At 48.4% G+C, this 71,774-nt stretch overlaps 1 protein-coding gene across 1 annotated transcript; it reads left to right on the forward strand.

The window, feature by feature from the left end:
* Positions 1–11,781: 11,781 nt before the first annotated feature.
* Positions 11,782–55,595, forward strand: GYPC (glycophorin C (Gerbich blood group)). The gene is made up of 3 exons (XM_032637974.1): positions 11,782–12,140; positions 52,791–52,841; positions 54,914–55,595. Exons 1-3 carry the CDS (start codon positions 12,098–12,100, stop codon positions 55,108–55,110), a joined length of 291 nt encoding a protein of 96 aa, XP_032493865.1. The 5' UTR covers positions 11,782–12,097; the 3' UTR covers positions 55,111–55,595.
* The last annotated feature ends 16,179 nt before the right edge of the window (positions 55,596–71,774 follow it).

The following is a 71,774-nucleotide window of genomic DNA, read 5'->3' on the forward strand; positions in this document are numbered from 1 at the left end:
TTCTTTGGAGAAATGTCTATTTAGATCTTCTGCCCGTTTTTGGATTGGGTTGTTTGTTTTTTTGATATTGAGTGGCATGAGCTGGTTATTTATTTTGGAGATTAATCCTTTGTCAGTTGCTTCATTTGCAAATATTTTCTCCCATTCTGACAGTTTTTATTTTCATCTTGTTTATGGTTTCCTTTGCTGTGAAAAAGCTTTTAAGCTTTGTTAGGTCCTATTTGTTTATTTTTGTTTTTATTTCCATTTCTCTAGGAGGTGGGTCAAACAGGATCTTCCTGTGATTTATGTCATAGTGTGTTCGGCCTATGTTTTCCTCTAAGAGTTTTATAGTGTCTGGACTTACATTTAGATCTTTAATCCAATTTCAGTTTAATTTGTGTATGGTGTTAGGGAGTGTTCTAACTTCTTTCTTTTATGTGTAGCTGTCCAGTTTTCCCAGCACCTCTCAATGAAGAGGCTGTCATTTCTCCACTGTATATTCTTGCCTCCTTTAACAAAAACAAGGTGACCATATGTGCGTGGGTTTATCTCTGGGCTTTCTATACTGTTCCATTGATCTATCTTTCTGTTTCTGTGCCAGTACAACACTGTCTTGATTACTGTAGCTTTGTAGTATAGTCTGAAGTCAGGGAGCCTGATTGCTCCAGCTCCATTTTTCTTTCTCAAGATTGCTTTGTGTATTCGGGGTCTTTTATGATTCCATACAAATTTTGGGTTTTTTGTTCTAGTTCTGTGAAAAATGCCAGTGGTAGTTTGATAGGGATTGCATTGGATCTGTAGATTGCTTTGGGTAGTAGAGTCATTTTCCCAGTGTTGATTTTTCCAATCCAAGAACATGGTATATATCTCCATCTGTTTGTATCATATTTAATTTCTTTCATCAGTGTCTTATAGTTTTCTGCATACAGGTATTTTGTCTCCTTAAGTAGGTTTATTCCTAGGTATTTTATTCTTTTTCTTGCAGTGGTAAACGGGTATGTGTCCTTAATTTCTCTTTCAGATTTTTCATCATTAGTGTATAGAAATGCAAGAGATTTCTGTGCATTAATTTTGTATCCTGCAACTTTACCAAATTCATTGATTAGCTCTAGCAGTTTTCTGGTAGCATCTTTAGGATTCTCTATGTATAGTATCATGTCACCTGCAAACAGTGACAGTTTTACTTCTTCTTTTCCAATTTGGATTCCTTTTATTTCTTTTTCCTCTCGATTGTTATGGCTAAAACTTCCAAAATTATGTTGAATAATAGTTTTGAGAGTGGGCAACCTTGTCTTTTTCCTGATCTTAGAGGAAATGGTTTCAGTTTTTCACCATTGAGAACAATGTTGGCTTTGGGTTTGTCATATATGACCTTTATTATGTTGAGGTAAGTTCCCTCTATGCCTACTTTCTGGAGGGTTTTCATCATAAATGGGTGTTAAATTTTGTCAAAAGCTTTTTCTGCATCTGTTGAGATGATCATATGGCTTTTCTCCTCCAATTTGTTAATAAGGTTTATCACATTTATTGATTTGTGTTTATTGAAGAATCCTTTCATTTTTGGGATAAATCCCACTTGATCATGGTGTATGACCCTTTTAATGTGCTGTTGGATTCTGTTTGCTAGTATTTTGTTGAGGATTTTTGCATCTATGTTCATCAGTGATATTGGCCTGTAGTTTTTCTTTTTGTGGCATCTTTATCAGGTTTTGGTATAAGGGTGATTGTGGTCTCATAGAATAAGTTGGAAGTGTTCCTCTCTCTGCTATGTTTTGGAAGAGTTTGAGAAGGATAGGTGTTACCTCTTCTCTAAATGTTTGATAGAATTCACCCGTGAAGCCATCTGGTCCTGGGCTTTTGTTTGTTGGAAGATTTTTTAATCACAGTGCCTGTTTATATTTTCTGTTTCTTCCTGATTCAGTCTTGGAAGGTTGTGCTTTTCTAAGAATTTGTCCATTTCTTCCAGGTTGTCCAATATTTGGCATATAGTTGCTTGTAGTACTCTCTCATGATCCTTTGTATTTCTGCTGTGTCAGTTCCTACTTCTCCTTTTTCATTTCTAATTCTATTGATTTGAGTCTTCTCCCTTTTTTTCTTGATGAATCTGATGAGTTTATCAATTTTGTTTATGTTCTCAAAGAGCCAGCTTTTAGTTTTATTGATTTTTGCTATTGCTTCCTTCATTTCTTTTTCATTTATTTCTGATCTGATTTTTATGATTTCTTTCCTTCTGCTAACTTTAGGGGTTTTTTTCTCTTCTTTCTCTAATTGCTTTAGATGTAAGGTTACGTTGTTTATTTGAGATGTTTCTTGTTTCTCGAGGTAGAACTGTATTGCTATAAACTTCCTCTTAGAACTGCTTTTGCTGCATCCCATAGGTTTTGGGTCATCGTGTTTTCATTGTCATTTGTTTCTAGGTGTTTTTTGATTTAGCCCTTTAGCTGAATTTTCACTTTGGCCATTATACTGTTAATTTTTGAGAATTCTTGCTTTTAAAAAAATCACATTCTGATTTATACCTCGTCTCCTTCATTCAGTCATTCTTTTTTTAAAAAAAATTTTGCCTCTTCTATGTAGCATGTGAGGCGAAACAAGCACTATATTCCTTTTTTTTTAAGCTTTAATTTCCTACTTCAACTATCATTCAGACTGGGATATATCTATTACCTCTATGTCATTTGGAGAATTATATGAGTTAATATACATAAAGCACTAAGAACAGAAACTTAGCTAATATATCTTTGTGTGCTTTTATGAAACAGATCGTTTTTATCTATTGTTTTGTGTTTCTGAGAAAACAAGCACTAACAGCTTCGAGGATAAATATACTTATCAAGGAACATGATCTGTCCACTGTCATATTAATTTCTATCTGTAAGGAAAATCTATTCTGTTTATTTATTATTATTATTATTGCCATAGACAATGAAATCCTGATACATTTCAGACTGCCATCACAGCCAGCAATTCTCAACTGTCGTACACAGCTGAATCAAGGCATCAAAACTGCATAGGAAGAGCCAGGGAGGCTTCCAGAAGCGCGGCTCAGACTGAAGAAGCAGCAGCTGCCTGGGGCACGCTCATTCATGGTGGAGGGCTGGAGGACCAGAGGCCAAGTCAAACTATGCGCACACATTCCAAGCCTCTGCTGGGATGTGGCTGAGGTCATGTCCACTTACATTCCATTGGCCAAAACAAATCTCACAGCCAGCCCAATACCCATAGGGCAGGGCAGTACACTGGGTTCACGCTGGGAAGGGAAAAGTAAATATTTGTTGGATAATAGTACAAGCTATCACAGGGGGTCATTCAAAACTTAACTCTCAAGGCCCCTGCTGCCTTCTCACAGTCCCCTGGAGCTCTTCCTGATTTTTTATGTTTTGGTGGCTTTTACCACCCAATGAGTAAAGATAATAAGAAAAAGCATCCTTATTTATTGAGTACTTAGTATTTCCCTGCCACTTTATATATGTATGTATTGTTTTTAATGCTCACTACAGATATGTCAGGTAGGAGTTGTTATGCCCACATTACATATGAGAAAGCTACAGATCAAAGAGAGGAAGTATCTAATCCAATGTCACTAAGTCCATGCCAGAAATAGATGGCAAGCCCAGTTCCAGCAGCCCATCTAATTGCCCATGAGCCCTTTCCAGCTTCTTAGGGTGCTCAGTTTTATTGACCATCTTATCTGATTGATTGATTGACTGATGCCAATGAAGACCACAATGGAATAGTCTTACACACCAAACTGGAAAACTAAATTTAAAAGATTCAAAATACCAAGTGGTCAAGATGTAGAGTGTCAAGAACTCCATACACTGCTAGTGACAATGGAAATGGGCACTTTGGAAAGTCATCTTCCCAAGTATAGATGTGATCTATAGAGATATAGATGTAGATGATATAGATACAGATATAGGCATAGACACACACGTAGATATATAAGCAAACAATATTTTTTAAAAAATCTTGACTTGAGAGGACTAAAGAGGGAGAAATGTCCTTAAAGAAAGACTGGATCCTGAAGAAGCAAGAAAATAAAGATAACATTTAACAAAAATTTACAGAATACAGGGAAGTTGGCTGGTAGGACTGTGAGTTTTGGAGCACTGGTGGAAGACTTTGGAGAATCACAAGGAATGGGCAACAGAGTCACATTAAGAGCTGGATGGGATGAAGACACTGGGAAGCTTGAACTTTGGGTGATGACTCAAGTAAAGCAGGAACGCACAATGGTATTCATCTGGATGGTCCATTGGGAGAAGGTGGGTTACCATTTCTACTTAGAGCCTCACCTGGAATTGCTTGGGGGGTGGGGAGGCTCAGGACCAGTCCTTCAAGGAGATCACAGAGATTGAGACCCACCCCCATGGCACTCCCCTCCCCAACAGTGAACCCCCCCCCGGTGACCCCTCCCCTTAAATCATGCCGAGGAGAAGCTGGGAGACTGAGCTAAGTTATGCCTCCTTGTGCATTTTTACTGAAACAAGTTCAGAGACTCAGATTAATTGCTGCCTAAATTTCATCTTGCTAAGTCAAGCCCATTTTTCTCAGCCAGCCGAAGTTTTTTTGATATTTTAGGTTTTCCCAAGTGTTCTTCAAAAATTAAAATAATAATAATAATTCAAATACTACTACAGAGGGCTTTTGTTTGAAAAGCAGCCCTCTCCCACCACATACTCCCCCACACACAGGCCTGCTCTCAAAAGGCTCTTTCACCATCACTAATAGAAGGTCTGCAGTGGGTGAGTTCATTTTCCTAGATAAAACATTAATTATCTCAGTTTTTCACTCGCCAACTTCAGACAACGCATATTGACTTTTCATGCCAGTTACTCTTTATTTACGCCCACCCCAGATCCATCCTCCCCTTACTCATGCCCAGAGGAAGGGCACTGCCTGTGAGGGCTTATCAGCAGAGTGTACATTTAAGTTCAGCCAAAGAAGGCACCCACATGAGGCAGGTGGAGTGAGGCCCTTAACCCAGTCCATGCTCAAAATTCTCTGTGAGCCCATGCCTTTCATCATTGTCACTCCAGGGTCCTGAGAACAATGGTAGGTTAGCACTGTGGCACCACCCCCATTTCCTTTCCCCTCTTTCTCCAAAAATCGAATAGTTGTATCATTATGTTTGGTTTTTCTCTTGGTTGATTGCCTTTGCAACTTTTAAGGAATGTGTAGGGTGCTCTCCTGTGTCATCAATGCCATCCACGCCCCCACGCCCTCTGTGTCAATCAAAATACCAGCATCCTTCCCCTCTACCTCCATCACCGATTGACATGCACTTGCAAAATGTTATCAAAAACTGCAGTCTGTGCCCCTGACCCCAATTGTTTTCTGTGTTATTTTTTTCCTATAGGCTTACTCTGAACCTGAATACCAATTAACATGCCTTCATGTGGTAGCCACAGAATCATTTCCACTGCAGAGCCCTATGGTGTGGATGATCTATGCCTCCTGTGCTTGGGGTCCAACATCTTGGTCCCAGCATTTTTCAAAAGAGAATGTCCCCAGACTTGTGGCAAAATGAATGATCTTTTCTCATCTTCCATAAATGACCCCAAATGATGCCATATTTTAGTTGGCTTCATATTTGGACCATGACTTATTTGTACAGATCTTTGTTTGTTTCCCTGGGGTTTCAGCCAACATTTTTTTTTTTCCTTGTGGAGAAGCTATGTATGCATTTTCATGACATTTTAAGGTGTATCCAGCTATTCAGGTGTCTTTTCTCCTACTGCGTTACCCCTCCTGAAGTTCATGAACCCCCAGAAGGAAAAGAAAGCCTGGAACCTCCCTGCCCTCCAGCCACACCCGCCATCGCCTGGATCCTAGGGCTCCTCTGTCATGGCGTTCTCCTTTTTCTGGCAAATTTTATCTTCCAAGAACTTTCTTCTGTTTTTAAGAACTCAATGTTTTGAGTCTGTACGTATCCAGAGATGTCTTTATTCTTCTCTCATAGTCAATTGCTCTTTCAGCCAGGAGTAAGACTAAAGGTTCAAGGGCATCTCCACCCCCTGAACTTTGAAAGCACTGCTTTGTTGTGTTTTAGCATCCTGTACTATTGATGTGAGTTCTGATGCCTTTCTGATTTTACTCTTCTGTAGAAGGTGTCCCTATGGCTCACCCCACACCCACTGGTCTCTGAAAGCTTTTAAAAATGTTCTCTTCATCATTGTTGCTCTGAAATTATATAAAATAGACATATATGCATTTTTTAAATTCAGCTCTTCCAGCCTGAAGGCCTATATTCCTTTTTAGCTCTGGACTATTTCCTCTTTCTTTATCTCCTTCATGTAATTTACGTGTAATTTTCTCCCTTCCATCTTCCCTGTTTCTGTCTTTGAGAAATTCACACTAGTTGGACCTCCTAAGTCATGGCTCATCTTTTCTCTCTTGTTTTGCCCTGAGTCTAGGAGAATTTCGTTAGCTTTAACTTTCAATTCTTTAGCTGAATTTTCACTTTGGCCATTATACTGTTAATTTTTGAGAATTCTTGCTTATTATTTGTTTTTCCTTTCATAGCACACTACTCTTATCTTATGGTTTTAATATTTCCCCAAATCTCTGAACATATTAAGATTCTGCCTTGTTCCTTTGTTTTAAATTATTTTCTTATTTATTTCTGTTTCTTCAGCTGAGCTTAGTTTTTTTCTTTTTTTCAACTTGGCCTTTTTCTTCCACGTTCTGGCTCTTATATATGTGACTTGGTTGTCATATACAGTAGTCTATCAACATTTAAAAATGAAAGACCAGGCTGATTATTCCAAAGGGTTGTTAAGAACTTCCTCTTCTATTGCTGAATCTATCTGCTTCCTGATCAGCTTTTCTTTGGGGAGGAATAATCTGGCTGTGAGATCTGTGATTCTGAATTATGTGGTCTCTGTTTTAGGGTGTGTGGAAAAGGAGCTTCCTGACAGGCTATGGGTCCCCAAAATCCCAGAAAGAGGAGGGTTTTACTGAAAAAAACTCCTTCCCACACTAACAGCCTTGGTTCACTTACACGTTTTTTTTTTGTTTTTTTTTTTTGCGGTACGCGGGCTTCTCACTGCTGTGGCCTCTCCCGTTGCGGAGCACAGGCTCCGGATGCGCAGGCTCAGCGGCCATGGCTCACGGGCTCAGCCGCTCTGCGGCACGTGGGATCTTCCCGGACCGGGGCACAAACCCGTGTTCCCTGCATCAGCAGGAGGACTCTCAACCACTGCGCCACCAGGGAAGCCCTGTCTTTATTATCTTAATGAATGTGTGAGATTCCAAAGGGGACCTGCACCAACTCCCTAGAAGCACACCAGATGTAAGCGTCACTAGCCCCATTTTGCACATGAGAAAATTTGGAGGCACAGACACTTAGCAAAGTGGCAAGTGGTGAGCCACAAATGAGAAGTCATGTCGCCACCTTTCCAGTCCTGGTCCTTCCTTGCTCGTGAGATTGCTCTGGGGATGAAATGAGGTAAACTACACAGAGCTCACAGCAAACGTTTGCCAAGTAGCGTCACCACTCCAGTTCCCTCTTCCCAGTCACAGAGCTCCATGCCCAGAATTCCTCCCTCCTCTTGGCCCAAGACAATAAAAGCCACAACAAAAAGTCAAAGGAGGAAGCTGTCTCTTCCTTATTGGGTCCAAGAGCTCAATTGGGAGCAACTGGAGAAACCATTTTTTAGTTCAGTTTCATACCAACAACTTATATCTGGAGGGAAGGGGCTGTGACCCAAACAGGACTCCCTGGAAGTTTGTAATTCAACTAAGTGCTGGAAGATTCTATTTCCCTATGTTCTGATGGGACCCACTGGAAAGTTGTCCAGCAACTCTCTTCCTCTTTCCTTGTGTCTTGGGGCCTCCGATACGAAGAGCCCCATCAAGCTGAGCAGGAAACCAGGGAGTCACCAGGGACACAGGGCTGAGCAGGAGGGGTGCTGAGGAGGGTGACCTGGCAGCCCTTCCACCACAGCAGAGCCGTCCCTGAGTAGCTGTGTAAGCATGAACAGTTTCTTCACCTCTCTGGTCTCTCCGGTTTCCTCTCCCGTAAAATGAAGAAGATGGAAAAGGAAAAACAAAACAAAAGCAAAGCGCCACCTGCCCTGTAAGGACGCTGTGACATGAGCGATACTCACATGTGAGAGGTCCTCACGTAGCATCAGGACTGGCACTTTCTAGGTGCTCAGGAAATTGTCCCTATCTGTCCCTGTGCCCGCTGGGATACGTTTCCCTGGAAATTCACACATTCCCTACAGTGTGGGGAATCACCCAGGCTGACCTCCAGGCTGGGCCCTTTTCATGGACTCTTCTAAGATTCAAGCCAACCCCTCACTCCCACATTTCTCTGTGCTCTTTCTTTCTGTCGGTTTTTTTGTTTGTTTGTTTGCTTTTGTTCCCAGCCTGAAGCTTTCCTAGCATCTCAATCCTAGACCATAACAGGTTGCCTTTAGATATGTCCCCGATGGATGAGATTTTGCCTAGGATCACTTCAAACTATCCCAGACCACCTGGTATTCCTGCTGGTTTCTGTGCTGCCCCTCTTCTCTAGGTATGGTTTGGAAACTTCCAGAGACAGGCCATTATGGATGCGTAAGATCTGCCTTTGGATGAGGCGCCCTGTAGTTAGGGGCATGGGCTGTAGCTCAGGGTCTTGCAGCCTCACCGACTTTGAACATGGGGCGCACTCCTCTCTGCCTGGCAAACTGAGAGCCAGCCTTTAGCAAAGTCTAGACCAAAGGGGGCTAGCAGCTCAGTGTTAGCGACCAACATTAGGTGTCCTCCCTCTCAGCCTTCACACTGTCTCACTGAAGGATTTTCCTCAGAAAGACCTGTGTGCTGCTGAGAGTTTCCTGGGGGGCTGCAGATCCTGCCACCCTAGGTCTCTCTGTGCTTCTCTGCACCCCACCTTCTCCACTCCGTTCCCCACACACATTACTCACAGTTTGTGACGGAATCAAACCCCTGTTTCTTCTCTCCACTCTTCTTAAAATATACAGAGCCGCAGTCTAGTTTTCTTAAAAGCTGCCAACTCGCCAATCAGATAAGTCAAACTATTTCTGTGCCGGTGAGAAAGAACCAGAAAAAGACCCAAAGGGAAAAAATACTGTATTTGCAATACAGTAAGTCCCCTACATAGGAACCTTCAAGTTGCAAACTTCCAAAGATGCAAACGTGCCCAGAGAAAGGATGAAAAGAGACAAGAGGAAGAAGTAACTGAAGAACCAAAGAGATTCATGACACAGGAAATGGCAGGGGATTTTCTTGACTTGAGGAGGCACTGTTAGTTTTTTCAGACACAGGACCCGAACCTAGAATGGTACACAAAGTTTGCGGCAGCTGTTCAAAAGGCAATCCAGTGCTCCCGTGTCATCTATGATGAGAAGAAAAGAGTCTACTACCCAGACATCAGTGGATCATTTTTTCAAGAGGGTAGTTAGAATTGAATCCAGCAAGGAACCAGAATCTGTGCCATCAAAGTCAGGCATGAGTGACATGGCAGCTTGCCCTCTGTCTCCTATTGCTGACAATCCTTCAGCTCTACCATCTCCCACCTCCTCTCCCTCCTCCAGTCAGTAACTCTTCCTGCCTGTTCACGCGATGCCAGCCCCTGGATGCCAGTAGTTGTACTACACTGCTGTACTTTTCAAGGTACTGTACTGTCTCAATCCTGGCTCCACTGCCCTGGACAAGTTCTTGTCACTGCTCCCAACCTCAGTTTTCTCACCTTAAAAATGGGGTTCTTGGCAATATCCTCTTTGAAGGTATTTATGGGAATTAAGTGAGATAAGAACTGTTTTATTGTTACAAGATGTAGCTGAGTTCTTTACTCCATTAATAAACATCCTACACATGAAGACACACTAGTAGTGTGTTTCTGCGATTCAATGTCAGACTCTTGCCATATAATCTGTTTCATATAATTATTTACGTTTTTAAAATAGCCCTCATTTCTTTAAAATTAGACACTTCCACGGTTAAATCTTCTAAAATATACCAAGTGTGTCCCTGCTAGCTGAGCTACTCACTATTAAATACTACTTACCTTCTTTTCAGAATGGCCTGGTGGTCCTTAACATAAACCATAGTGTTCCTGTGAAGGGGGCAGGGACCGATATTTTTAACTTTCTATGTGCTGAGTGAGACATCACACTATCCCATTAATGATTAATTGTCTAATGTATCACTCAACAACTTTGCAGATTGCTTCAGTTCATAGACGAGAAAAGTGAGGCTCAGAGAAGTTAAGTAAATACTGATGGCTATCAGCTAGAAGGCAATAAAGACTCAAACCCAGATGGAGTCCCAAAGCCTTAGCTCCTCGGTACCCCACGGTGAGGTCACATCCTCCACTTAAGGATGGAGCAAAGATGTTTTTAGTTGTATAACAAATGCTACTTTGTTCTTGTATCTGAGCTCTATAGTTTGTCTGGATTTCTACCTTTGCTGTTCAGTCGTTTAGTTAGTTACTTAGTTTTTGGCTTCCTGTCTATAAGGAATTCTTGTTACTTTTTTGGTGCTTTTAAACGTGTCCTACCCCAAGAAATTAATTAAACAAACCTCTTATGCTTATGTCTAAAGGCCAGTCAACTGTAAGTGAGCCTCTGAGAAGTTCTCCCATAAGTGAGGTGGGATGACCTAGAGACTCATTCTTCAGTTACCTGGCCGGTCTTTGGCTTCCTTTCAGCTCCCCAGCTGCATTTCAGATAATTGAAGTTGTTTTATTTATGAACTCTGAACACAGCGGATACTATTATCCAACATGGACTTATATCTATTACAAAACAAAATGTTACATGGTTACAGTAATCACTGCCAGCTTCTACTAAATGCCTTCTCTGCCCCACTGTTATTTTATAGACATTGTCTCTCTAAAACTCTGGAATGTAGGTGTTCTTGTCTCCATTTTACAGATGAGGAAACTGAGACTCAAAATGTCCACACCTGGCCAAAGACATTCTGTGAATAGTTCACTTCACATCAACATGGACATGTTGAGCATGGAAGTCTGATTAAAGATATATAAGCAATATCTAACTTAAGAGAATTAGGAACAGTTTCCCACTGTGTCAAACAGGCAGCTCTAATAAAGATGCCTGGAGTGGTTCAGCCTGGGAGGCAGTGGGCAGAGCACCTGCATCGCACACCTCCAGGGGGCAGCCTTGAGTTGTGTTCAATCCAGAGGGTACTCCCAACAGCACACACATTGTACAGACAGTTGGAATGGTGCCCTGGGATTACAGCAGAGATGAGGACTCTCAGGTAAACAGCAATGAAAAGCACCACGGGAAAGATCAGACATGAGACAGGAGAAGGACAGGGTGTTGCCTGGGACTAGGATTTAAAACAAGGTTGACATGTTCTCAAGCTCCCTGCCTTTCTCTCTGCAGGGCGAGGAGAGCTTAATGCTGCATATCACATACCATTCTTTTTGGCTGAGATGGGTAGACTGCATTTAACTAACCAGTGTCAAAATCCAGGTCGAGTTTTTAATTGCCTAATAAAGTGAATTCTCCACAAACTCCACACTGTCTGGAAGCCTCAAACAAAGGTGATCCAAATAAGTCACAGGCCTTTGTCCAGCAGTCCTTTTTTCCTAAGACTCTTTCTCAGACATTAGCCCATGAATTGGGACAGCGCGCCAGAAGGGGCCAGCAAGCCAGGAACTCTTCCCAGGCCACAAAGGCTCCGCGGATCTGAGAGGCCTCATAAGGACCAGCCAAGACTGAAACGCAGGTCTGGCTGTATTTGATCACCGTCCCGGATGGTGGCGGGGCAGGCATTATGTCACATCTGGGAGTTTTTCAGCGCACACGTGGGGTAAATCTCAACCACAACCTCTGTATGTGGTAGCTTCAGATGGAAAGAGAAACTAGTTAGAAAAATGTGATTCTTGCGCAGGGAAGTCGGAGCATAGAAGAGTTCAGAAGTGGGCGGGTGTCTGTGTTAAAAAAAAAAAAAAAGGGGGGTGGAAACCCCACCAGCCAAGTCTGCAGAAAAAACTAAATGAAGTCTGCCTATCTCGGGGCCGGAGCCCCTCCCCTCGGGCCGCGCCGAGGAGTGTGACACAGGTGCCGCTTCCTCCCGGCTGCTGAGGGTCAACCACCGTCCCCCGGGCCGCGCCCCGCACTGGTCGGCGATGAGCAGCCCCCAGGTCACACCGCCGCCCCCGCCCCGCCAAGGTGAGTACTCGCCCGGGGACGGGTCCGCGGGGGCCGAGCCGGGGAGGGGGGAGCCAAGAAGCCCCGGGGTTCCGGCCGCGCCCGGCCTCCTGGGGGACTAGGGGCCCGCCCGGCCGCGTCCCCGGGCATCGCGGGGCCCCGGACATCACAGCGCCCCGGGCATCGCGGAGTCCCGGTCCGGACCCCCGAGCCTGGTGCGCGGGTTCCGCGCGCCCTGGGCCTGGAGAGGCCACCACCGACCCCGCGGCCATCCGCTGGCTTTCTGTTTCTTTGTGTGCTGTTGGGGATGTGCCTGTGGCCAGAACTTTTCCCCTAAGAGAATAAAGGGAGAGAGACAGATCGGTAAGCAGCGCAGAGAGAAAGCACAAGTTGTTTGCCGGAGCTGCCCGGGCAGGACGGTGGAGGCGCGTACGCAGAAACTCTGAGTTAACTCCGTCCGCCAACTTCCCCGACTCTCTCCCCGGGCCGGGCGGGAACCAGCCACACGCCCACGCCCATGTTGCAGGGATCCGCTCGCCGTGACCATTTGAGCGGTTGCAATTCTTTAGAGGCTGTTTTCTTTCTTTCTAAAACCAGCACATGCTTTCTTGTGGAAAGGAAATCGCCGTGAGATTCTCTGTGAATCTCAAAAGCAACGTTCCGAAACACTGCTGGGCCTCCCCCGTCACAGGGCTTTTGCAGTAAAGAAGTAAAATTTTATTTAAAAAAAAAAAAAAAGAATTATGATCTCTCCTGTTTCCACCCTGGTTAGGTCTGATCGTATGGAACTGTCAGAGAGGAGACATTCTGAGTCTATAATGTAATCACGTTACGTAATTAATATGATCATGGTATGGGTTTATACGTCTTTAAAAAAAAAAAAAAACAAGGTTGTGTGGCCTTAGGCGGCAAACTTGAGCCTGGGTGAGCGTGGCTGGGTCTGTATCTGCACGCTCTGCCCCTCTGTGTGTAAACGGCCACGTGTGTACGGGTGGCTGAGGTGCTCGGCGCCATCTGGGTGTGCACAGAGCTCCTTGTGGAGTCAGGGCCTTGCTGCCTGCATCGGGATCTCTTGTTACAAGGAGACAAGCCCACCTCTCTTAGCTACAGTTTCATCATCTGCAAAGTGGAAATAACAGGATAGTGTGTCTCTTTGGGTGGTGAGAATTAAGTGCATGTCAGTGGCTCAGCGCAGAGATGCACACGTTAAGTGCTTGATAAATGTCGGGCATCCTTATTTTCGTTTTACATCATACCGTGGATCCATGAGTTTGTGTGAGTTAGTGTTTACGCGTGTGTGTGAGGGTGAGTCAGACACTAGTGAGTGTGTGTGTGCGTGTGTGTGTGTGTGTGTGTGTGTGTCAGGACCAGGGTTAAGGGGACAAGACACTGTAATTATTCCAGTTCAGGCACCGAGGAAGTGCAGGCCTACAGCCATTCCTGTCTGGAGAGGATAGGCTTGCTCAGGGAGCCTTGCCCTGCCCCCGACCGCAGCCCCCCCCTGCCCCGTCCTCCCCCTACAGCAATTCTCCAGGATTCAAGTTTCAGACCTTGACCAATGACTGCAAATACTTCCCTTGCGGAACTGATGGGGATGCAGCACTTACTTGCATACCATTCCAGATTACCCTTAGGATTTACTTTCTGGCAGGATCTCCGCCATGGGAGAACCACGGGGCCCTATTTCGTGCTGCTGACTCAGGCAGGATGTGTCTATATCCTGTCTCAGTTTACATCACTGCCCCTCAGAACCAGACGTTAGAACAGAGAGGACCCTCTGCTCCCACCCGGCCAGGCCTCCCCTAGCCTAGCCTTTGGGCTTATGGGTTCAGCCAACTCCCATAAGCCCAAAGGCCACAGTTATTGCGGAGGAGTCCTGTGCAGAAATCCACTGCCTTGCCCTTGGAGGGAAGGGGTCAGGCTCAGCAAGGAGATGGCCAGGTCTGGCAGCTTTATATAGAATGTGCCACCTCTGGGAAAAGCAGGGAGGGTTTCGTTCAGTGCCAGATGACATTCCATCACAGCCATTGCGCAACCCCTCCAGATATCCGTGGCTTTGGGAGTCACATGGCCTCGGCACAGCCAGCAGCTGGACCTTCCAAGGGTGCCCAGAGTTGCGCAGTTATTTCTGGGAACTTGCAGTGCCCTCCGGGAAACAGGAGTGAGGGGTAAGAGGTGTTCTGTGTTTGATGGGAGCGCATCCGCCCATTCACTATGGGGAGAGAGAGAGAGGCCCTTCACTAGCACAGAGAGGCTGGCAAGTAAAGTCAGTGTGCCTCTTTGGGTGGCAGATATATAGTCCATCAAATGCCCTTTGGAGACCCCAACCAAAACACCTTTCAAAGAGTGAGCAAACACAACAGGCCCAGTAAGCACAAGGTACAGACCAAAGTTAAACAATGCGTGAAGAGTTCATAATAGAAAAGAATAACTTTCTTCCCACCTCCAGGGCAGTAACTTTATTTATTTATGAGACTCCTTCTAGAAGTATTATATGTAATACAATTAATTTTTCATTGGCAAAATGAAACACATATTCGACTTCATCTTTTTTGTTCATAAGACCATATCCTACAGATTATACCTTATCACCATATATAGACTCATCCTTCTGGGGCTGCACAGCATGGATATTATAAATGAATTGGTTATTCTATTTAACCAATTCCTCCACAAATGGACATCTGGGTTGTGTACAGTCTTTGATTTCTCTTTTTAACCACAGTGTCATGACAACCCTTGTAAGTAGGGTTTTGCATGCATGTGTTTGTATACCTTTAGGATAAATGCCCCCAGGATTTAATTTCTGGGACCAAGAGTATGTACATTTACAATGTTAGTAGATATTGAAAAATTACCCTCCAAAGGGTCACATGAATTTCTAACACTTACCGGTAGCCAATGAAAATCGTTATTTCCCCACATCCTCATTCACACTGTGTGGTTTTTATCTTGGCCAATCTGATGAGTAAACCATGTTGTCACCTTTGAGTGCGCCTCTGTAATTACACGTGTTTTTGTACCTCTGTAAGATATTGTATTTGTTTTGCTGGGAAATACCTTGTATGGCCTTTGCCCACTTCCTACCAGGTCCCTAACCAGTGAGGAAACACACCCCAGAAGTTACATGATGTGTCCTTTCTCTCATGATGAGTAAGAGAGTGGACCAGAGCCCCACACCGGGCTGTGCTGTGGAGTCAGACCAGATGTGATCTCATCCCCGACACTTACTGGCTTTGGGGAGGTGCACAGTACCTCAGAGCCTCAGTTTTCTCATCTGTAAGTGGGAAGGATAACAGCGACTTGGCAGGAGTCACGTGATGAACGAGAGACTAAGGACCTGGCACCGCGCCCAGTGATAGTGTTATTTGCGACTGTTGTTAACAGAACTGATCAAAGCAAACCTAGTCTGCAGGTGCTAGTCATCTCCAGAGTCTCCCTAGCAGAGGGCAGCTGGGTTGGCTTTGGATAATGTAAGAACAACGTCAGTACCTCTATGCCAAGGCCTGTGGTCCAACCTTGCATGGGTCACTCCTCTACAGCCTGGTCTCACAGGCATATTCTCCCCTGTTTTGCAGATGAAGCCCTGGAGGCTGGAGGATGATGACCTTCCCCAGGGCTCCCAGGTCCCGAGGGCACAGCCAGGCTGTGAACACAGGCTGTGAGACCCCAGAGCCAACAGAGGCCAAACTAAGGGGGGCGTTAGGGTGCACGTGGACCTGCTGGCCCTGTGTGCCAGGCGGGGCCTTCTGCTGCCCACATACTGTGAGAACTGTGCCCAGGAAAGCATGGCTATGGCTTTGCACAGACACTCAGAGCCCGCTAATGACTCCACAGTTTTTCAGCCAGGCCTGTGGTCTAACCTTGGCCTGTGGCTGCCCGCCATCACTCTCATCTCTGTGGTTGGGCCTGACCCACACTGGGCCACCTGCTGCCCTCTACCCTGCTTTCCACAGCTCGCTCAGGTTGACATCCCCTAGGGCCCCTCTCTGTGCCTGGATCACCCTGTCCCTCCAGCTTCACCCTCACGCCTGCCCGCTTCAGGCCCCTGGGCTCTCTGGGTACCGCCCCCTGCACACATACACCTACTGGTCAGTTAAGGCCTCCCTGGGCCCTCCTGACACTAGAAAACCACCCACTCTGGCCCTGGGGACAATTTGCAGCCCCGACAGATTTCTGAGTCTGTCGCCTTCCAGGAATTCTGACTTCCAAGAAGCTCTGTGACCCCACCTGTCCCCCCGCCACTGGGGCCTAGCTCAGAGAGGTGCTCAGCCAGCAACTTGGACACGAACATATGGCTGCACAGACAACCCAAAGGCCAACACTTCCAGGCCCATGTCCGCTCCAAAGGCCAAAGGCCCCTTTTATTTATTTATTTATTTTTAATTTAATTTTATTTTTTTTGTGGTACGCGGGCCTCTCACTGTTGTGGCCTCTCCCGTTGCGGAGCACAGGCTCCGGACGCGCAGGCTCAGCGGCCATGGCTCACGGGCCCAGCCGCTCCGCGGCATGTGGGATCTTCCCGGACCGGGGCACGAACCCGCGTCCCCTGCATCGGCAGGCGGACTCCCAACCACTGAGCAACCAGGGAAGCCCAAAGGCCCCATTTAAAAATCATCCGCTCAATAGCTCCTATTCCAGAACTTGGAGGGCAGTAGAAAATGAATTGAAATGGACAAAGAATCAAACCAAAACAGATTCTCAGAACACGCTGATGGGCCCCAGCCATCACCGCCTAGCTCTCCTTCCCGCTCAGCACTGATTGGGTATTTCATCTTCTCCCTCCTTCCCCCCTCCCCTCCCCCTCCCGCCCCCCCCATCTTTGCTTAGGGCTTCCTTCAGATCATTATGTAATCTGAACCTCTGCAGAAGCGCCACTTCCTGCCCTTAGTCATCATAAATTTTAATTTGGGTACATCCTTTCAGAACAAACATTCGTGTGCGGCATCTTAGCCAATGGCAGATACTGTCAAGGGCCAGTTCTCGCTCACCCCAGCAAGAGCCTGAGCCCAAGATGCTAGGTTCCTTCACAGACCCAGCCTCACACAGCTGCCCCCAGCCCTCCCTCCAGCCACCGGAGAGCCTGTGTTCTGCTTCCCTGCGCTCACAGACAGCCACCCACCTGCCTCGCCTGGTGATGGGTGTCAGAGCATCATTGGCTGCCCACCTGCCTGACTCTGCAGCCCTGCCCTTCCTCCTGGCCCAACTCCTTCTGCACCTCTCATTCATGGCTCTGTAGGACTGACGAATTGCTGGAGACTCAGCGTGGACTCCTCTGAGAGTGAAAAACTGCAGGGGGACCTAGTCACTGGGGGGCCCCCCCGCAATACTGTGAGATCCACCTCCTGGAGTTTGAGCAGGTGCCCACGGTAAATATCAGAGTAAAGTCTTCTTGAGTTTCCAGCAGGAAGGAGGGGACCAGTGCACCTGTTCTTAACAAAGCCTGGCCTCAGGGAAGCTAGTTAACCAGAGCCGAACCCGACGGGACACTATCAGAGCATAACTGACCTGGGGGAAGGAAAATACCCAACTCCAGCTCACTGTAGCCATCTGGGCCCACCTGCAAGGAGAGAAAAACACGGAGGAACACTTGTAAAGTTCACACTCCAGAGGGATGGGCTACAGATCTCATCCTAGGACCATAGGGTGCTTCCCCTCCCCCACACCTCGCCGCCCCGTTACACTAGGTCCTTTTATCCAGTATATGACATCTGGCTGCCAAGAAAAATTACAAGACGTACTAGAAGGCAAAACACACAGTTTGAAGAGACAGAGTCAGAACCAGAACCAGACATGGCAGAGATGTGGGAATTATTAGACTGGGAATTTAAAACAACTGGGATGAATAACTTTTTATGATGCTTTTATTATAGTCCCTGTCTTGAATCTGCCACACATCCCTTCTCTTATTGCCAAAACACTGCAGTCAGCATACTCTCTGGGGCTCAGTGGATACACCTCTGACCCCTGCCAGGTCTCTTAGGGTAGGAGGTTTGCATTTGGGGGCCCTTGGAAGGGACAAGCTCTCAGCAAGTTTACCCCATCATCTCACTGCACCCACCACACCTGATGGAGGCATTTTAGCTCCACTGTGATGGACAGACTGGCATGCCACTTGCAGGGAGCACAGCTGGGACCTCCTACCCTCCTTCTCCTTCATACAATGCCCACTTTTATGAGGGTTCACGTATGTGGCTGCCAGCTGACCCCGGGCCCCAGCACTCCCCCCTTGGACCCTGGAATGGAGAGTCGTCCTATTTTACCCATAGCTATGGGCACACGTATTCTCAGCAGTGTCTTAAGGTGAAGGGAATTGTGGTTTGTCAGATCAAAACCAGGTAAACAGTCCTGCCTGCCTGCCTTCTGCGTTGGGTTCCGGTCTGTGACCTCTGTGTTCACTAGGCAGCAAAGTCCACTGGCTATGAAAGGCCCTTTCGCTTGAGATGCTCGCCAGGCACTCTCGCTGGAACCGTACACAATACACACAGCTTTTAGCAAGGAGAGGCTTCAAGCTCAGTTCCCTCTGCTGTACTTTTTGAAGACATTTAGAACAAATACACTTGGCCTCAATTGGCTAGTGATGAGGAGGTTACAATACCAGCTTTAGAGCTCAGGATTTGGTCTTGAACGTGGACCAGCTCTGACCTGGCCATGGCCTTGAACATGGTGCCAGCCCCTTGGCGTCTCAGCTCATAGATAAAACTCCTAGTATAGTGCCTGGTCCAAGTTCACCACTGCCCCTGCCTGAGTGCTTGAGGGTGTCCTCAGTGAGTTCGGGCTCACTCCCCACTGCCCAGCTCCCTCCGCATGCCCTGCTCCTGTCCCTGTTTGCTCATTTGCCACTGAAAATAATACCAAGGACAGGAGGCACAGTCTGCCCTGGTTCTTGGGTTCCAGATGGGCAAGGCCCTCAGACCCAGCAGGGGAGCTGCCTTTGCAATAACCCTGGGATGCTGTTCCCTTCTGAGCTAAGGATGGCTGCCTCCGAGGCATCTGTTTCTTTCCTGCATTTATCAGAGTGGGCAAGGTGGTCGGAGAGCAGCAGAGAGCATGTATCCTCTCCCACCAGCTATGTGACTTTGAGCAAACCTTTTACCCTTTGCAGTTCAGTCTCCTTACCAGCCCCACCTCCTCAGCCGCACCTGAACACCAGCCCCTTAACCGTAGGGGTCTCGGCTGTCTTGGGGAAGAGTAGCCTCCTTAAAAACACTCATAGATCAGCTCGGTGCTTTGTGACCACCTAGAGGGGTGGGATAAGGAGGGTGGGAGAGAATTGCAAGAGGGAGGGGATATGGAGATATATGTATATGTATAGCTGATTCACTTTGTTATACGGCAGAAACTAATACAACATTGTAAAGCAATTATACGCCAATAAAGATGTTAAAAAAAAACATGAATGAATGGATGGATAGATGGAGGAATGGATGGATGGATGGATGGATGGAGGGACAGAGAGAGGGAGGGATGGATGGATGGAGGGAGGGAGGGATGGAGGGATGTGAAGTTCCAACCAGTGTAGACAAGCCTGGTCTACACAGACAGTGCTGTCGGTCCCATATTCACCTGCGTCCTCTCCCAATCCTTTGTAAGCCGTGCTCCCTCGGTGGCCCACAGTGGCCTCTGGCTCAGCCCACTGACCTTTCCCCACCTGGCATGCCTTGTGCACCCCAACCTGTGTGCACATGGGGCCCGGTTCCCTCCCATCTGGCCCGCAGACGCTCCATCTTTCAGTGTCTTCTCTCACCAGCGTTTTTCTCTTTCCCTTGATGCTGCCATTGGATGGCTGCAGAGCTGGGCCTCCCCTCTCTCCTGGGAGGGGCCCCTTCTCTCCCTTTCCAGCCTCTTCCCTGTGCTCGAACTCCTGCGAGGAAGCTGGCCTTCTCTCCTTTGATCGTGCCGTGGGACTGACTTGTCATTTGAATGGCCCCTCCTTCAGCTTCTGCCAAAGTTCTCATTTTAATGAATTCATTTCAGCTTTAGCTGGAAATCCCAAGCTGTCATTTTTTAAAAACTTTACAGTCTCTTTTTTTTTTTTCTTTTCTACAAATTCTGTAAAGTATCCTGACCGACTGTCTCCCTGACTCAAAGCGTAGAAAGTCGGCTGCACTCTGCTTGAAGTTATCTCATTTCACCCTCTTAGCAGCCCTACGGCAAGTATTTTTTATCTCCATTTTGCATGTGATGATACAGAAACTCAAGAGGCAACGTGCGTTGCCGACAGCCGAGACCCCTCACTCGTGCGCAGCAGGTGTTTCTAGGAGGGGCTTAGCCAGGGCCACCTCACACATCAGGCACAACACTTAGAGCTTTCAGAGAACCACAACAAAGTTTCGTTCTTTTTAAAATCAAACGGGAAAAAATGAGCTTTTAAGACTAAACCTTGCATTTGTCTTTATATCAATGCACCTCTAAAATAAAATTGTTTAATATTTGGGGGGAGAAAGAGACCAGGAAGGCAGACCACCTAGGCCACGAAGGCCATCCTGTGGCCCTGGCTCAGCCCATCCAGGCCCCGGGGCTGGGTGCCCACTGGTCCCTGCCACAGCCCAGGCCGACTCTCCCTGCCCAGCCCTGACCCTCCTCTGCGTGGCTTCCATCTCGAATCCGCAACACTTCCCCACCCCCAGCAGTGCTGCCCAGCCCAACCACGGCAAGGCCCCTGGGCTGGGCAGCTGCAGTGTCTGCCCCGTGCCTGCCTCTTTGCCTTTACCCTCAGGAGATCGGGAGAATCCAAAGGAAATGCGTGAGGATACCCAGGACTGACTCTCTCTCTCTCTCTCTCTCTCTCTCTCTCTCTCCTCTCTCTTTTCTTGGCCACGCAGCATGCAGGATCTTAGTTCCCCGACCAGGGATCGAACCTGTGCCCCCTGCAGTGGAAGCGCAGAGTCTTAACCACTGACCACCAGGGAATTCCCTATCTCTATCTCTATCTATCTCTGTCTCTATCTCTATGTCTATCTCTGTATTTCTCTTATCCTCTTGCTTTCTTAAGTGAGGAAGTTAGGCTATTCTTCGCTTCAAAGTTTAAAAGTAAGTTTCCTTTGCCCTGTTTCATTATGAAAGAAGCAGTTCCTGTTCACTGTACAATTATATATACAAGACCAAGAAGAGGGATATAGGAAGATTCTCTGTAGAGCAGAGGTGACTTTCAGGTACCCGTGGGATAGCCAGGTGACAGCTGGAAAGCAGTTCAGAAAGAGACCCAGGCAGAGATAAAGACGGAGAACCTCAGTGTACAGAGGCCACACAGCAAGGGGCTCGGGGGGAGCCACAAAGAGCCTGCTGAGGTTGCACTGCTCTCTCTGGATGGTGGATCTCAGCACAGGTGCAGAGGCGGTGTGGGGAGTCCTCTTGGCCACATCTGGGGAGGACACACATGGTACCTTGTTCAACCGGAAGATGTTACCTGGATGTAGCTATTATTACTCCAGAAATAGATATTATGAGCTCCATGGAAATATGAAAACTGGGGTTCAAAGAGGTTATTCCCTCAGGGCCTCACTGGGCATCACTTGCACTGTCCAGCCTCGAGCCAGGTGTGTCCTTCTGCCTCTGGGATGTGGCTGCCCACCGTGCTGGGATGGGTTTGCCCACGACCCCCTGCCCCTCTGTGCAGCTCCATGCGGCCCTCAGGTCACTCTCCTGCCTCAGTAGAAAAGGCCATTCTTTATCCACCCCACCCCGGGCCACTTGTGCCGGCTCCCTTCTGCTCTGCTGGCCCCCACCTGGCAGCCCAGCAGCTGCTGATGAAAGGCTTACGAGGGCTGGGCTGTGACCGGGCAAGTGCAACCAGCTGAGGCCAACCCACATACAGTTCCCACTCTTCCCGAGGGAGGCAGCGGGCAGCTGCCTCTCAGGGTCACTGCCAGGGCACCAGGAGAGAATAACGCCTCCACCAATTCCTGGCCAATTTCTGGAACGCCTCCACCACAGACCCACCCCCGGGCTGGCGGCATTGTCTTCTGTTGGAGTATCACCAGTCATGGGACCATTCCTGCACTGTATGTTCTCCTCTGCTAGGCACTTTCAGATCTAGTTCCTTTCTTCATTCAAGACTCACTACCGGCCGTTTATGCATTCTCTATGTACAAGCTTACATCGGCTCCACCCCAACCTCCAGTCCATCCCTCCCCCAATCCCCTCCCCCTTGGTAACCACCAGTCTGTTCTCCCACTGTATACCACAGAGAACTGTATTCAGTATCCTATGGTAAACCATAATGGAAAAGAATATTAGAAAAGGAATACATATATATGTATAACTAATTCACTTTGCTATATAGCAGTAATTAACACAACCTTGTAAATCAACTATACTTCAATAAAAAATAAAATGAAAAAGAAAGAGGCACCACTCGCCTTCTCTGATAGGTGAATAAAGCAAAGCTCAGAGAAGTTAGGAGAGTTTACACAGCCAGCTGTAGTGCATGGAGTGCGGGTCTCTGCTTCCCTTGGGGGTGCACTGTTTCTGCCATGGAAACTCACTCAGCAGGTTCTTAAGTGGGGACAGGATGGTGTGGTGCAGAGGAGCTAATGCTGGGACTGCAGAGTCACCAAAAGGAATGAAAGCCACACATCCCTCAATCTCCCAAATCAGTGGCTTCCCACCTGGGGTCCCCACCCCGAAAAACACACACGTTAAAAAACGATGTCACAGCTACAAATCTCCACTGCAGTTCTTTTCAGGAGAAATGACATTTCTACAAAATAAATTCTTAGATGAAGTCTGGAAATATGAAAGCAATAAAAACCCATCTGTTATAGTGGAGTGGGGGAGAAGAGGCCTGGTGACCCCACTCCAGGGCTCCCTTGTGATGGTCACCCTCAAGTCATCGCTGGACATTGAGGGCTTCACGTAACCCAGTTTGCAGCCTCCTAGCTGGTGCCTCCCAGGACAGCTGACTGATGTCCGGGCACTATTCATCGTCAGTGATGATGCTTTGGGGCTTGCATCTCAGAGGATCCTTCCGAATTAGACATTTCCATCACATGAAGCCATAAAATGCCTTCACTGTGGTTCAATTATTTGCCTACAGCCAGACTGCAGTGTACGCCCAGCTGTCAATCACTTTACCAATTAATTCCCTGAGAGAGGTTCTTATCAAACTTCAGGAGTCCATGAAGAAAATCTGAAAAGTTAGAAACTAGATGGATAATTCCATTAGGGAAACAATTTATCCACAAATATTTACTAACCACTGTGTACATCCGTGGTTTATCAACAGAAATTAATAGGCTTACAATGTGTCCATCTTGTCACCTGCCCTAGAGATGCAGGAGGAGACAAAGAAAGTCTAAGACAAGATCCTTGCCCTCAAAGCGTCATTGGCTTCTTGGGGCAGCAAGACACACACCATGACAGGAATAAAAAGCATCCCATTCTCCTAGTGAGAAATTTCTTATCACAGGAATTCAGGTTTCAGATCGAATTGCCTGTGTCTTTTTGATATTTAAAGAAGATATCTAGATATTTAAAGAATAACTTAAAGTAAGATAGCTTCTCATATAAATTGCCATCTAAAACTAGCTAATATTGACAGCTGATATTAAATTATGGTGAATTTCTCCTTAACCAGATATAGGTTTATCTTGTTGAATTAAGACTTTGTACTTGAAGAAGTTGTCAGTGACCTGTCAACTGAAAAGAATGCACAACCGGGACTTCCCTGGCAGCACAATGGTTAAGAATCCGCCTGCTAATGCAGGGGACATGGGTTCGAGCCCTGGTCCGGGAAGATCCCACATGCCATGGAGCAACTAAGCCCGTGCACCACAACTACTGAGCCTGTGCTCTACAGCCTGTGAGCCACAACTACTGACCCCGCATGCCACAACTACTGAAGCCTGCACGCCTAGAGCCCGTGCTCCGCAACAAGAGAGGCAACCATGATGAGAAGCCCATGCACCACAACAAAGAGTAACCCCTGCTCGCCATAACTAGAGAAAGCCCATGCATAGCAACGAAGACCCAATGCAGCCAAAAAAATAGATTAAATAAAATCAATAAATTCATTAAAAAAATAAAATTTAAAAAAATGCACAGCCTGAAAGTTGAGAGTTATGTTTTATTCAGTGGACAAATCTGAGGACTTAAGCCCAGGACACAGCATTCAGATAATTCTGAGAAACTTTTCCAAAGAGGCAAGGTGGGGAGCCAGGATATATAGGAGTTTTCGCAACAAAAGACCAGGTAGTCAGAACATCAAAAGATTACTGTTAATCAAAGAAAACCAGACATCTCATGTTAATGGATTTAGCACTTTTCTATGTATAGGAAGATGCAAGAGTCTGGGCTCACTGAAATCATTCCTTTGATAGGCACCTCTGCTCCCTGGGGCCAGTGTCCTGTGCTTTCTCATCCTGAGTCTCCTCCGGGATCGTTGCGGGTGGCTGCAGTGGCTGACTGCTGGATGGCGGGCATCCTGTTCCATCCTGAGTTCTCTCAGGGCTCACCGTCTGTAATGTGATGACTTCATGGCTGCAGCGTCCTCTGTTTACTGATAAGACAGGCAATAGTTCACAGACCAATGCTGATTGTTGAGAACTTTCCAACTCTGGGAAATAACTTAAGTCAAGACAAGTTGCAAGGATGTAAAAATACAAAAAGTACTGCAAGTATACGGGGTACCTGCTGTGAGCATGGATGGTCTGGTGTGTCATACACGCTGAGCAAATGTTGGTTCGAAGTGTTCGTTCCTCGTCACCCTCATCCCTCACTGTGAGTTGGGTCTGTGGATGGAGCCTCCATCTTCCAGATGCAGGACAGGCTGGGAGTGGCAGGGCTGTTATTTGAACCCAGATGCTCCAACCCTGAGGCTGTCTTTTAAGCCCTGCTCACCGCCACCATTTGTATGTGTAGGAAATGGGGAGTCTCAAAGGGGAACAAAATTCTCTTTCACAGGAGTGAAAGAAAGTTGGTTCCAATGCACTTTTAAACTACACTTATTTATATCAGGCTTTGGTCACCACCCCTAGGTCATTTCCTATTTAAGAATCTTGGAGCTTCTGGAAAGATCTTTTGGAACATGCTATTTTTAAAGAACTCAATTGAGTGAAATGATGTTTGTCACTCACTGAAAAAGCAAACAATGCTAGAGAAAGTCAGAATACATCTTTGAGGACAATGCAGTCAAAGGCAGATGAAATCCATGGTTTCCCTTCCAAGTTCAGACACCCTGGAAGGCTGTGTTTCCCACACAAGGGCACTTCAGGGCTGTTTATTTCCTGAGGCTCTGGCCTATGGCCAAATCTTCACCATCCTCAGTGCTTTTGGTAAAAGCCATGGGGTCACACTGCCCTGAAGGCACAATTATCTGAGTTCCTGCCCTCCTTGCCCTGGGGCTCTGGGAACAGAGACCTGACTGTCTACACAGATAAAAGGCTGACCTCTCACTGCCCTGCCTCCTGCCCAGGGGCCCCATGGTTCCCCTTTGAGCTCCCTTGAGTGGGGCCCTCCCTGAGGAGAAACGAGCAGAGGGTGGGAGTTCTCCTCTGACTCAGCTTCTGACGTCTCCTGAGCCAACTAGCTCCACTCAGGGACCCTTGTACCACAGCAGGACGCTGCCCAGACCTCCTCTGGACTCCCTGGAGCAAGACCTTGGTGTAGCCAGGCTGTGACCACTGGGATAGGCCATTTATCTTGTTCTGGGACCTGACATCTCAGGGGTCAGGATTCCCTGGTGAGACTGTCTATGACGGGGCCTTGCCAGTCAGTGGAGTCAGCCAGGGGAGGTACCCAGGGCCCAGTCGGAGAGGCCTGGGCCACATCCCTCACCAGCAGAGATGGCCTCAACCCCGTGCAAGGTTTAAAGCCCATGCCACCTCTCCAACCACTGTCTTAACCCCACCACTAACCAGTGCAGGTGAACTTGGGATGGTGACGTCACCCTCTTTGGCTTCCACTACCCTGGTGCCTGCATCGTCTCAAACGCATGGGGTGTTCAAGATGCAGTGAGCCCTGGGTGTGGCCAGACTCTGGAATCTATAGAAAGTGGCCACAGTAGTGGACAGTGGCCTGCGTTCTAACAGCTAATCATCACACAGGTTGAAAGTATAGGCTGCGAGCGTGACAGACCTGGGTTCAAGTTGCAGGTCGGCCACTCAATGGCTCCATCCCCGTGGGCACCTTAAATGAAAAGATGTAGGTAATGGCCCAGGCCTAGCAGGGGCAAGCACAATGCAATTGTTAGCCTGAGAGGGAAGAGAGAGACTCAGTGACACAGGGACTTAAGCCAGGGGTCTGCAAACAAAGGCCCACAGGCCAAATCCACTTGCCACCTGTTTTTATAAGTAAAGTTGGTTTGCAACACAGCTGCACCCATTTGTTTGCACGTGTCCATGACTGCTTTCATGGGACAATGGCAGAGTTGTAGCAGAGACCACATGGCCCACAAAGCCTAAACTATTTACTATGTGGCCCTTTATTTAAAAAGTTTTCTGACCTCTGTCTTGAACCAACAGGAACATCTCCAATGGCTCGACTTCTAGGCCTAGAGCCTACCTGGCCCCGTTGCACCTCTCTCTGGGGAAACCATAGCCTCATGGGTGGATGAGAAGCCACGGAAGAAAGACCTGTAGCTGAGGCCAGGGACCAGGCAGCAGCCAGGGAAGCCCATCAGGCCAGGCCCAGCTCTCACCTGGGTGCAGACGGAGTGTCTCATTCCCCTGACCTGATCCACCCAGGCTGCCAAAGCGAGGATCCCTTTCCTGGCCTTCACCTTCTCTGGACCTCTTGTCACCCCCTCTGTAGACACAGGCAGCCGGAGCTCTCCTGCTGCCCTGCAGAAAATCCTCACTCCAACTAGGCAGGTGTAGGAAAAAGGGCCCCACACAAGACAGGCTCTCCCAGGACCAGCCATCTCTCCCCCTTCATCCAGAAAACAGGGCTTCTCACTAGGACCCAGACTGGTATTGGGCCAGGAGCTTTGTCCCGAAATTTCTTTTTTTTTTAACTTTTTATTTGATATTGGAGTAGAGTTGATTAACAATGTTGTGTTAGTTTTAGGTGTACAGCAGTGTGCTTCAGTTATACATGTATCTCTTCTTTTTCAAATTCTTTTCCCATTTAAGTTGTTGCATAATATTGAGCAAAGTTCGCTGTGCTACACAGTAGGTCCCTGTTGTTTAACCATTTTAAATACAGCAGTGTGTACATGTCAACCCCAAACTCCCAATCGATCCCTCCCCCTTACCCTTCCCTCCTGGTAACCGTAAGTTCATTCTCTAAGTCTGTGAGTCTGTTTCTGCTTTGAAAATAAGTTCATTTGTATCATTCGTTTTTTTAGATTCCTCGTATAGGCGATATCATATGATATTTGTCTTTCTCTGACTTACTTCGCTCAGTATAATAATCTCCATGTCCATCCACGTTGCTGCAAATGGCATTATTTCATTCTTTCTATGGCTGAGTAGTATTCAATTGTGTGTGTGTGTGTCTGTGTGTGTGTGTGTGTGTGTGTATCACATCTTCTTTATCCATCATCTGTCGATGGACATTTAGGTTGTTTCCATGTCTTGGCTATCGTGCAAAGTGCTGCTGTGAACATTGGGGTGCGTGTATCTTTTCAAATTATAGATTTTGTCTTTTCTGGGTATATGCCCAGGAGTGGGATTGCTGTAAATGGCGTTATTTCATTCTTTTTTTATGGCTAATATTCCATTGTATATATGTACCACATCTTCTTTATCAAACTTATTGACATCTTTCCACATCTCAGGAGGTTATTATCCCCTCTTTTCAGATTGTATATGGAGTCTCAGGGGGGAAAAGTGTGTCCACACCTCACCAGTTATAAAACAGTGGCTCCCGAGTTCAACCATAGTCTCCCTGAGTCTACACCCATGCTCTTTGCCTCTACCACCGGCACCAGCAAGCTTTTAGCTCAGACGTCACAGTCCATGAGCCTGTTTTGAGCACCAACTGTGTGTCAGGCCCTGGGGATGTGACAGTGGACAAACCAACAGTCATCCCAAAAGGGAGCTTATGTTCTAGTGTGGATAGACAGATGGACACAAGACAAGTGGGTAGAATGCTCAGTAGGTGAGATGGTGCTAAGTGCAGGGAGGATGATCAAGCCAGGAAAGGACAGAGGGTGGAGGGACGAGAGGGGCTGCCATTTTAAAGAGAATCTCCACTGGGTAAGGTGATGTTTAGGAAAGACCTAAAGGAAGCCAGGGAGCCAGACGCAGCAATATCTGAGAGGAGGCAAGAGGCAGAGAGCACAACACGTGCAAAGGCCCTTCAGTAGGAGCAGGCTTGGCCTGATCAAGGAACTGACAGAGGCCAGTGCCCTGAGGAGAGGAGAGTGGAAAGTGGTAACTAGGAGATGAAGTCAGACAGATAAGGCGGCAGAGGGACAATGGGTCTGTGTCCCAGTACCTGCTGTAGCACCTTCCTGAGTCTCCCTTGCCAGAAGGCTTCTAACCCCGAGAGAGGAGCCCTTCAGCATCTCCCCTCTAGCAAGTCCCTGAGTGAGCCGTGACACGGGGTAGGAGCTGAGAGGGAGGGAAGAGGATGGCAGAGAACTCCCAAGGGGTGTCTGAGATGCAGGGGGAGATGGGGGGACTTCACCAAGTGCCCCGTTTGCTCTCAGCTGCCCTGAAAGACGCCTCAGATGCAGGCACACGTGTGCACACACGCACATACAGACACAACAGAGGCCGGCTTTCAGAGCCTCTCTGAAACTGCTAGTTGCATCTTTCATGTAGAGCTTTTCCACAGGACCGGGCCGGGCTCTACAGAGAATGAGTGTGGATGTGGGGTCCCCAGTACCTGCCGTCACAGGCACTCTGGACCCTTGGGGACCAGCTGGGAGCATGAAGAGATGGGACAGACCCCCACCCAGGGCTGGAGGGGGCGTGCGTTGGTCCCTCCCCTGCAGCTTTGAGTCCACGGAAGCCCCGGGGACGCAGCCCAGCAGAGGGCACGGAGCAGCCCCCAGGGGTGGAGGGTCTGGCCCAGCAGGGGCGGAGAAGAGAACCAGGAAAGGGTGTGGACAAGGGTGGTCTAGAGCCCCAGGCTCCTGGGGCCCATGCTGCCACCTGCCTGGGGAAGGAGGTCCCCACAGACACCTCAGCCTCACCCAGAAGACACAACCGGCAATCCCAGAAAGGCTTCTGAGAGCTGGCCTCTGTCCGTGTGTGCACACGTGTGCCTGCATCCCCAGCGGGATGAAAGAACAGCCTAGAAACACAGGCTCTTTCTCCCTGAGATCGGAGAGGTGGCCAGCACAGGCTCCTACAGCTCAGGTTGGAAGCCGGGACTCTACCGCCTCAGTCTCTCTGCACCCCCTATGTCAGAGGCACAAATGAATACAATTCTCTGCAAAGGCAGGTCCCTCCAGCAGCCAGGTTCATACGGCAGGAACGGAGGTTGAGAGATCTTTCTCATCTGCTTCATATTTACACACTGTTGTGTTTAGTTTCCTGAGCAGCCCCAGGAGCCGTCCAGCTAAGTGACCAGGGCCTCGTAAACACGACCCAGGAGCTCATCCTGGGCGCCTCCTGTCCTCGGATAACGTGATCCCAGCACGAGAATCCAGGTGCCACTCAAGTGACTGGCTTCTCACCTCCACGAACAGCCCTGCTGGAAGTCGGGCCACCGGGCACCCGTTTGTACTCGGAACTGCTCACACATACCAAGGCAGGAGCACGTTTCTTATCTCGCCAGGTCCTCACTGCAGCCTGATACAGGCCGGAGGGTGTGGAGAGGGTGTGGAGAGGGCGTCAGCATCTCCTGAGTCTCTTTAAGCCAAGGTGCCAGGGCGGGCTATCCATGTGCCCACTGGGGAGGGGAGTGCTCTTATACACCGCTTAAAAGAGGGGTTGGGGCATCACACAACCCCTGAGTGTTCCTGGAAAGGGGATAAAGTGACTGTCCCAAGGCCGCACCAACAGCAAATGGCAGAGGCAGGCCCACATCCAGGAGTCATTCGATTCCAAACTGCACCTGACAGGCTCACCTACAGGCAGGCAGTAGCCTCCCCCCATGATGCCATGCACTTTATGTGCTACAAACCTAAGGGGCTTTTGTACCCAGCCCTAAAAGGGAATGAAATACTGCCATTTGCAGCAACACGGACGGACCTAGAGATTATCACACTAAGTGAAGTCAGACAGAGAAAGACAAATATCATATGGTATTGCTTATATGTGGAATCTAAAAAAAAAAAAAAGATGCAAGTGAACTTATTTACAAAACAGAAATAGACCCACAGACAGAAAACAAACTTATGGTCACCAAATGGGAAAGGGAGGAGGGATAAATTAGGAGTCTGGGATTAACATGTACACACTCCGATATATAAAATAGATAATCAATAAGGACCTACTGTATAGCACAGGGAACTCTACTCAACATTTTGTAATAACCTATAAGGGAAAATCTGGAAAAGAATTTATATATATACATATACACACACACACACATATATACATATAATAGCTGAATCGCTGTTCTATACACCTGAAACCAACACAACATTGTAAATCAACTCTGCTTCAATAAAAATATAAAATCTAAGGGGATAAATGCTTCATGCTTAAGCAGGACCTGCCCCCCCAACACACACAGGTGGGGAGACCTGGCCGGCAGCACCCTCAGGGAGCCCACCTCTTTGCTTTCAGCTCAGGTCCCGCCTCGCTCCTGAGCGGGGTCGCCCGTGGTGCTGCCCTGTAGCAGCAGTGCACATAGCTTGGCTGTGTCTGCGTGCAAAGGCGTTGTATTTCTTCCGGCTTTTTTTTTTCCTTCCCTTTATTCACGCTGATGGAAATGGCTCCTTCACCCAAGGTCTGCCTCTGATAAGGCTCCAGCGGTTTCAAGAAAGCAGAGCTGAGCTTCTTATCAGGCAGCAGCAGGGGATCTGGTGCCAGCACTGGGCTGGCCTGGTGCTGATAAAATGGTCCTGGGCCCAGCGCTCACCAGATGCTTTCTCAACCTGCCCCCCGGGCCCAACCCGTCAGAAGTGTGGGCAGTGAGACCCAGGAAGCTTCTTTGCTTTCTTAGACATGAGAGCCGACTTCCAGTGACCACAGGCCACGGGACCTGATGGGGACAAAGTTTTGGCGTGGAGGCTGATGGGGGGAAAGGGCCTCAGGAGGCCTTAGGGCTCCGGACATGGCAGTGGGAGCCGGCTCCTTCCAGGGGCGTATTGGGATCAAGTGTGTGGTTTGAGCCCTTCCCTGTGAGGCACTACTGCTCCCAATAAGACACTGAGACTAGGAAAGGGGTGGGGGGTGGGGTGGGGAGGTTAAGGTATTTGGTCTAATGTGGTGTGATCGGGTTTGAAGCAGGTTTGCAGCCCCCAAAGCCCAGGTTGCCCACCCTGCTCCTGGAAACTCTGATTTGAAGGAGATCAAGGAGCTCATCCCTCCTCCGACCCTCCACACACACCACTGGAAGACAGAAATTCTACCTTCAAACGTTAACTTCTTTTCCTTTAAGCCTGAGTCACTGTTAAACTTCCTTGTCCTTAGAGTAGGACAGACTGGGCTAGCTGACTGTTTTGTGACAAGTGACTTGGCCTTTCTGACCTTAGTTGTCCCATCTATAAAATGGGCTGGTCATCCCTGTGTCCAGTGCCCTGCTGGGAGCACCCAGGATTTCACAGGTGGAGGGCATCTCGCCACAAATGGCCACCAGGGTCCGCCCTACATTGGAAGGTAGGGCCAGGGCCTGGCAGCAGGCTCAGCAGTAGAGCCTTAGTCTGGGTTTGAATCCTGGCTCTGTCCTTGGTTACTGTCTCTGAGCTTCAGTCTTTTCATATTTAAAGCAAGGATGGAAATGCCCGGCTAGCAAGATTGTTCGGGGGAGTTCAGCTCATGAGAGGTACTTGTGATTTGTGGTTGTCCCATGAGAGCGGGTTTTGAGTGAGAAGCATCTTGAGCGTGAGATGATGTGAGTGAAGCCCCAGCACAGAGCAGACCCATAAAAAGCAGCGGCAGGAGCCCAGCCGATCTCCTGGCTGCCCTCTGCCCCAGGCCGTTGTGCACATGGATGCATACAGGGTTAAAGGTCCCTCCAAGACCCGGTGGAGACAGTAGCCTTCCGTGCAGGGTGGTCAGGCAGGGCCACCTGGCACCATGGGCCAGTGACTGGAGGTGCAGCCACCGAGGGGGCCCGCAGGATGGGTGCAGAGGGGTGCAGCTGCCTTCAGAAGATTTGCAGGAGTGCTGTCAAAGCAAAAGTCATGGAAAGGATTGGCAGCATAGCTGGGCGGAGCAGCTCCTGCCTTTTTAGTCCCTAAAGTAGGACCATGCGGGTGGTCGGCCCTGAGATGGACAGGGCCTGAGAGGCCTGAGATTAGAGCTGAAATATCGAAAAACTAGCCTTCCCAGACAGCAAGGCTGACAAACGCTGAAGGCCAGAGAAAGGGCAGGTTGAGGAGCAGGCCAGGAGGACCAGCCAGGTTGGCTGCTCACGTGAGCTGGCGTCTGGGGAAGAAGCAGTGGGGCCCCTCAAATCTCTCTCCTGAAATCAGTCAAAGCATCCATGGGTAATTATGAGAACCAGAGGACCAGCATGTGTAAATGTTCTCTGCAGTGTGGGGAGATAAAAGCAAGCACCTGACACCTAGTAGGTGCTCACTTCAGTTTGGTTGGTTTAGCAATCTCTGCACACTCCTGCTTTTGTAACTACTCGTCTGGATGATTTTTCCTGCTGCATTTCACTGGACTGCTGGGAGGAGCTTTTACTTAGTAAGCTTTTGATGACCGCCTTCTATGTGCCGGTCACCCTGCAAAATGCCAGACACCAACAGGAAGATGCCACAGCCCTCCCGGTACCCCACAGTTATTCTGATGTGTTTGATGAGCTTGTCCATAGAAACAGGAGGACACTTCCTCCTGGAAGGTCAGAACAGACACCCTCCATGGGTGGTGTTGGACCAGAGTGGATTGACGTGTGGACATTCACCAGATAAGCCAGGTGGAGTGGACATTCCAGGCAGAAGGCACAGCATGAGCCAGTACCTGGGGGTGTAAAATAGAATTGGAGTCCGTGTGACCTCCAAGGGGCTGACAAGGGACAGGCAGGCTGTGAATGTGTGAGATGACAATGTGGGAATTCCGACTGCTTGAGGCTATGGCTCTGGGCTCAGGCCCGGGAGTTCCCAGTGCTCTCCTCTGGGCGAATCCCTATTAGGAAACTCACAGTGCATCTGCTAAGTTGCCAGAAGAACTGAATAGTCTGTGGAGGTGGCATGCAATATTTGGGACATACTTACACTAAAAATTGCGTTGTTATTTATCCAAAACTCAAATTTAACTGGCATCCTGTGTTTTTTCTGGCAACCCCAGGAGGACAGGACCTGGACATGGGTGTTTTTTAAAGGGTCCCATGAGATGCTAATGTCCAGCCAGAGCTGAGGACCGTGAGTCAGAGGCTTCTACTGCTGTGAGCAAGCCCACCATCTCGAGCCCCTGGCCAGGTCCCTAACTACAAAGATTTCTAGTAGATGGGGCATTTCCAGTCCTAAAAACATCTTTGGGGAACCTTTTGAGACTTCCCCATTATTTATCCTTTCCATCTATCTCATGGATGCCACCCACAGTAGTGAAAAACTTATTTTTTGTGTAAATGTGAAAATCTGAAACCCATCTTAATTTTTTAATGCTTTAAATGATGTAATTGTAGAAATGATTCAATAATTGGATATATTTAAATACAAAACAATAAATCCTTATTCATAATGCTCCAACACACTGATGTCTCCTTCATTAACTGCTAACCACACTCCTTCCAGAACCTCAAACTCTCTAACCCTCAAGACTCCCAGCCTTGTCAGGTGTGCCTTCCCGGAGCCCCCACCTCACACCCATACCACCTTCTCCATGTCCACTACTCTCAGCCCTGTTGATTGCTCATTGTGTCATGCTGATCCTCTCTTGATAGCTCCCAATGACTCTTCTAAACTTAGAAGAGAGAAAGTTCTCCTCCTCTCCATCCCTGTGCTACAAAATTTCTAGAGATTCCCTTTTTCTATAATCTCTCACCTGTTCATTGCCTACAAGAGAAGACTCAGCTTCTCTAACCTGACCTTTAAGACTGTTCATTGCTCATTACTCACCAAGCAGATGAATGATAAAGTTTATTAATGGGATAGTGATGTTAGAAGAAGTAATAAGACAAGGAAAAGGAGGAGAGGAACATAAACTCAAGACATGTACTGCATTTAGTCATTCATATTTTTCCTTCCTTCTTCTATTCCAAATAGTTACTTGAAAGGTGTAAAATTAAAAATCACATTTGTTTCAATGTAAAATCATCCATAGTAATAAGGATAAAGTTATTTGAAATCTATATTGTCTTAGACCATCTGGCTTATCTTGGAGTCCTGATCACTCAAATAGATCCAACCCTGTAACTGGCTAATGTCTTTTCGGGTAACTGTTTTTGCTCTCTTATTTGGTTTGTTTAGGAAATTAGTACACCAGTCCAATAGAATAATAAATTGTGTTTGTATTTACGCTTCTTCCCATAATACGTGTTAGATTTCAAACCCAATTTTGAGGTGCCAAGATCCCTGATGGGGCAAGATAGGTAATGAATCCTGTTTATATTGGCTGCATTAAAACAGTAGGAGGGTGAAACTCACCATTCCCATCAGTCATTAGATGTTAACCAGTTGTTGGACTTTAAACAAACCACCTACAAAATTCTGAAATGAAACAAACTCTAAGTTTGTTGGCTTTCTTTGATTAGTCTCCAGGGCATTTATCACTTTCTGTGAAAGAAACATTTAATTTAGATGGCATTGCATTTGTGTCATGGGATTTCAACTGACAGGAGGAAGAGTTATGTGTGTGTTTATGGCTTCTTTGCTTTTAAAAGATTAATGTAGGCGAAACATAAATCACAAGACCTTTAGGGGAGAGAGATGCTGGGAAAATGGAGCAGGAGTGTTCCAGGGTGATGGATTGAGACATATTATAGAGTATTTTCATCAGCCAGGAAAACAGTGGGAGGATGGGACAGAGGGGTGGTGGGGCAGGAGCAGTGAAGAGAAATGGCTTTTCCTCCCTGAGCACTGAGACAGCACAGGGGCTTGAGCCAGGGGTGAGCAACTTCCTAGCTCCATTGCCTGATGCAAAATGAGGAGGTGAACTGGTGACTTCCTGAAGCCCATTTCCTGCCCTGATAGCCAGAGGACAGAAGAGGGCTAATAGCACAGAGGAAGTACTCAGGAAGCCCAACTCTTCCAGGAGATAAACAAGCACTCCCTGACCCCCAAGCCACAGGAACTGGTCCCCTGTGCTTCCCCCGCTAGGGACCCTGCATCCAGAGGCCAAGTGTGTGTGTATGTGTATTTGTGTGAGTGTGTGTGAGAAGGAGCTATTCTCAAATAAATGTGGATAATAAGAAGAGCTGTCATGTGTTGGGTACCACCCCCCTGGGAGCCAGGCAGGTGCGTCCTACTCTACAGATCAGTGAGCTGAGGGCTGGAGAGGGTCACATGCAACAGGGTTGCACATCATAGTGGAGGAGCCTGGACTCACAGCCATATCTCTCTGGCACTGCAACCCATGCTCCCTTCACCCACAACAAGATGCCCCCTTGAAGCACTTTCAGACAATTTTTGTAAAGAGCAGTTTGCTGATGTACATTCGCCCTTCTCTTTACCACCACCCCAAGCAACACGCTCCCAGTATTTAGATCAGAATGCACCCTCCCTTTCCTAGCACCCTTGTCAAACACTATCTCAGCAGAAAAAACAAATCACAGTGGTATCACTCAGTATCAGCTCGTGTGTATGGCACACAGACTCATCCCACACCATCATACACATCATCTCATGTCATCCCCACAACCGCCCCCAGCGGCAGGCTCACTCATGGCCTCATGGCACCCATAGGAATGCTGAGGCTCAGGATCCTTCCACCCAGAGTGGGGAGAACGCAGCAACTCTTAGTGCAGCCCCTACCCTGGCTTGAGGGGAGGAGAAGCATTCCAGGGAGTGGAGGAGGAACACACTTTCCTTCCACTGAGGATCCTTTGCTCCATCTTCACCTTTTGGGCCCATGAACTGAAGGTCCTGTGTCTCTAGGTCACTGTGGCCTCCCGTTAGCACATGCTGGAGGGGAGGGGAGTGCTAGTGTCTGTCTGTAGACTGCGAGTACTCCGTGCCTTCATCTGACAGGCTCTCCCGAGGCTTTAACCGAGATCCCAGGGCAGCCCAAGTCCCCAGCCACCTCCCACCACTCTCACTGTCCTGCTCGTTTTCCTGCCTGTCAAACCCCATGAAGGGAAGAGAAACACATTTTCTACCTCCTATTTACCAACTGATGAACCTCCTGGAAACCTAATAACAAAACGTGGCTAACTACATCCTCATTCTTTACACATGCAGCCTGACTGAGGACATTTAGTCGTGTAATTAGGCACCTAATTATGCTGAAAATGCAATTATATGATTTTTTAAGTGAATTAAGTCCTTGGAGAAGTGGTAAGGATTAGCGTACTTGATCCAGCTGAAGAGCTGGGACCGTGGAGGGCACGTCAGCGTGACCGTGGGATGCACAGAGGCCCAGTGGTCTGTACTTGAATCACACGGGTGAGCACGTGCGTGTACGCACACATGTACTGGCACGCACGCTCGCACGCGTGCACACACACGCACACACACAATGTTGGCTTCACCTCTACAACAGCCTGCCGCCAGCAAAGAACTTTATAAATGACAGCCATTTATATCACTGGGAGCTTTGTGTACATCTGTGGAGTGACTGTTTAATAGCTGACTTGGAGACTCTTAAGGAGGTTATTTATTTAACATGTGAGAGGCAGGTATGTAGAAAAAATAATGATAAAAGAGTCAGTTGGGAAATGTCAGGATATTTTGCGTAACATCACTTATTCATTCACCTAGCATTGTGTCAGGTGGTGAGGGGTCAGATACAATCCTCGCCCTCTAGTAGCTCAAAAATTAGTGCAAAGACAGACGACAGCAAAGCACTTTAATGATGATTTGAACGGGTTGTTCGGCAAACTACAGCCTGTGGGCTAAACCCAGCCTGTGGCCTATTTCAGTACAGTCAAGCAGCTAAGAAGGGTTTGTACATTTTTAAAGGGTTGTAAAAAAAACCAGACAAACTAACGAACTGATAAAACAGAGAAGGATGTGGAACAGAGACCATATGTGGGCTGCAAAGCCTAAAATATATATGAAAAAGATTGCTGCCCCTGCAGGAATAGAGGAAGGAGCACACAAGCCCCATGCAGAAATCCGGGAAGGCTTCTGAGAGGAGGTGACGTAACCTGAACGCCACGACAAAGCAGGAGCATCTATAGCATGGTGCAGCACCTCCACCTCTCAGGAGCTTCCTTCTGGCCAGCTGGCTCACTACACACAAGAAACAACAATAAAAGACAAATTTAGAGGATTTTTACCTGAAATGAGGGCTGGGAGAGTCCAGAGATTCTGAAATGTTGGGCAGTGGGACGTGCGCTCGATGTGGCTGGCTGGTCCCCAACACCGAGGCAATGGGAAGGGGCAGACAGCCCAGATTCTCAGGCCCCGTGGACTTGACGCCAGTGCTATTAGCCCTTGAATCCCCAGAGGGTCCGTCCTGGGGACTGAATGATGCGGAAGAGAAAAGCTACAGGGAAGGGAGAAGGACACACAGACGCCAAGGACGCCTGGACCCCCAGGCCTTTCGGTCACCCCCATCCCCAGACCTGCCATCTCCCTGCCATCTCAGCCCACGGGGACCACAGGCCGCACCACCCAGCCTCCCACCCCAGCCCCACTGAGCACACCTTCCCTCTCCTGCAGCAGACACCTGGCTTCTCAGGACACTGCTGGCCCTCTTAGGTGGTGACCATTTCCCTCCCGCTCTTTGCCACCAGGCGCAGCGTGGAGATGGGCCACTTGGAGACAACTGTTATTCCTTTCTCCCTGATGCACATATCATGCTCTCCACCGCCAGGCAATCATCTTCCATCTCTCTCAGATACCACCTCCAGCATCCCGTCACCCCTACACACACCACTTACCTCAATTCCCCGCTTTGGGCATCAGCTCTTGCTCCTGCAGTCGTAAGCAGAACGAGACATGTCCGGAGACTTCCAACGTCTTCACTTCAACCACCCTGCTCCCCGAAAGCTCCTGGCACTTCTAGCTCGGGCCCCTGCTGACTTCACATCTCCACTCTGGCAATTCCTCAGCCGCGTGGGCACCGCGAGTCCAGTACCTGACCGCTTCCTGCCGTCCACCACCCTCCATCGCCTCACTTCTTCCCCTGAGCATCTTAGACTCCACAGCCCCTCCTCAGAGTCCCTAGAAAAGACATTCCAAACCCACCACCTCTCGTCTCTCCCACTGAAGTCCGAGCCACCATCCTCTCTCCTCTGGATGGTACCGTGGCCCCCAGCTGGTCCCCTTCCCCTGCACAGCGGCCAGAGCACCTGACAGCATGACGGTCAGTTCATGTCACTCTTCTGCTCAGAATCCTTCCATGGCCCCCGTCTATTTTAGAATAAGAGCTAAAGCTCGTCCAGTGCTCTCAAGGCCCGTGATCCAGCCGCATTTAAGTCTCTGACTGCATCTTCTACAGCTCACCCCGGGCTCACTTCATTCCAGCCACACTGGCCTGCTGGCTGGTCCTTAAATACACTGGGGCTGCTCCCACCCCAGGGCCTTTGCACCTGCTGTTCCCGCCGTGGGGGACACTCTTCTCCAGATATTCCCTCCCTCACCCCCTTCAGGGCTAAGTCAAATGCCACCTTCCCTGGCCACAGTATTTAAATTTGCGACTCCCGCTCACAGCCCCCTCCTCTCTTCTGCTTTGTTTTCTGTCTTTGCACTATCTAGTATACTGCATAGCTTGTTTATTTCTCCTTTTTCTTGTCTGTATCCTTCTCCTTGAATGTAAACTCCAGAGAGACAAGAACTTTCAGCTATTTTGTTTACTGCTGTATCCCCAGATGGTTTCTGTTGAATGTCCAATGAACTCTCTTAACCTTTTCTCCTTTTCTCCTTTTCTCCTACTGGCCCAGGCTTGGATCAAAAAATACAGCTGTTCCCCTTCTTGTGTACCTGAATTCAAACAGCTGACCATGGCTGGGAGCACACCCCACTCTCTCTCACACACACACACACACATCCTCACACTGACTGGTCCCACCTGTTGGTGTGATCCCAAACCTGAATTCTCTGTCCAATTGCTTCCCCCACTCACCCCTCCAAGCACCAACATTATCAAGGCAGCTTATTTCACTGAAAAAATAAGTACCTGAAACATGGAAAGAAGGTATAGAAATCCTTTTGAGGAGCTTTGCTGTACAGGGGGCAGAGAAAGGGGCCAGGAGTGGGAGAGAGACAGGGTGCGAAGAAGGGAGGTTTGTCTTTTCTTCAGTTTGGAGAACAGTGTGCTCAGGGGGTATCTGCTGGGGGGGCCTATTTGATGACGCAGGAGAGAGGGGCGAGGTCTCAGCAGTGATGTATATAGTGTGTGACGAGGTGGAGTCTAGTACATACACAGGCCCCGGGGAGAACCGGGCAGCTGTAGACAGAGCAGGAGGAAAGCTGTGATGGGGCCGCCCAGCCGCCGCAGGGGTGGGTGGCCCTGTTTCCCAGGTACCACTCCCCCTGGGCTCCTCCTGGCTCGCTGCCTGCTTCATCCTGGGCTCCACATGTCCAAGCTCCAGGGCTCAGCTCTGGGTCCTCTCCTTCATTCACACTCGCGGCGGTCTGTGAATACCATCAAGATGCTGGAGACTGCCTCCGCCCAACCCCTCCCTCAGCCCTCCCCTCTCCCCGAACTCTCCCCAAGCAAGGGAGGAAACGTCCCTTGATCTACAAAGCCTCAGTCATTCATACACATTAGGGGAATCCACAGTGTTCAAGGAACTTAACTATAATGTATCATACCAACCCAAGTAAACCAAGCACAAAAAATATTCATATATAAAGTTGTTCCCACGTAGGTCCTAGATTACCAGCTTCTGTGAAAAGAAAAAGAAAATAGATTTATTAACTAGTCTTCGAAACTAAACTTTGTGCATTTCTCATCTAATGGGCTCCCTGAGCATGACACACCCTCAGCCAGCACTGATGTCGCCCCCCACCAGACCTTGCCCCCGGGCCCCCTTCCTAGTGAACCACAACTCCATCCTTCCTGCTCAGGCCCAAACTTTGACTCTTCTAATTTTTTTTTAATTTATTTGCACACTCCACATCTAATCCATCGGCAAGCCCAAGTTGCCCCACAGTCCCGATATATCCAAAATCTCCCTGTCCCTCATCACCTGTACCACCATGGTTCTGGTCCAAGCACTTGCCTGGAACATGGTCGTAACCTCTCCCATCCTCACCCAGGGTCTGTCCTCTGGCAGCACAGCAGCCAGAGTGACGGGCCTCAAGCGCACACAGTTCATACAGTTCCCGCTGGACCCCCGCCCTGGCCTCCCATCCCTCGCAGAGGCCCGTAGGGTCCAGCCTGTCGTGCCATCACCCCCGCTTCTACACTCTTCCCCTCACTCACTCTGCAGCAACCACACGGTCCCTGGGTCACCCAGGAACACATCGCCTGGCTGGTGTCTGCTTGGGACACTCCTCATTCCGATGTCTGCAGGGCTCCCTTATTTCAGCCCTTAGTAGTCCTTTCTGGATGATATAATGAATAGCATAGACTGGGGACTAAAACAACAGATGTGTATTTCTCACAGTTCTGGAGGCTGGGAAGTCCAAGATCAAAGCACCAGCAGACGTGGTGTCTGGTGGGGGGCCCACCTGCTGGTTCATAGCCGGCCATCTTCTCTCTGGGTCAGACCCCATCCCAGTCTCTCCTGTCACCATTGTGTGACCTTGGGCAAGTTCCAGTTTCCTCCACTGTAAAGCGATAGGCATTATAGCAACCACCTCGGAGGTTCTTGTAAGAAATCGCACCAATACATGTACTTATAAAGCAAGCCCCCAAATGGTGGCAATTACATCATTACCCATATCCAGAAAGGAGGGTTTCCAGTGGGAAGAGAGCCCCAGGCAATATGGTCCCTGGAGAAGCGGAGGCCAGGGGAGCCGCAGAGCCTTGGGGTGTGAATGGGAGAACAAACAAAGGCACAAACACAGATCTAGCAGGGGGCTGGTCCTGCTTTCACAGGGCTGTGGAGGAGGTGACATTCTCTTCAGATAAAGCGTCATAGCAGCCAGCTGTCCAGGGTGCTCCCAGGGAGAGGCTTTATAACCCTGGCCTCTGCTGTTCCCTAAGCTGGAGAGGTCAAGTTCTTGGTCCCCACGCTGGTCCCCCAGCCTGAAATGAGGACTGAAAAGAGCATTGCTGGCCCATTTCCTGGGCTTCCGAGTCTCACTGGGAGGCACAGCTTCTCCTTACAGAACTGTCTTCTCCATCATACCTGGATCCTACCCACCAGCCACATACTTGGCCCTGGCTGGGACATAACTGTCATGAACCAGAGATGCTCACAGGCCCGCCAGTGAAGGCTGGGGACCGTGCCTTAGAGGAGCCCCTGCGTCAGCCCAGGGGCGTCACTGGCAGGGCTGCGGGTCACGGGAGGCCATGTGTGTACGTGAATGTATATGTGGGTGTGGATGTGTGTGAAAACTGTATATCAGAAGAAAACAATACTCCCATAACCTAGTCCCCACCCATAACCACCCAAAAGTCACCATCCTTTCATTCCTCTTACTAAGCCTTTTTTTTGTATATTTAACATAGTTTATATTTAGAGTCCTGTTCCTTTCCATTAAATCATACTGTAAGCATTTCCTCCTGTCGCTCAGAATTCCCACCCATGCCTTCAGTAACTGCAGAACATTCTGTCCTGTGTGTGTATCGTAATTGACAGAACGAGTTTCTCAACGTGGAGCATTTAGACTGTCCTCTTTTATTTTCCAGTTTAAACCCAATGGCAATACACTTTGCCAAGAATGAATTTTTGTTCCTGTTTCAGATTATTTCTCTGGATCAATGACTAGAAATGGAGTGTTTGATGCTCAGGGTGATACATTGGCCATAGAGCGTATGAGAGAATGAAAGTTGCCCATTTGTGAGAATCCCACTTTGACCGAAGCTGTGTCAACACTGTGGACAAGGATAATAAGTGACAGTCAAATGGCCAGTCTACGCCAGGCACTGTCCTAGGTGCTCACCACATACTAGCTCACAAGGACCCTACAGAGGAGCGCCATCACATTGGACACATGAGGAGACTGGGGTTGACACTTCCCAAGGTGGTCTAGGTGTGGGGCGGGGATTCAGTCGCCCTGCAGGACGGCCCCTCGTGCTGCCCCCGTCCACCCCGCCGTGCTCAGCTCACCAGTAGGCAGGGGGGCTTTCTGTGTACTCTCGGTCTTCCCACGTCTAGATGGAGCTGGGGCTGGAAAAAGCATGTCCAGAGCCTTCTGAGCTTCAGCCGGTTCTGGTGGAGCTGGGATCTGGGAAGCCAAGCGATGCTGACTGAGATACACAGTGCCTTTTCTGGTGCCTCAACATATCGGGTTGGCCAAAAAGTTTGTTTGGGTTTTTCCCATACCATCTTATGGGAAACCCGGAACAAACTTTTTGGCCAGCCCCATATCTCCAAGAATCCACTTCCTTCCTTTGCCATTTTGGTGCCCCAGACACCTTCCTTTGGAGAAGCGCTTTCCTGCCGCATCATGGGAGCCCAGGTGTACTTCACTGAATCAGCAGTGGCTCTTTTTCCTTCCCTGGGTCTCAGCGCAGTCAGTGCACACATGGGCATCCAGGGCAGCTGAGGGCCCTTTCAGAATTTCCAGAGAGCAAGGCTGCAGTCTCCTGACAGGTCATTGGTCAGAGGGTGGGGGCAGCTACCAGACCCTGCCACAGTGCCCCTGTCCCCTCGCCCAGCCAGGCAGGGGAGCCAGCAGAGGTGACAAATTCTCAGAGTGTGTTACTGTGCCAGGTCTCCAGCTACATCATCTGGTCCTGAAAGAAAGGGTGCAGAGCTCAGGCCGTGACCAGATCAGCTGTGACAGTGGCTGCTCGTTTGCATTGCTGAGGGGGTACCAGGCCCCCCCAGTTCTAGTTGCTGAAGCCTAATATCACACCCTTGCAAAGGGAGGTGTGTAACAGTGTTTGAATGGAGCCTCATGCTCTGTAAGCAGCACTTAGGTCATGAGCTCAGCAGTTCTCAAAGGGAGGCTCCTGCACCAGCAGCATTGCCTGGGAACATGTGAGAAATGCAGAATCTCGGGTGCAGCCCAGACCTGCTGACTCAGAATCTGGGCAGCAGGGGCAGTGACCCAGGGAGCTTGGATATAACAGATCCCATGCCCCAGGCACTTCTAATGCACAATCGAGTTTGAGGACCAGGGCCTCAGCTGTCAGTCCTCTTAGGCTGGGGGTTTACTATCTTTGTGTAACAGAGACAGGAAAGGAGGCTCCAAGATGTGGGGTAACTTGCCTGTGAAAGTCTGCCCTATGCCATAGGTGTCATCCTACCTCGAGATGGGAAGCATGGGTAACGTGCCATTTGAGAAGACTAGTAAGACTCCTAAGGGTGTTTAATTCCTTCCCTCCTTAGGGCCTTGCGTCTTGTACTCAGTGGATGGTGAGTAATTGATCTGTTCCCTCTTTATCCATAATTCAGCAAATTCCTCCCAAATGCTGCCAGGCTCCCAGTCTCCCTTTAGCCCTGAAAAAGAAACAGAGACGTGAAGGATGTTGTTTCCCTGGAGGACCCGCCATACTGAACCCTCATTCCGTGCCAGGCTTGCCCTGTGGGTCCGCCCTGGGAATCAGGCATTCTTTTCCTCTAGGGATCAGAGGTCAGAGAGTCACCCCTGTGTGAGCTGCTGAAGCACATGGAAGAGTCCAGAGGGGAGTCAAGGAGCCCCCCTCGGGAGGATGGAGAAACATGGGGCCTTGGGAATGGACTGTGTCTGGGGACCTCTGAGACCAGCCAATCCTGGGGAGCCTGAGGCTTAGAATATGGGCTGGATCTGGGTAAGGATCAGGGACAGAGCTGCAGAACTGCCCATGAGGACAAATCCCACCTCCGAGGTGCCGCTCGACCTAGCTGGACAGAGTAAGACGAAGGAGAGGGCCATCAGCTGGGAACGGCCACAGCATAAAAGGCCTTGATACCAGCTCCACACACTGACCCGGACATCACACAAACCCCAGAGGCTGAGCTCAGTCCTGTGCACACACGGATAGGAGGGCTCCAGTCCGTCCCTCTCCCGGTGGGGTGTGAGGGCCTCCGGAGACTGGACCCTGACCTTGGTCAGAGCAGGGACGCTATCTCACTCTCGGGTGACACCCGCCTCCTCTCCTCCTCAGCTTCCGTTTCCTCTTAAACTTGTTCTCCTTTCAACGTGAAGATCAGTGGGCATGATAAAGGGACAGGTGCAAATCAGAAGTTAAATAGTTGGGTCTCCTCTCCCTGTGAGCTGAAGCCACACCAGCTGTTTCCAGGGCAGGCTTTTTCCTCCTCCAGGGAAGGGCAAACCTGCTGAGCTCCTTTCCGTGGTCTTGGCGTTGTCTCAAGTCTGAGATTCTGTTGACACCTGCTGAACCAGACACCTCTCCAGAACCTCCACTACCCCAGCCTGAGAAGCGGACGGATACCAAGCACCAGCATCCTCCCCAGGACCAGACACAGCAGCCGGACTGGATCTTCTCCTCCCCTTCTTCCTGTCTCTTTTGAATTCCATTCTCTTAGAAACCCTCAGGTCCTCAGGAGGCGGTGGGCACAGCGTGTGGGGAGGGAGCGGTGGTTCCCTTTCCTCACTCTGTGCCGTGGGGATATTTGCTGCCTCCTGAACAAGCCCCAAACCCCACACAGCCCAAGCTGACAAGGTTCCCTCTCTCAGAGGAGCGTCCGCATGTGGACAGTGGCGACTTCATCTTGCTCAGCAGACCCTTGTCTCCCAAGATGCGCCCTCCCCCCACCCCATTAGGGCTTCTTGCTGACTCCCACTGCTGTCACCATCCTGGGCTGGGGAGACAGGGGCTCCATTTTTTATACTCTGGCCCCAGGAACAGAGACAAAGCAGCGTTTCCTTTTACTTAGACCCTGTAGCTCAACTGAGGCAGACTGGTCGTTGTATTGGAATAAGGCTCTATTTAAAAAAAACAAAAAGCTCAGGGGTAATAGCAGGGAAATATAGGTGGAGGAAAGCCTGGACACTCTGGGTTGTGAGTTACAGCATCCTCAGCTTTCAGCTCCCCTCCCCTGAGCACATCCCCCAAACGACAATGCCTGAGTATGAAAACTCCCTGAGCAAAGGATCCAGAGGCAGGAAGACCCCCTCTCCTGCCTCTGCCCCCAGGCGGCATCTTCCCCAGTTTACTGATGCCGGGAATGGCTCTGATCTCCAGAGCAGGGAGTCTACCTCTCCTTGCCCCCTCGCAGGCCCCAGTACTTCACCCACCAGTGTTTTGATGTGGCTGGCATGTTGCAGCCTGCAAGGCTCTGGTACCCGCCAGACACCTGTGCCTGTTTTTGTATAGCAGCATCAGGCACCAGGGCAACAGGGAAGGTAGCATCACAGCCAGGAGGAGGAAAGCGTGGCTGGATCGTTGGATGGGGTTTCAGAGCAGTGTAATAACATTGCACAGCACTTTGGAAGCCCTGGGGCCGGGGAGACTGTTTATAAGGTGACACACAGGGACCATGAGGGCAATAGTTTTGACCTTGAGAATGGCAGGCACATTCTGATAAAAGGCAGGTCAAATTCACATTGGCCTCGCCTGGCCGGGTACTTCGTCTGGAGAATTTGGTCTGCAAGCCCGGGGAAGGCGACACAGGCTCTCTGCACAGATAGGAAGGGTGACCTGCTGGAAGCTGCAGGCAGGTAACGCCCCTTCCCAGCATACAACCTGCAGCTGCCGGGAGCCCAGACCCCGACACCCGATGACCCACCGTGAGCTTTCCCTCCATGTCCTTCTCTTACCACTGCTGCTGGCATCACCCACTCAGCATCTCAGCAGGCCAGCCTTGGGGACCACCCCCTCCAGGAAGCCTTCAGGAGAACCCAGAAACCTACCCTTTCCAAAGTTACCCACAGACGTCCTTGTCTCTGCTGTACGGTCTGCTCCTTGAAGGCAGGGGCCTTGCCTTTACTATCCACCACGTTGCTGGGATGTACTAGGTGCTAAAGAAAGTTTATTTTCAGTTAATTTTTATTGGAGTATAGTTGAGTTACAGTGTTGTGTTAGTTTCATGTGTATGGCAAAGTGAGTCTGTTATGCATATACATGTATCCACTCTCTTTTTTAGATTCTTTTCCCATATACACCATTACAGAGTATTGAGTAGAGTTCCCTGTGCTACACAGTAGGTCCTTATTAGTTATCCATTTTACATATAGTGGTGTGTATATGTCAATCCCAATCTCCCATTTATCCCTCCCCCTGTTCCCCCTTGGTAACCATAAATTTGGTTTCTCCATCTGTGACTCTGTTTCCCGGGCACGTCTTTATTGCTCATTTTGACACTTAAAACACACAGTCTAACTTTTCATGTAAATGTGTCGTGTCTCCTCAACCAAGTCCTAAACCTTCTGGGGACAGACCTCATCCTCTCTGCATCCGGTGAAGCCTGGGGCTGGTCAAATGCTAACTGCTCAGCCAACCTTGGCTGTCTTGCAAGAGAGATGGACAGTGGATACTGAGCTATCCGTTTCTTTCCTTGGGGCTCTTATATTCTGAGACCCATTCTTCCCCTGTTGTAGCTTGAATGCTACACCCTTTCAGTGTGAGATAACAACAGACCATCAGAGAAAAGTAAATGTCTTTGACCTTTTTCTTACCACAAAGGAAAGTCGGTTAGTAAACGTCAATCGTCAGCTGATTTCTATTTCACTTGCATCAGGCCTTTGAGGCCAGAATCTAGAAAAGGAAGGAGAAACTCCAGTGTGAGCCAAGGAGAACTATCTAGGGCCACAAACGTTCCTGTCCTTCCTCTGAACCCAAGTCAGCCTCACGCAAAGCCATCACCCACTAAGCCCCCTGAAAAAGAAGGCTCTCAGTGTAAGTAGCACAGAGCAAACCATCAAGCAAGAGATGTGGTTGCCACGTCTGCTAATTGCTGGCATTGACACCGTTGTCATGGCATGAATTCTTCAAGGACTTGATGACAAACCTTTTGGCCAACAAGCGTTTCCCTTTGTGCTACTAAGGCTTAAATAATCTTACTCTTCCCAGAGTCTTCTGCCCCGTGCCTGAATTCTTCCTCTTGGCTGGACCAGGTGGGAGATGGGAGACAGGAATGGGGTGCTTCCTCCAGGACCCCTGAGGCAATAGGAAAAACCATTAGAGGTGGGTCAGGAGGTGCTGAAGACAAACCCTTGCAGGAAAAAGAAGTTCCCCGCACAGCTTCATCAGAAAACACAAGAGAAGCAAGGCTCTTGGCGGCAACAGGAGGGTCGACTTGTGTCCCTGGAGCCAGTGCCTGAGCACTGCTCTCTGTTGACATCTGAGAAGCACCGCCGGAGCCCCGAGGATCCAGCTGCTGCTAAAGCACTGCATCCTGTTAGTGGTGCCCAAGCTGCCAGCTGGAGCGGAGGTTGTCGCCTGCATGGAGGGGCAGCACCTCTGCACCCTGCTACCTCCCAGGGGTGCTGCCTTTGACCAGGAAACACGCAGCGGACCACCCTGCAGACCTAGAGAGTCAGCAGGGCTCTGGCTGCTGCCACGTTGCAGATGGCACAGGAGAGAAGCCATTCCCAGCCATGGCAGCTTGCACTCTGGAGAGAGCACACATTTTAGAGCCGGGGATCCCAGGTTACAACACAGACTCTGCCTCTTTGGGCTGTGAGATGTTGACCACTTGCTCAAGCTCTTTGGAGATAAACACTTCCCTCTGGCTCGCTTGCTGTGAGGAATGTAAGTGGCAACTTACTTCATCCAGAGCCTGCTGCCTAGGAAGTCCTCCCCCTGCTTCCCCCCCTGAGGCTGAGCCCCCAGGACTTGTGTCAGAACTTCCCTAGTCCTGGAACATTCTTCCCACCCCTGAAATTTCCCAAGGCCTCTAGGAAAGCATCAGCCTTCCCCCCTGATCCCTGCCCTCACTCCCCACTATGCCTCCATGGGAGGTGGTGACTTCCCTGCATGTGAGTTGGGGGCAGGAACAGCCCTTCCCTTCCTCTCCCTCTCTGGATCCACAGCTACGGGAAACATCTGTTGTCCCTGCCCTTGGCCCTGGCCTTGTGGCAAGGCCTGCAGCTGGGTGGCCACACGGGGGTGTTCAGAAGCCCAGAGGTATCAGGCTGTTTGGCCATTCGGCCGCCATCACCTACATCAGCTTTCACTGGTATGAGGCCGTGCTTTGTTCTCCATCTGCCTGCTCCTTGCTTGATCTCGTAGACGGGCTACCCTTGAACCCGACACTGTAGGACACAAAGGGTTTTGTGGATTCCCTCTTGTCGTGTTGTTGTCTAAATCACAGTCTCCAAAAACCGTGGTAAATGCCGCCCACAGTAAGAAACCCCCTTTACACTGTGACTCAGATCCACATGCTTGTGGTGTGTGTGCACAAAAGGAAATCAGAGCTCCCTAAACAGTATCCCGACTGCCGATGAGGGACCTGGTGGTTTCTAAGCTATTTTCTCTGTCTCCTCTCTCTTTTCCTGTTTTGGTTTCTTTCTTTACTTCTCCTTCCCTTTTTCTCTCTTTGCCTCTTTCTCTCTCTAGCTGGTTGTCACCCCCCAGTGACTTGGGGCTTCCCGTGTGACAGACACTGCCCTAAATAATTCCTCCATCACAATCACACCACCCAGGGAAACTGTAAGCACCCTGAGGTCAGAGAGTCACCTTTTGTTTCTTGGAAGCTCTCCTGGTCCCTGCAGTGATACGGGAAAGAGAGACACTGAGCATCCGGTGCTGTCTGACTGTCCGCCAGACGATGCTGGGAATTCACGACCAGCATCCAGCGTCTGCCTGGACCCACGGCATCTGGGAACTGGTCCCTTAGGTGAACGGCATTGAATTCCATGCAAACCAGAGTAATAATAAGACTCACAATCAAAACAGTGGCTACAACTGAAAAACACCTATTCTGAGCTACGTACCACATAGTAACTGTCTATATAACATATATACAGTATTTATCACATGTGTGTGTATCATTTCTAACACTTACCACAAAGTGGGTTTGTTATCCCTGTTTACACGCACAGAAACTAAAGCCAATCTGTATTAAGCATTTTACCGAATATGCTGCCATTAAGTCAGTCAAGCCAGGATTTGAACCCAAGGGTCATCAGAGTGATGTGGACAGTGCAGGGCGCAGTTTCATCCTCTGTTCCCCAGATAGGACTAGGCTTTCAAATAACTCTCAACAACTGTTACTCCGTGCCAGCCACGCAGGACTGTGAGTAAGACAGATACGGTCCTGGGACTCGAAGAGCTTTCTCTCTGGCGGGGGCGTTGCGATCTTGAGGAGAGCTAGGACGGAAACGTGCAGGGCACTTTGGGTCTCTACAAAAAGGGTGGAGGCCATTCATGCTTGTCCAATCTCAGGAGTAGACCGCTGTCTGTTCTCATCTCAGATGCACACTTGGCCATAAATAACACCTTTCTTTGCCATAAAACCCACCCGCCTCAAGCTGCTCATCGGCCCCCATCCCAGTTCCTGAGCTCGGAGTGATTCTAATCCCAAGCTCCTACTTACCCTTGAAACTCAGCAAGGGGTGGACTCTCGTTCCAGGCTCGTAATCCAATCGCACAGTAACCCATCAACTTCCTGGGAGGGATTCGAGCTCACTCTAACTAGCCTTCTGCAAGTATCCCATATCATTGATGCTGGCTGAAACAGCATGAGGTGGTGTAGCCAGTGAGGATTCTCACTGCAGCATCTCCAGAAGCAAGAGATCAAAGCCCAAGTTTCAGGACCCTAGGTGCCATGGATGGCGAGCAGTCATTTGGGGAGAAAACTGAGAACTAGAGAGAGGTGAGGGACTGTTGTAGGGGCTAAGCTCTCTGCCTGAAATGCTTATACTCTTTTTTTTTTTTTTTTGCGGTACGCAGGCCTCTCACTGTTGTGGCCTCTCCCACTGCGAAGCACAGGCTCTGGATGCGCAGGCTCAGAGGCCATGGCTCACGGGCCCAGCCACTCCGTGGCATGTGGGATCTTCCCGGACCGGGGCACGAACCTGTGTCCCCTGCATCGGCAGGCAGACTCTCAACCACTGCACCACCGGGGAAGCCCAATGCTTATACTCTTGTTTGTGCCACAAACTCCTATTCATCCTTCAAGGGCCCATCCTGATAAACCCTCTCTTACCCATCCTGATAAAGCCTTCTCTTACACCAGCAGTTCTCAACCCTGAGCGTGCGTCAGAATCACCTGCAGGCCTGTTACCACAGATTACTGGGCCCCAGCCCCAGCACTTCTGGTACAGTAGGTCTGGGGTGGAGCCCAGGAATGTGCATTTCTAACAGGCTCCCAGGAAATGCTGCTGTTCCAGAGACCACACTTTGACAACCACTGTCTTATACCATCCCCACCTTCCCAGACATTCCCAAGCTTCCTCCTCTGTGCCAGTTCTGACCTAGGTGGCAGGTCTGGCCAGGCTGAAGTGTCACTACCCTGGAGTCCAGTCACATGGTGCAACTTGAACAAATTCAGCTCTGGTCCCTACGCCCAAGCCAAGAAATTCACCCCAAGTGATCCAAGCCAAATACCTCTGGTCCTCACCCAGCTCACCCAGGCTCACCACTGAGCAGGGCCCTGCAGGGTTAGGCATGTCATCTTGAGGCTGCTCAGGCTCAAACAGGAGAGATTCTGACCCAGGGAAATCAATTACACTTTTCTGGAACTCAGCTTCCAAATCTGTAAAAAGGGGACAATAGTAACTGCTACTGAATGGCATTGTCATAGGGACTATTTGAGTTAAAACACATTAAGTGCTAAGAACAGTACCTGGCACATGGTAAGCAATTGCTAATTGTTTTTAAAAGAAGAAATAGCAGGGCTCCCCTGGTGGCGCAGTGTTTGAGAGTCCGCCTGCCGATGCAGGGGACACGGGTTCGTGCCCCGGTCCGGGAAGATCCCACATGCCGCGGAGCGGCTGGGCCCGTGAGCCATGGACGCTGAGCCTGAGCGTCCGGAGCCTGTGCTCCACAACGGGAGAGGCCACAACAGTGAGAGGCCCGCATACCGCAAAAAAAAAAAAAGAAGAAATAGCAGTCCTTTCTAATCCTGGCTGCCTTGGACAAACCGACTTAAGAAAGACTTGCTTTCACCTGGAAAATTCCTAACAGCAATCCTGGGAATTTGAGCTTCTACAACCATCCATGCCAACTTAAGGAAGGGGCTATTCTTTCTTGCTGAAATGGGAGGTGCATAGTGATGGAGTAAGCTCTAGAACTCTGGCCTCTGCATGCATTCATGTATTGTGTGCATTTATCCCCTCGATCCTGCATTCAGTAAATGTTTAGAGTACCTACCGTGTGCTAGATACTAAGTCCCAGGCTGCACTTGACCACCCTGGATTGCAAAGTCCAGCATCCATTTGACCTTCTCCTGTCTGTACTTCCCTCCCCCTGCCCTGATACCTGCTCTGTCTCTTTGCTGACTTGAGGCCTTGTTTTCTCCTCTCCGCCACCTCTAGGCTCTGTACTGGCCTCAGAGCCCCCAGCCTGGCTCTCCTCCTCCGGGTCTCAAGCCTGGAGCCCCCACTTCCCTCCACCACCAGCCAGATTCTTATCAGAAAGGGGCATCTGGCAGCTGCGCTGGGGAGAATGACCTCATCACGCTATAATTAAAGTGATTATCTGAGCGGAAATGACTATTATGAAGCAGCCTTCTCTGTTTTAATATGTGGAGCCCTTGTAATGGGAACATGGGATTTCCATGTGAACACTGATATTTCCGTGCTCTAATAAATCCTTCCTCTCACACATATCCCAGAGGAGAGGTTCCTGCTCTCCTGGACATCGTAGCCTTCTGGCTAGACCACTGAGCTTCTGAAAAATGCACTTAGTAACTTGGATAGCACCACCGAGTGTCCCTACCCTCAGAAGAAGGATGCAGAGGCCTGTGGAGGGTCTTAGGGAGAGATCTCTGGATAGGAGCCCTCCTGGGAGGGGCGTCTTCAAGTGAGAAGAGAGAAAGTGCCCCCCAGAGAGCACAGCCTTAAGTCCCGGCCTCAAGCTCGCCCACCAGACCAGCTGTGTGACGGTGGGCACATCAGTCTCTGAGCCTCAGTGTCCCACCTGTGAAATGGGTTAATAACACCATGTACCTGGTATACTAGATGGATGGCAACTAAACCAACACCTGACATGTGTAGACACCCCACAGGTGGTCTGTTTTTACCATCATCATGAGAAAAGCTGAGGCCTGAAGAGGCAGGTGACACTGCACTAAACACAGTCGTGCCTGCCCTCACACCCCCGCAGGTGTCTGGTGAGCACCTGCAGGTGCAGGCAGGGCTCTGGGTCAGGGATGCAGCAGGGATGCAGCAGAGGTCCCTCACATATGGCTGGCTCAGTCCTGGAGATGCCATAATGGTGTCTGATAGCCCTGGGAGTGACACGATGCTCTCCAGTAACCATCAGTGGACATGGAGAGCCTGGGCCCGGCCCTGTGCGCCCCTGGCCAGAGGCCTGTCTGCATGCCACAGAGCTTCCCATGCACCCTGGGCCAGTGCACCTGTGAGCAGAGGGTGCAAGCTCGGCTGACACACTGCAGGGCATGGGCAGCCGTCCTTTCTTACCTCAGGCTCTTCCGTTCTGTCCACAGAGCCCGACCCCAGAATGGCCTCGAGGGAGATGGACATCGCCGTCATTGCAGGTACGCTGTCCAGGGGCCCCTCAAACAGCCAGGGGGGTCAGAGGAAACACTAAGGGCAGGACCTGCCATGGCCCTGCTTTCCTTCCCTCGAAGGTGGTTTGAAGGTGGACCGGGGGACTCTGGCTCTGTAAGAAAATGTACAACACAGCATCCTGGTGGGTGAGGTGCCAAGGCACCTGCATCAGGGCCTGTCAGGACCCTAGATGCACAGGGAAGGGGGGCTAGAGGGAGAGCCGCTCTGGTGAGGGAGGGGTAGGGTTGGGGGCTGACCAGGGTTCCCTGACTTCTCTCCCGTCTCCCTCAAGCCACACTGCTTCTTGTCGTAGGTCTCACGCCCCTGTCTCTCCATCCTAACCCTGCCCTAGCCTTGCTCTGAAACCCATACTGGCCCCCACTGGTCACAGCTGTGACCCCAAACTGTGTTTCAGGACAGACTAAGTCTGTGAGCTATAGCTTGCGGTGTTCTTCTGAGCTTCACACTTCTCCCTAGCTCATTCCTAGCTCAGGGAACTTCACGTTTCGACATAAATAAATAAAAGCAGGCAATCACCCTGATGTTCTCCTACTTACTGAATGGCTGGACCTTCTTTTTCTTAGACAATGCCGTTAACATCATGCAGACAGAAGTGTCCCCTAAAGGCCGTGGGGAGCTGAGGAAATTGTCCCACAAAGCTGGGACTTGGGAACGGTTGTAGCCTCTACATATTCTCCAAAGGGCCCTCCCCCAGTAAACCCACCTTCTAAGTCAAGGCAGAGGGTTTTTTCTGGGGTTTCAAAGCAAACACCTGCACTTGAACCTCCCCACGTGAGAGCGCCACCCGTTAGTCCTACCCAAACTCTTTGGTCCTGCCCTCTCACCCCATCTCACTCACTCCAAAGACCTGAGTGACCGCTTCCTTCTGACCAGCCCTCTAGCCACACCTCCCAGCCCCTCCTGCAGACCCCACCTCCCAGGAGCACAGGGGAGCTGTGGGCTAAGCGGCACACACACCACACTTCTCCAGGGGCAGCCCTCGCCCCCGCCCGCTCCTGGCACTTTCCTGGTTTTCGCACTTCAATCCCATGCCCAGGAAACCCCTCAGCTGGGATTGTCCTGCTTCTAAAACTCAGAGTTATCAGATTTACAAAGTACAGCAGAAATGCTAAGGGTTGGAGTGATTTGCTCTGCAGGGCCAGTAGAGTAAGGCAAAGGCGTCTTCTTAGAGGAGGTGGGAGAGGCTGGATTCTGAAGGCAGCATCCAAGTTTACCAGGAAGACAAGGGGAGGGGAAAATATTTTCAGCAGAGAGAACATGTGCAAAGACATGGAAAATTGGTCAAATAAAAAGTGTTTGGAGAATCGTAAATCGGCCAGAGGGACTCCAGTAAGAAGAGTTTGAAAATGATTACAAGTTCTAAATACTAAAGTGTTACAAAGGTTTAGAGAGGGCCATTCATTTGAAGATTGAAGGAGAAGTTCGATTAAACATGAATGCTTCTTTGGAGGGAAAGATATCAAATTGTTAACTGCGGTGATTTCTGAGCCGAAGGATTAAGGACATGTTAACGTCCATTTGTGTTTCTCTGTATTTGTCAGGTTTTAAAAAATGATCGTGTCTTTATAAAATAATTTTTCCACCTTTTTAATAGCTATATATAAAATACCTAATTCTTTGAATTAAACTTATCTCTAAAAAAAAAAAAAATCCCTGAAAGTTCCAAGTCCCGTGAACCTATCAGTTTTAGGCAAACCCGCGAGCTGCGTTACGCGGATGGTGCGCTTCGGTCTGCCTCCCTCAGCAGACGGGGAGGGCCTCGGAGCAGGGTCAGTTCTGGGATAAGATTCCAGCCTCGGTCTGAGGATGCTGCACGGAGGGAGAGGGGAGGTCAGGGGTAGCTTAGATGGGCACAGGGGAGGGGCAAGTGCCCTGGGCAGGGCAAGAGAGAGGCAGGAAGGAGCCAGCCTGTCTGGGCTTGGTGTCTGGCCGACAGCATGTCTGTCCCAGCACAATTCTGTGGGTCCCGCCCGCGTCCTCCCCCATCCCAGCCCGGCCTCTCCCCCCGACACAGAGCCCTGTGCTTCCGCTCCTGCAGGCGTGATCGCGGCCGTGGCCTTCGTGCTGGTCTGCCTCCTCTTTCTCATGCTGCACTACATGTACCGGCACAAGGGCACGTACCACACCAACGAGGCCAAGGGCACGGAGTTTGCCGAGAGCGCCGACGCGGCCCTGCAGGACGACCCGTCCCTCCAGGACAACGGTGACAGCAGCAGAAAGGAGTACTTCATCTGAAGGACTTTACCAGTACTCACCTCCCGCCAACGCCTCCCCGTCCAGGAGAGAAAGCCCACCCCCCTACCTGCAGCACCAGGCAGCCCGCGAGCGCCCCCCGCACCCCAAGACACGCACCTCGCCTGGGACACTGGGTGCCGCCCAGTGGGGGAGGGAGCGAAGGAGGAACCCAGCTGCAGAGGCCTCTCCCAGGGACCCAGGCAGGCTCTGCCAGAGGGAAGAGAGGGAGGAGGTCGGCTCCCCCTGGGCCGTGCACGTTGCCACCTGCGTGTGGGGCATGGAAGTCCTTGCTGGGTGTGAATGGGGCTGTGGGCCTAGGAGTGGGAAGCAAGGAGTGAGTCATCATCACGCCGACTGCGGATAAAGACATCAAACGTCAGCCCTTGACATCTGGGGGGAACAGCAGGTGCCGGAGCTCAAAGGCACCTTTGTCTCCCATGGATGCAGCTCTCAATGATTGGAAATAAACCTGAAACGTAATGGAGCATTCAGAGTCAAATGACATGACTGTGATTGTTTAGGGAAAGATAAAGGCTGCCCAGGGCTTACCTGTTATCCATGCAGTTTTGTGTTCTCTGATCGACTCTGCCCGCTGATATTGGGACGGCCACTTCAGGCTCCACGGGGCGGTTGTCAGAGAACACAGTCTGTACAGATGGCTCCTGGCCCCCACCAGGGAGGGAGAGAGGGAGGGCCCAGTGACCAGCATGTGTCTTCCCCACCTGGGCACAGCTTCAGGAAACAGATGCACGAGTGCAGCGTCCCTCTAGAAATAGGTTGCCCCAGCCCCCAGGGCACTAGCTGAAGCACTGGTTCCCGAATGCCTGGTATTAGAAAGAATGGACCTGCTAAAAATACAAGTGAACCCCATCGGAAAAGGGTTCCCAAGCCCAGTTCTAACGTGCAGAGGAGGCTTCCCTACAGCAACAAGCAGTTCAACTCAATGCTGACACTGTCTCCCTGGAGACAGAATCAGATTCCACAGGTAGAGGCCTCAGTCCTACAGGATCACCCTCACCACAGATGTCAGTGGCAGACCCACCAGCTACAAACTGGAGGTTCCAATGACCCCCTCCAGAGGTTCGATTGATTTGCTAGAAGGGCTTGCAGAACTCAGAAGAACCCGTTTACTCACAGATTACCGATTTATTATCAAAAGTTATTGAACCCCAAACTGCAAACTATTACGTATACAATGCGTAAACAAGGTCCTACTGTATAGCACAGGGAACTATATTCAGTATCCTGCAATAAACCATAACATAAAAGCATACAAAAAAGCATGTGTGTGTAACTGAGGAAAAGAATGTATGTGTGTAACTGAGTCACTTTGCTGTACAACAGAAATTAACACAACATTTTAAATCAACTTATATATATATATATATATATATATATATATATATATATGTAAGGTTATTAAAGGTTATGAATCTACAACCAGGTAAAGCAATAGCGTAGGGTGAGGTCCCGAACAGGGCCCCAGCACAGTGGCACAGAAACATTCTGGCTCCCCCAACAAGAAGCTCTCTGAAAAAGGGCCAAAAAGCTGTCCTTCTGGGTTTTTATGGAGGCTTCATTACATAATCATAATTAACTAAATCACTGGTCAATGATGATTGACCATCAACCTCCAGCCCTACTCCCGCCTGGAAGTCAAGGGGGCGAGACTGAAAGTTACAAACCTCTAGTCAGGTGGTTGGTTCCCCTGACAACCAGCCCCCCACCCTTAGGGGCTTCCAAAAATCACCTCATTCAAATAACAAAAGACACATTTATCACTCTCAGCCCTTAGGAAATCCCAAGGGTTTTGGAAGCTATGAGCCAGAAACAGTGTACAAAGACCAAATAAATATATATGAGAAATATATTTTGGTCATCTGAATGAGCAAATATATATTTCTTATGAATCACAGCATCACCCCATCCTTCCCATGCTAACATTAGTGATAATGGCTCCCAGAGGCTGGAGTGCAGACTGCAGGGCCCTGCTCCCTGGGCTTGGGCCCTGGCTCCCCCTTTCCTGGTCCTGGAATCTTGGGCAACTCGCTTGACCTCCCTGGCCAACTCCCAGTGTTGATGGCAGGAAAAAACGTGTCGTGTGCTCCGCACTAATTGTCTTCGGTTGTCAATAACTGGTGTTGGATGTATAGTGGGTATGTTATCAGTCAATGAAATTTCCTCAGTGCGTCATATTTAAACACTTCCTCAGGAGTAACCGTGAGTTAAAGTGAACTTACTAACCATCCTCTTGCATGAGAGTCTTTCTAAGACTCCCAGCAGCTCAGCGATCCCTCACCTGGAGACCAGCAGTTCCAAGATGAAAGACTGCAGCCCAGGTGGCCAGGAACTTCTCAGGGCTCAGGTTTCTTGAGGCGGAGCCATCTATACAAGGAGTCAGCAAAAAGATCTCCTATGACTCTCCTTAGAGAACTAATGGGATCCAAGCTCAGGCAGGGATGGCTGCTAACTAAGGGAGCTGGAAGTCACAGGGAGAGAAGCAGAGGGAAGGAAAGAAGCAGAGATGGAAGAGACATGTTCAGAAGCTGAGGCCTTTCCCTGGGGTGGTGGTGAGAGGACCAAGCTCACTGGCCCTCCGCTTTTTCATCTATAAAATAAAAGGTTTGGCTGTATCCATGTCCCAAAATGCTATAGAACACCAGCTTGGCAAAGTGGCGATAAACAGCCCAAACCAAAAGGGTGTTCCACGTGCAAATAAGTTTGGAAAATGGCCTATTAAGGGAAGTTAAACTAATGCCAAGTCTCCTCAGCATCTCCGGTATCCTAGTGTGTGTATGGCAAGGCAGGGAGAGTCAGACAGCGCTACCGAAACGTATTTGGCCAAGACTCCATTTCTTCCCAGAATACCTGTTGCAAGCTGTGAGCCAAGAGTTCCCCACATTTAGGAAACACTAAATGACTTGTAACATTCCTTTCTGTTGTGACGTCACTTTAGGTTTTTGAGAATACGTGGGCACATGGCCTCATCTGCAAGGAGTTTGAACACAAATTACTGTCCAGTGGGCACAGAGGGAGCACACAGAGCCCACACACAGAAGTGATGCTGGAAACTCAGCCTCTGTACACCAGTGCCATATCAAATCTCGGAGACAGAGTTTTGGGTGAAGTAGAAAAGAATAGCTGTATTGCTTTGCCAGGCAGAGCGGGACACAGAGGGCTCATGCCCTCAAAAATCGTGTGCCCCAACCTGGGGGGTGGGGGGTGGGCAGGATTTGGTGAGGAGTTTTACAGCAATGGTTCAAGGCCAGGGTTGCTGATCAGGATCAGGGTGTGTGCAGGGCCTGCGCTCCTTTAATCTGGCCTCAGGTGTTCTCCTGATGAGCTTCTGTGGTTCTCGAGGATATCAAACTGTGACCTTCTCTCTGGAATGAAGAATGCTTCATCAAGTTGTTAGCATCTTCCATTTGTTGGGGGTTTTAGTTCTGCAGAACAGCTCAAAGATATTGTTGTATGTATCCCATGAGAGAACCAGGACCCTGCCCCAAGGCTGCACTGTTGTTTCTTGCCTGCTCCTCCCTTGTCTCTGCATCCCCTCCCTTCCCTGATTAGCAACTGTTTGAAAATGCCCTTTGGAATTCAGGGAAGGTCATGGAAGCTGGAGTCTATTCCCTACCAACAAGAAATGGGGGACACAGAAAGGCTTTCATGCCCAGGAGCCCCACAGGGTCCTGCTCAGTTTCAGAAGTGCCTTCCTTTAAAAAGACTCCAGGGAGAGGATGAGCCCCTGGGCCTCCCTGAGGGCTGGTACCTGTGTGGGAAGAGGAATACTGGTCACCCCTCCCTCCCTCCCTCCCTCCGCAGCCCCAGGTCCGACTGTACTGACTGTACTGAGAACTGGCCCACAGGAGCTGGGCTCCCTGGCACCTCACTTCTTCCCTCCCCTCCCCTCAGCCTCATCCCCCTGGCCTACCCAGTGTCCTGGAAAACTTTATGGAAGCACAGCCTGCTCCCCAGCCCGCCGGGTCCCAGGCCCAGCCAGAATAAGATGCAGCAGTGATGAAACTGCACGGCTCAGATTGGGACTTACACCCACTGTCTTTTAATTGAAATCACACACCCGGTCTCAGGACTTCATGAAGCTCAGGTTCTTTATGTCTCATCACAGAAAGAATTCAGTGAGAGACAAAATGATAAGTAAGACGTAGATTTATTTAGAGAGAAATACATTCCGCATACAGAATGTGATTCATCTCAAAGGGCGAGAACAGCCTTGGAAGAAACACACTCCACAGACAGAGTGCAGTCTGTCTCAGAAGGCGAGAGGCCCCCAAATATGGGGGGGTTAGTTTTTATGGGCTGGGTAATTTCATAGGCTAATGAGTGGGAGGATTATTCCAACTATTTTGGAGAAGGGGTGGAGATTTTCAGGAAATGGGCCACCACCCACTTTTTGGCCCTTTATGGTTGGCATCAGAACTGTCATGGCTCCTGTGGGTGTGTCATTTAGCTAATGTATTACAATGAGCATAAAATGAGTCTCAAGGTCCACTGGAAGTCAAATCTTCAGCCATCTTGGACCTAATTGGTTCTAACCAGTTTATGTCGTGTCCTCAAGGGCTATGTCATTCTTTTAGAGGTTGTGCCCCGCCCCCTTCCCTCCTGTTTCAGTGACATGGAAGCTGCAAGGCTGGGTTGGCCGAGGAGGCTCAGTGCAGACGCCACCCAGGAGGAAGAGGTCACAGGCTGACTGCCTAGGTGAGGCTGCCATACCAAGGAGCAGAGCAACTTAGTGAGAGCATGGACACGGACACGTGCACGCAGCAACCAGTACACACGGGTGTGCAAATAAATAATGTTCCCACTGGGCAGGGAGAATGCTTACTTTATCTCTGATCCATCCCCAACAATGCACTGGAGCTTCCATGCAGCGGGCCTGCAACAGATAGTAATCAGGACAATAAGAGCAAGAATGCACAACCCGAGTCTCCAAGGGCTGTTCAGGAAGAAGGAGGGAAGTGGAGGGGGAAAGAAGAGACGGGGGATAGAAGGGGGGAGGGCTGGAAGAAGAGGGGACACTCTTATGTGAACCCCAGCTTCTTTGCACATGGTCCTCCGTCATCCTCACCATAACCTCACAGGAGGACCGCCTCATCCTCCTTTTAGACCTGTAGAAGCTGAGGCTCAGAAAGATGGAAGGACTTGCTGGAGGTCACACAGCTTCTAAAGGCCAAGGGAGCATCTGAACGCAGGCCTGTCTTGCCAGTAGACTGGGGAAGGGAGCCTCCTGCCCTCCACAGGCTGAGGTGAATCAGCGGGAGTTCTTCCTGGGAGCAGAGCAGGCGGCAGCAGGACTCAGGGATGCCACGGGGCCAGGGCACCCAGGCCGGCTCTCTGCCGTCCAGCAGGCCCGGCCAGCCACGGCCTGGGATCCCGTGCCAGCATCCCCATTCCCACTGAGGACTGGCCAAGGATAGAAGCAGCTCAGAGCCATGGGAGCTGGCCCTGGGCAGGACGATTAGCAAGACAGAGACAGTAAGTGTTTTCAGGTCCATCATACCTCACCCACACCTCAAGCACCCCCGAAGTTTGCCACCCAGGTCACTCTTATCAAGAGGAAAATGACCAACTAGATGACATCATGTCATTCATACACGCCCTTATTGGGTGATCTGAGCTTTTAAAAAGTATTCAATTCAAAAATAAGCATATTTCATGATGACATTTCAGACCCAGAAACAGATGGATCATACATGTCTGTATGTGTCAGAGTGTATAGCTGCAACCCACAAACAGGTACCTATCTAAGTGTGAGGGCGACATAGCTGAATATACCAGGCCCTGACTCTAAGGGTGCGTGGCTTTGTGGAGGAGATAAGCACATAAGTGTACATGGAAAAGTGTTACTGATGCTGTAAGAGAAATGATATAGATAACGTGGACACCAAGTTGGGAGGGGCCAGTTCCACTTGGGGGATGGCATGGACTTAGGAAAGGCTTCAGAGGGAAAGCAAGGCTTGAGTAAGTTGCACTGTAGACCAGAGATGGACCGTGGCCTTTGTCCCATGGGCAACCAGGAGCCACTGAAGGAACAGGTCAGTCTCCATCATAAGGATGTGGCAATGCACCGTGGAAATGTACAAGGGTTCTAAGGACATATCAAGGTCTGGACGCGGCCCAGGGTCCGAGACGTCCGTCACGCTGAGCACACCCTTCACTCCAGCTACGCTGTTGTTTAGTCTGAATTTCACATGACTGAACCCATCCCGCTGGGTGGGAAATGGATCTCATCCTCTCACCAGAAGAAAGGGCAGTAGGTCAGGGCTTCGAGCCAATTGTTATGTAAATATTAGAGGAGAGCTTTTTCTGCGATGGAAGGAACTCATGATGATTTTATCTTGTTTATGTTCCTTTGGAGGAGAGGCTGCTCAACTGTTTGCCGTTCCTCGCTGAGTATTTTTTATCATCATGGCAACAGGGATGCTTTAAGGGACCAAGAGGATTTTAACTGGCCCAGGGCCACAATGAACCCACAGGCACTTTAGTGTTTTCAGTGTTAACAGCTCCTCATGTTATGGAGAGAGAGTGGTTCTGGAATCAGAGAGAGTTGAACAGAAATCTCCCCTGTGACACAAACTAGCTCTGTGACCCAGGAAGAGTTACTTAACTTCTCTGTTTCAGTTCGAAAGAACAAAGTGAAGATAAAAATATTTTAATTTTACAGTGTTTTGAATATAAAATTCAATATGGCAATAAGCTTGTCGGGAACGGTGAAGGCGCTGAGATTTTACCTGCTTTCGAGCTAACAGGTCATTCTGTAACACTTCCAGGGGTGTGGACAGAAGGCACAGGAGTCCTTGTTCAGAGACCGAGGGCTTCATCACTCATGGCACAACCGGGACATGAATACCAGCATCTTTTCATCAGTTCTCTTTGTCCCCAAATCCCACATGGCAATGTGAATGGTCCCAGATGGCTGCGTGTCCACATGAGTGGGTTAAGTTCTGGAAGCAAGTGCTGGGCTAGGAGAAGTTGAGTCCATTATAATGGGAAGTAAGCATGACCACCCTCCGCTCTGGAGGGAATCACTGTCTCCATCCTCCAAGACCACTTGTCCCACAAACATCCTTGCAAAGATGGTCCAGAACAAAGGATAGCCTGTGCCTCACTGACACGATGTGAGGAATGAGAGAGACCCATGGAGAACTGTCTCTCAACGTGGTAAGCACTGCCTAACCCCGTGCCTGGGACTGAGGGTGCTCAGTAAACACCTGTTGAATAGGTGTGCACATCCATGACCCCCTAGCAACAAGCTAAATAACCGCTGGACCGCTGCCTTCTCAGCAAAAAATCAGAAAGCAACTTCCGCTTCTTTTTCTTTCCCCCCCAGCCGTGCTGTGTGGCTGGTGGGATCTTAGTTCCCCAACCAGGGATCAAACCCGGGTCACAGCAGTGAAAGCATGATGGAGTCCCAACCAGCAGACCACCAGGGGATTCCCAGAAAGCATCTTCTGCTTCTTGAGACACATGAGGGAGTTTAAAGTAGAAGACTTTTCTGCCCCTCTTTGTTAGTGTATGAGGGAGATGGCTGAGGGTGTGATTGTTTTTGCTGCTTTGCTATCACAAATAGAGGCAGACACGGTGGGAAGTCTTAGTTCATGGTTGAATTCATAAATCCAGAGCCCTGACAATGAGCTTGGATGAAATTTGCCAGCTTCTATTTCTGAGGTCGTCCTGTGATGGAGAGGTCTCTCTTGCCAACATGATAGATCTCCAAGGATGCTTAAGATATACAGACCTTCCCGTCTCTAACTTCGAGCCAAACACTTCAGCCAACTCTTATTTTTCAACTAGCTGGAATTCTTCTTTTTCTCTCAAAAGGACTTAGGGAAGAGTTCTGCATTCACCCTGTCAAGATAATTCACCCTGTGGGCCCCTTCAATGCCTCAGAGGCAAATACACTGCGATCTAGGGAAGGACCATTTAGTCCACGGCTGTTGTTCATCAGATATTGTTTTCTGAGGGTGACAAGTGGAGATGTTAGGACAAAATGATGGTGAGCACCCAGACCCCACCATCCAGGGAGTGAAACACCTTCATTCATTCCACAAATGTTCTCTGAGTTTATACTACGCTGCAGGTACAACGCCAGAGATTTTGAGGCTATCAGGACTCCACTGCTCTGGAGGACACCTACCATCACAGGAAACGTGTTGAATCGGCTCAAGTTGTGAAGGGCCCACAGTGGAAGGCTACCAAAAGAAATAGACCCACAGACCTAGAAAACAAATTTATGGTTACCAAAGGGGAAAGGGGGGATGGGATAAATTAGGAGATTGGGATTAACATATACACACTACTATATATAAAATAGATAAACAACAAGGAACTACTGTATAGCACAGGGAACTATATTCAGTATCTTTTAATAACCTATAAGGGAAAAATATCTGAAAAAGAATATATATATATATATATATATAGAGAGAGAGAGAGAGACAGAGAGGCAGAGACAGAGACAGAGAACTAAATCACTTCGCTATACACCTGAAACTAACAAAACATTGTAAATCAACTATACTTCAATTAGAAAATAAAAGGCCTGTGGGAGGTCAGAGAAGGATTCTTTTTTATTTTTGGCTCACCACGCAGCTTGTGTGATCTTACTTCCCAGAAAGGGATCGAACCCATGCCCCCTGCAGTGGAAGCTCAGAGTCCTAACCACTGGACCACCAGGGAATTCCCTGAGAGAAGGATTCTTGAAGGAGGACTTCTGAGCCTGCTTCTGAAGGAGTCAGCCAAATGCAGAGATGAAAGTTACAGAGAAATAGAGGTGAGTTCCAGAAACTTCAAGTGAGCTGTTATTTTTGGAGCCTGAGGCATGTGTGGAAGTGACCAGGGATGAAGCTGGACCCAGAGACTGCAAAGAACCAGGTAATGAGGGGCCTGGCTGCCGTACTATGGAGTCTGGTTATTGCCCCAAAGGTGGTGGAAAGCCCTCGGAGGTACTTACGGGAGGGAACAGGGTGTGGATATGGTCTGGTTTGCAAAACACTTTGGTGGCCAATGTTGAGGTGAATTAGAGGTGTACTGTGAGGAGAAAGATGGCCTAGAAATTGTTGAGGCTTGAATAAGGAGAAGCACATTATAACAGATCCCTCAGGATGGAAGCAAAATCCTCTTTGGACACAACTATGAATCTACCTGTCTCTGCATTGCTTTGTAGGTTGCCACGTGTACAGAACACTATGGACCCCAGAACAAAAATTCAAAAGATATGCATTGGGTTTATGGATGAAGACTCTTCATCCACCTTTGTCACTAAAATCTGCACAGAAAGAACCAAGGTCTTCAGCTCCCTAAAGACATGTTTGCAATTCTGCTGGGACAAAAGATACCTGGCTAGAACCCCAGAGGGGAAATAAAAACAAAGGATTCAGAAGGGCTACCTCTTAAAGCCTGTCTATACAGCATTGGAGATGCCCACAGAAGGCTTTCTACCCAAACTTTCAACCCCAAGGAAGTCAGAAATGCCATAATTCAAGTTTTATCCTTTAGAGGAAGAAACATTGCAAATCTCTCTGCCACACATATCCTTGCTGGCATGGGGGAAACAGGGGAAAGCGAGGCTGTACACATCCCCTCTTCTCTGTGTGGGGGACTCAGGGCACCAGAGCCTGGAGGCAGGAGAGCAGCACAAGGTGATGAGGTAAATTTGTGGAGGGCACGGTGGAGACAAGAGGGCACAGAAGGGAGAGATGTCTCTCATTTCATTAACTTGCAAAGGCTCAGCTCTTACACCCTTCTCAGTTCAGAACGCCATCCTGGCCACATAGGACTAGGATACAGAAGAGAGGCTGTGCCTGAAGTCAGGTAAAATGACCGGACATGGTCCAGATAAGGTCACAGAAACCAATAGGGGTACTTAGGTCCAACCTTCTAATTTCTCTGCTAGAAGAAAAAATGGGATCCTAGAGACACCAGAGGGGCAGGCTCCACCTATGTTGTAAATACCAGCACCTGGGCGGCCCTGGGCACCTGGGCAGCTACTGGGCACCTGGGCGGTACTGAGCATCTAGGCGGCACTGGGTACTTGTGAAAGTCCTCCCACACCTGTGTTCCTGGCAGGCATTGCCAGTTGAGGATGACACTCTCCCACTGAAGCCAGACTGGGCTTCCCCACCCTGCCCCGCACTCTACATCCAGCCATGGTCTGACAATGGAAGGGACCCTTTGGGTCTTTCAGTTGATTGTTACTAACTGAAGAAGAGGAGCTGGTTCCTGGGAGATGACATGGGGCAGATTCAGGAGGCCCCCCTTTTGGAGCCTTGATTTCCTCATTAGTTAAAAGGGGATGAAGAGTCCTACCATCCCTTCTTCATGAAACTGTTAGAATGAGCCAGTGCCCTGGGACATGGAGATGCTCAGGATGAAGAGAAGGTCTTTTCACCCCTGTCAACAGCCTGTTGAAATATGCCATCACAAAGTTATTTTTGGTTGCTTATACAGAGGGATTTTGCCCCTACAGACAAGTTTGACTAAAAAAAAAAAAAAAAAAAAAACACAAGCTGGAGAGTTTAAACAGCCAAGCTGAGTTGGAATTCTTGGCAGCTAACAGCAGCTACCCCCCAGGGAAGGAGAAGTAAGCTCTCTAACTTGTTTATTCTACCCACTATTAATCACCTGCCATTAAAAAATGATTGTAAGGGGGAAAAAAAATGTGCAGCTGCATTACTAATCAAAGATATATATATATAATATACACACACGTTTACATATATACGCATATATATCACATTTTGTCTTATTAATTAAGACAGAGATTATCTAAAAGAAGCTTACCCAAAGCCACTAAGCATCCAATGGGCTCACGCTGGTGAGTGCAGACCTGCCCATCACTTCTCTGGCAATGCCTTTGGCAGTGCACCAAGAATCTTGTAAACGTTCACATTCTTTGTCCCAGAAACTCTACCTCTAAAAGTCTGTTCTGAGAAAATACCCTGAAATACAGGCCAAGATTTCAGTTTAAAAAGGTCCATAATAGCTCTATGTACAGTAAGGAAAAAATAGAACAGTTTAAGTGTTTATCATTAGGGGAATGTTAAGATAATTATGAGGCAGAGTTGCAATTAGATATTCTGCAGTGATGATATGGTGTTGCAGAGAATGCTTAATAAGTTGGGGAAATGTTCGTGCTGTAATATTACGTGAAAAACATTAAAATACACAACATACCCAGTGAAAACACAAGCACGCTAAAAAGGCACAGAAAAGATGGGAAAACTCACCTGCACATAACAGTAACTGCTCAGGGTTAAGACCAATGAGAGAAGTTTCCAAAGGACCCAAGGAAGCTCTCCTGAGACACCTCTCCCTTTGGAATGCGGATCTTCACTGTGACCCCTTGTCTCTTTGCCCTCAGGATGGACCCCTCCACTTGCTGTCTACCTGCTGTCAAAGGGGTCACATGCAGTACTTCAAGGCCCATACGGTCCCTGGGAGTCTGCACACCAGGCATCTCCCTCCATCCCGGAGCTCTGCAAGGACCTCGGCTTCTGAAGCAGAGCTTCTTCACAAACAGTAATAAGTAGGAATCACTGTTTTTGGATATTTCCCTCCTATCATCACATAAACTTTCTAAGTCTTCTACCAAAAATATATAATCAGGAAAAAAAGCAGCATAAGTTAAATGAACTTCATCCAAGAAGTGACATTTTCATAGATGCAGAGTATTTTACAGCCCACCCCTCCCGCTGAGTCCTCCCTGTGAATCCCTGTGTGAATCCCTCCCAGTGAAGATTGTCTACCCAGGAGGGGTCTTTAGAACCAAGCAGAGAAACAGTACGTGAGTCACCCAAACTATAATCAAGACCAGGCGAAAGTGATCTAGGCCTCGGTGGGGAGACCGAGAGAGATGGGATAAAGGCTTGTCTGATACAACACGATGCACTGAAGGTGAGTGACGACATACCTACATACTAGGTATTACCTATTCACTCACTGAATGCTCACAACGATCCTTTGAGGTAAGCGTTATTATTTTCTCTCCACTTTATAGATGAGGAAACTGAGACAGAGACACATGAAGAACCTCATCCAGATTGCATAACATAATGTGGCAGAGCCAGGATGGGAACCCAGGCTTCAGCCCATGCACTGCATGGTTTTTTAGAAACTGATGATCTGATATGGAAGAGCTCCAGTGAGTTTCTGGGAAGCTGGGGTTTGTGGGCTTGCAGGAGAATTGCTCTAAGAGTACCCAGAGACCTTCCCTGTCTAACATGAGGTGAGTGAGCTCATCGGCACCCCAAGGCAGCCACGTCATCCTTCCTATCTGCTGAGCTGGCTTCCTATCTGCTGAGCTGGTATTTATTCTGACTGATGTAAGTGCCTTCCCAAGTAAACTCTCAGAGGCCAGGCAAGTACATTCTCAGCTACCATAAGACATCTTTTCCTTTACAGTTTCCCTGCTTTCCCAGGGGTGTTTGTATGGGAGGAGGCAAAGGAGGAGGGGAAGGCACTGCCTTCCAGAAACATCCTACCTAGATGCAGACACTCAGTTCTCAGGGTAGTGGGAAACCCTGAGGGATGGTGTTGCCCAGGAGGCAAGTCAGAGATCTTTGTTCATTGGCCTTGGCAAAGCAGGACCTGTGGGGTTCTGAGAGGGCAGAGTGCCACCTGCCACCATGGTAGGAGTAACAGAGCATGTGCAGAGAACCTCCTATGTGCCTGGCCCTGTGTGTGCACTGGGTCTACAGAGACAAAGGTCTGCTCTCAAGCAGATCACACAGACAGAGACATTGATAGAAAGGAACCCAAAAGCAACACATATTGCTAAATAGAGAGAGGGGACCACAGGATGTTTCCTTACATGTTCAGCGGGATGAGGAGGAGAAAATAGAAGGAAAGGGAAAGAAAGCGTGGGGTGGGCAGAAAGGAAGAGAGGGGTTGGTCAAGTAAAGCTTCTTGGAGGAAGAATTCTGCTTGTCAGTCTGAAAAGGTAAGTAGGAATTACTGAGTTACTGTTTAATTGAATTAAGAAAAAGAAATTTCAGATAGAGATGGGTGACTAGACATAAATGGGTCTGGCATGCCCAGGGTCCTGGAGAATGCAAGGAGAAACCTCACTAATAGCCTTGAGTATCAAGCTATGAAGGGTGCTTTTCACTCTGCCACCAATGGGACTTGCTTGAGAATTCTGAGCAGGGACGGGCCTAATCTGATTTGGGGAGATGGACTAGATAGAATCATCCCCCTCCTCAGGCCAAAGTGATGGAAATCCCCACCACTTTATAAAGTCTCTAACTGAGAAGAATACACTATCTCTGGAAAAGGAGTTAACAGCATGCAAATACCTTCCCTGGGTATATCACCTTATCTCCCTGAGTAATTCCTTAACACTCACGTCCTAATACTTTAGCTCCCACCAACACAAAAACACCTACAGCACATGAGCCTGCATCCCTTTCTCAGATTAGATGACAAGGAAAATCCTGGCCCCAAGCTCACAAAGCATAGGAAAGGTCATTTATTTTATTTTATTTTATTTTATTTTTTATTTATTTATTTTTTTTAGATGTTGGGGGTAGGAGTTTATTTATTTATTTTTGGCTGTGTTGGGTCTTCGTTTCTGTGCAAGGGCTTTCTCCAGTTGCAGCAAGCGGGGGCCACTCTTCATCGCGGTGCGCGGGCCTCTCACTATCGCGGCCTCTTATTGCCGAGCACGGGTTCCAGACGCGCAGGCTCAGTAGTTGTGGCTCACGGGCCTAGTTGCTCCGCAGCATGTGGGATCCTCCCAGACTAGGGCTCGAACCCGTGTCTCCTGCATTAGCAGGCAGATTCTCAACCACTATGCCACCAGGGAAGCCCCTTATTTTATTTTTAGTATCATTTTTATATGCTTTTAGATAGATAATTTTAGAAGTAATGCTCCAGTTGAGATGGTACAATTTCCCTCTTTAGATGCATAAACTATTCTAAACATATGGTAATAAGAGATAAAGCACAAAAGGGAGAAAGCAAGGAAAACATTTCTGTGGCGTCAGAAAAAAATCAGAGATTCAGAGAGGGACTGGCTTGTTTGCTAGGAAATAGCTCTGGCTGGGTAAGAGAAAGTAAAGGTATTCACCTGGGAAGGGAGACCCATAGTTCAGAAAGCAAGACCTTTGGAGAACACCGGCCCTCTGAGCACCATGAAGCACAAGCAAAATTAAGTTCACATTTTGACATATCCTAGCAAAGCCACAGAAAAATCAGAGAAAAGAGAGATTGCCTCCAAACGGATAACAACTGGGCTAGTGGTTGACTTCTTAAGAGCAGCAAAGGAAGTCAGAAGGCAATGAATTATCTACAATTTGCTGAGCAAAAATTATCCAGGAAGTGACAAATAGAAACAAAAAGATAGAAAGAGAAGTCAAGAGACAGAAGATAAATGGAGGATTGAGTAAGGAGAGCTAATGTACATTTCATCAGATTTCTAAAAGGGGAGAAGAGAAATGGAAAGAGGCAATAGGTAGGTGGGAATTTTCCAGGATCAGTAAAAGACATGGATCTTCAGAGTACAGGAATACCAAGGATTCCCAAGGAGGATAAATACAAAGAACCCACACCTAGGCACATTGTAGTCAAATTGCTAACAGTGAAGACAATCAGAAGCAATGACAGAGAAAACATAGATTAAATTGAAAAGTATGAAGAATTATTTTGACAAAAAACCCCTCCTCAACAGAAAAAAGAAGGAAACCATTTGAAAAAAGAAATAATATTTTAAATGAGAAAGAAAAAACTGTCAACCTGGAGTTACATACTTATCAAAACTATCTTTCAAGAATATAAAGAAAGAAAGACATTTTCAGACAAACAGGAAACTCTCACTAAAGGAAATTTTAAAATACATCAGGTAGAGGAAAGAATCCAAATGGGAAGTGTAAGATGCAAGATGAAATGATAAGCAAAAAATGTGGTAAATATATAAGTAAATCTAAACAAAAGCTAAATTTACAAAACAATAATAATAATCTCTTATGTGCTTAGAAGTAGAGTAAAACTGAAATAATGGACATCAACACCATATTTAGAAAGGAGAGTTAAAATTAAAATATACTTGGGTTTTGTATTGTTTAGGAAAATGACAATAATATTAATTAACTTTTGATTTTGGTAAATTAAACACAAATAGTAGTAAAATAACAGAAAAAAATGTATAAATTCTACATTAGAGGCAAAAATGAAGTGAGAAAATATTCAATCAATTCAAAAGAAAGCAAGAAAAATAAACATAGAGAAGATCAGACAGAAAGTACAAAGTAGGTTATTGGAAACCAATTCAATTGTATCAGAAATATAGGGACTTCCCTGGTGGTCCAGTGGTTAGGACTGCTGAGGGCACAGATTCGATCCTTGGTCAGGGTACTAAGATCCCACAAGCCACATGTTAAAAAAAAAAAACAAAAACACAACCCTATATCAGAACTACAATAAATGTAATTTATTACATTCTCTATTTAAAAGAACATATTGTCAAAATAGAAAAGTAAATAGATGTTATTTACAAGAAATAAGTCTAAAACATATTGACACAGAGAGGATAAAACAGTAAAAAATAAATCATGCAAATATTGATTCCCCCCAAAACTACTACAGCACTTATAAACTTGAATGCATATGAAAATACAGTTTCAAAATATATAAAGCAATAATAGAACTGCGAGGAGAAATAGACAAATCCAGAATTATTGGGTTGGCCAAAATGTTCATTCTTACAGAAAAACCCAAACGAACTTTTTGGCTAACCCAATATTTTAGGAGATATTGACACACTGTTTGGGGACTAGCAAGATTAAATAAGCAACAAAATTTTTAATAAAACAGAGATATAAAAGATTTGAAAAACACACCAATCTTGATATAACAGAGATTAGATAGAAGATGATAAATATAGATAATAGATAGATAGATAGATAAGAGATAGATAGACAGATAGATGGATAGTTATAGGTAACTAGGTAGGTAGGTGGAGGGAGATGATAGATAGTTGACAGGTAGATAATCAATTAATATTCATAGCATTCAACAGTTGAGAAATGCACATTTTCTTCAAGTGCACATGGTATATTAACAAAAATTGTCCACATATTAAGAGACAAAAAAAAAAGAGAGAGAGAAAAGTCTCAACTGCTTTTAAATGATTGGTATCCTGGTATCTTACAAACTACATTCTCTGGCCACAATGTAATTAAGTTAGAAATCAATAACAAACATGTAAATTCAACAACGTACTTTTGAATAACACCTGTCAAATAAGAAATCATATGAATACTAGAAAACATTTAAAACTGAAAGATAATAAAAGGCTATATATCAAAATGTAATGAAATGTTAATTTGACATAGAGATAAAATAGTAAATATTAATATTAGGAACAAGAAAGTATAATTTAATGAACCGAGCACCAGACTTGAAAGAACAATAAAATATACCCAAAGAGGGTGGAAAGAAGAATATACAAAGGCAAAAGCAAAAATTAATGAAAAATAAGCACATACACTAGAGAGAAAAGTAATGTCAAAAACTGGTTCTTTTGAAAAGGTCAATTTTAAAACTTCAGGCAAAAGTAATCAAGAAACACATGAGAAAAGACATGAATAAGTAATTTAGGAGTAAAATAGAAAACATAACTTTAAATGCTGCAGATATTAAAAAGGCAA

This window comes from Phocoena sinus, chromosome 7, assembly GCF_008692025.1.
Source record: "Phocoena sinus isolate mPhoSin1 chromosome 7, mPhoSin1.pri, whole genome shotgun sequence".
In the NCBI taxonomy this organism is placed as follows: Eukaryota; Metazoa; Chordata; class Mammalia; order Artiodactyla; family Phocoenidae; genus Phocoena; species Phocoena sinus.

Bases quoted from the DNA above. Each gene is read 5' to 3' on its own strand.
- GYPC (XM_032637974.1), top strand. From the start codon at position 12,098: ATGAGCAGCCCCCAGGTCACACCGCCGCCCCCGCCCCGCCAAG. The intron at 12,141-52,790 runs GTGAGTACTCGC...TTCTGTCCACAG, and splicing joins GCCGCCCCCGCCCCGCCAAG to AGCCCGACCCCAGAATGGCC. The intron at 52,842-54,913 runs GTACGCTGTCCA...CCGCTCCTGCAG, and splicing joins GGACATCGCCGTCATTGCAG to GCGTGATCGCGGCCGTGGCC.